This window comes from Muntiacus reevesi, chromosome 5 (genome assembly GCF_963930625.1).
Source record: "Muntiacus reevesi chromosome 5, mMunRee1.1, whole genome shotgun sequence".
NCBI lineage: Eukaryota > Metazoa > Chordata > Mammalia > Artiodactyla > Cervidae > Muntiacus > Muntiacus reevesi.
The window spans coordinates 36,382,059-36,453,788 of NC_089253.1; the positions used below are offsets into that span (position 1 = coordinate 36,382,059).

The following is a 71,730-nucleotide window of genomic DNA, read 5'->3' on the forward strand; positions in this document are numbered from 1 at the left end:
AATTCTCTCCTTTTCACAACTATTTGCAAGGTGTCCTCTGAGAGCCATTATGCTTTTTTGCATTTCTTTTTCTTGCGGATGGTCTTGATCCCTGTCTCCTGTACAATGTCCGGACCCTCCATCCATAGTTCATCAGGCACTCTGTCTGTCAGATCTAGCCCCTTAAATCTATTTCTCACCTTCACTGCATTATCACAAGGGATTTGATTTAGGTCACACCTGAATGTTCTAGTGGTTTTCCCTACTTTCTTCAATTTAAGTCTGAATTTGGCAATAAGGAGTTCATGGTCTGAGCCACAATCAGCTCCTGGTCTTATTTTTGCTGACTGCATAGAGCTTCTGCATCTTTGGCGGCAAGGAATGTAATCAATCTGATTTTCGTTTTGACCATCTGCTGATGTCCACCTGTAGAGTCTTCTCTTGTGTTGTCGGTCATAGCAAACACCCTCTTACAACAACACAAGAAGAGACTCTACACATGGACATCACCAGATTGTCAGTACTGAAATCAGATTGATTATATTCAGAAACTCAATCAAGGGCAAATTCACATGGCCCAGATAGCTTCACGGTGCTGTAGCAAAACTTGGGAGGGGAAACTTTATCAGTCTCTGCTTCACGGGACCACTGGAGTGGGGTCCAACTTTGGGTTCTCCTCCCGAGAAGTAGGAGGTTTCATGTACAAGAGATTTAAAGTTATTCCCAGAGGAACTGCAGAGGGACTTGCCTGGTGGTCCAGTGGTTAGGAGTCTGCATGCTGGTACAGAGGATATGGGCTGGATCCCTGGTTTGGAAAGATTCCACATGCTTGGAAGCAACTAAGCCTGTGTGTCTTAAGTACTGAACCATTACACACCAGGGCTCATGATCTGCAACAAAAGAAGCCACTGCAATAAGAAGACTTATTGCCATATATATAGAATAGTTCCCACTCACTGAAACCAGAGAAGGCTCGTGAAGCAAGGAAGGCTAGCACAGTCAAAATTAAAAAAAAAAAACAATCTCCTCCAAACGAGGCCAGTGAGGGCACAGGAGAAGAAGGACTGGAAGGACTGGAAAAGGGACGAAACCAAGCCTGGGTGTGATCTCATGCAGGTTTCAGAGAGGGAAGTTTCAGTCTGCTCCCACAGGGAACTCTGGAATGTAAACTGTGACTCAAAAGCACCCCAACACAAGGCAGGGGAGCTGGGATCTCACACTCCCACCAGCACCTGTCAGCCCTCAACTAACGGCCACCTGGTGTCTATGGATCCTTGTACTAGATCCTCCAAAGACAACTCAAATGTGACCTTACGCTCAAAAGTACACGAAAGTCAAGGAAAATGCAACCTAGATAATGTTGAGGTGTTCTGTGCTGGCTCTGCCCTCTCCAGCATCACATCAGATCACACCACAGTAGGGGAAAGAGCTCCTCTGGTCTCTAGAGGTAACTTTCTCTTTTTTAATTTAATTTTGTTTTTATTGCAGTGTAGTTGATTTCCACCTGCCAGTCCAGTAGATGCAAGAGACGAGGGTTTGATCATTGGGTCTGGCAGATACCCTGGTGTAGGAAATAACAACCCACTCCAGTATTATTCTCACCATTACACACTCACATACACACACACAAACACATACACACACACACACACACACACACATATACATATACCCATTTTTTCTTACCTTCTTTTCCCATATCAGTTATTGTAGAATATTGAGTAGAGTTCCCTGTGCTGTATAGTAGGTCCTAGTGGATTATATTTTTTATATTTACTAGTGTATGTACATTAATCCCTAACTCTCAGTCTACCCCTCTTCCCCTATGTTTCCATTCGTAATCATAAGTTTGCTTTCGAAGACTGGAGATCTGTTTTCAAGATGTTGTTTCTGATGAACTGGGATAAGCCATCATCCAGAGGCAGGAGTACTTTCACTTAATTGGAGAGGAATTCAGCATAGCACTTAAGTCTTCATTCCTCCAAACAGAGACGTACACACATTTCTTAAGAGAAGAGCAGGGCCAGCTGTAATTTTTGATCAAGTGCTCCATCAAGACAAGCCAGGCTGTCTCTAGGTTGGGCCACATTCATGTCACACCACAGACTTGCATCCCCACTGACCTTGGCATTGACTTTGATAAGACTCCACGAGGTCAAACAAAAATCTCCAACCCCTAGGGTCAACTAGACATGAGAGAGAAAAACCTGCCTCTCCTCCAGGCAGCAGTCCTGAGGCAGCCCCCAGAGCAGCTGGAGGCCAGACAGTCTCCATTCACCTCACTGAGGCCTAGAGGCCCACAAAGGCTCCAGGTTGGATAGCCCTCAATAGCAGTCACAGAGCTTTTAAGAGGTTGACTCAGGACTCAGACTTGCCAGAGTCCAGTCCCTGATTTGTCACTCACATTCCTTTGTCTACAGCAACATCAACCAAGCAGCTTCTGCTCTCTTGGCCTTGATTCTTCATTGCCAAAGCCAAAGAAGGAACCAGATGATTCCTCAAATCTTGAAATGACCCTGAGACAACTCTCAAGTCCAAGATAAGCTCCTCACATACAGCAGGTGGAACAGGTATGAACTTGAGTCCAAAATACCTGATTGACTTTGCCAACTAAACATTGTCCCTCACCATCTGACACTACCAGGATGAAATCACTAGCCTCGGACGTCACTGCATTTCAACACAGCCTGTGAAGAGTTTAGGGTAGAGGTCAGGAATGAGGCCCTCGGTGCTCTGAGAAAACTGGCAGAACATTCCATCAGAGAAATATTTTCAAAAGATTTTGTATCTCATATCTAGAAAAGCATCATTGAGAGAGACATCTGCTCCTCGTAACCAGCAGCAAGCTTCTGCCAAAACATGTGCTTGACTGCATGTACCCCTTCACCAAATCATGCGTGCACTGAACTCCCACACACACCTCTTAGACACCGCTTAGGCAATATTCAACAGAGCTTTGTGAGAAGCTGTCTCCAAACCACAGTCCTCCACTTAACCCCAAACAAATCTTAACTCTCACATTGTGCTGTTTTCAACAACTTTATATAAAACTTAAATAGCATGTCAGTCAGTCAGTCAGTTCAGTCACTCAGTCATGTCCGACTCTTTGTGACTCCATGAACCGCAGCACTCCCAGCCTTCCTGTCCGTCACTAATTCCAGAGTTTACCCAAACTCATGTCCATTGAGTCTATGATGCCACCTAACCAACTCATCCTCTGTCATCCCCTTCTCCTTCTGCCTTCATTCTTTCCCAGCATCAGGGTCTTTTGCAATGACTCGGCTCTTCACATCACGTGGCAAAATATTGGAGTTTCAGCTTCAACATCAGTCCTTCCAATGAACATCCAGGACTGATTTCCTTTAAGATGGACTGGTTGGATCTCCTTGCTGTCCAAAGGAAGCTCAAGGGTCCTCTCCAACACTACAGTTCAAAAGCATCAAATCTACTGTGTTTGGCTTTCTTTTTTTTCAAGTTTTCTTTATAGTCCAACACTCACAACCAGACACGACTACTGGAAAAACAATAGCCTTGACTAGGCAGACCTTTGTTGACATAGTAATGTCTCTGCTTTCTAATATGCTGTCTAAGATGGTCATAACTTTCCTTCCAAGAGGTAAGCATCTTTTAATGTCATGGCTGCAATCACCATCTGCAGTGATCTTGGAGCCCCCCAAAATAAAGTCTGTCACTGTTTCCCAAACTATTTGCCATGAAGAGATGGGACCAGATGCCATGATCTTGAATGTTGTGCTTTAAGCCAACATTTTTATTCTCCTCTTTCACTTTCATCAAGAGGTTCTTTAGTTCTTCTTCATTTTCTGCCATAAGGGTGGTGTCATCTGCATATCTGAGGTTATTGATATTTCTCACAGCAATTTTGATTCCAGCTTTTGCTTCATCCAGCCCACCGTTTCTCATGATATCCTCTGCATATAAGTTAAACAAGCAGGGTGGCAATATACAGCCTTCATGTACTCATTTTCCTTTTTGGAACCAGTCTGTTTTTCCATGTCTAGTTTTGACTGTTGCATCCGGACCTGCATACAGGTTTCTCAAGAGGCCGGTCTGGTGGTCTGGTATTCCCATCTCTTTCAGCATTTTCCACACTTTATTGTGATCCACACAGTCAAAGTCTTTGTCATAGTCAATAAAGTAGAAATAGATGTTTTTCTGGAACTCTCTTTTTTTTTTAATGGTACAGCGAATGTTGGCAATTTGATCTCTGGTTCCTCTGCCTTTTGTAAAACCAGCTTGAACATCTGCAAGTTCACAGTTCACCTATTGGTGAAGCCTGGCTTGAAGAATTTTGAGCATTACTTTACCAGCCTGTGAGATGAGTGTAATTGTGTGGGAGTTTGAGCATTTTTTGGGATTGGAATGAAAACTGAACTTTTCCAGTCCTGTAGCCACTGCTGAATTTTCCAGATTTGCTGACATATTGAGTGCAACACTTTCACCGAATCATCTTTCAAGATTTGAAATAGCTCAACTGGAAATCTATCACCTCCACTAGCTTTGTTTGTAGTGATACTTCCTGAGGCCCACTTGACTTCACATTCCAGGATGTCTGGCTCTAGGTGAGTGATCTCACCATTGTGATTATCAGGGCCATGAAGATCTCTTTTGTATAGTTCTTCTGTTTTCTTGACACCTCTTCTTAACATCTTCTGCTCCTGTTAGGTTCATATATTTCTTTTTTCTTTTTTTTTTTTTTTTTTTTAATATTATTTTATTAGTTGGAGGCCAATCACTTTACAACATTTCAGTGGGTTTTGTCATACATTGACATGAATCAGCCATATAGTTACATGTATTCCCCATCCCGATCCCCCCTCCCACCTCCCTCCCCACCCGACTCCTCAGGGTCCTCCCAGTGCACCAGGCCCGAGCACCTGACTCATGTATCCCACCTGGGCTGGTGGTCCGTTTCACCATAGATAATATACATGCTGTTCTTTCAAAACATCCCACCCTCACGTTCTCCCCCAGAGTTCAAAAGTCTGTTCTGTATTTCTGTGTCTCTTTTTCTGTTTTGCATATAGGGTTATCGCCACCATCTATCTAAATTCCGTATATATGTGTTAGTATACTGTAATGTTCTTTATCTTTCTGGCTTACTTCACTCTGTATAATGGGCTCCAGTTTCATCCATCTCATTAGAACTGATTCAAATGAATTCTTTTTAACGGCTGAGTAATATTCCATGGTGTATATGTACCACAGCTTCCTTATCCATTCATCTGCTGATGGGCATCTAGGTTGCTTCCATGTCCTGGCTATTATAAACAGTGCTGCGATGAACATTGGGGTGCACGTGTCTCTTTCAGATCTGGATTCCTCAGTGTGTATGCCCAGAAGTGGTATTGCTGGGTCATATGGCAGTTCTATTTCCAGTTTTTTAAGAAATCTCCACACTGTTTTCCATAGTGGCTGTACTAGTTTGCATTCCCACCAACACTGTCAGAGGGTTCCCTTTTCTCCACACCCTCTCCAGCATTTATTGCTTGTAGACTTTTGGATAGCAGCCATCCTGACTGGCGTGTAATGGTACCTCATTGTGGTTTTGATTTGCATTTCTCTGATGATGAGTGATGTTGAGCATCTTTTCATGTGTTTGTTAGCCATCTGTATGTCTTCTTTGGAGAAATGTCTGTTTAGTTCTTTGGCCCATTTTTTGATTGGGTCGTTTATTTTTCTGGAATTGAGCTTCAGGAGTTGCTTGTATATTTTTGAGATTAATCCTTTGTCTGTTTCCTCATTTGTTATTATTTTCTCCCAATCTGAGGGCTGTCTTTTCACCTTACTTATAGTTTCCTTTGTTGTGCAAAAGCTTTTAATTTTCATTAAGTCCCATTTGTTTATTTTTGCTTTTATTTCCAATATTCTGGGAGGTGGGTCATAGAAGATCTTGCTGTGATTTATGTCAGAGAGTGTTTTGCCTATGTTCTCCTCTAGGAGTTTTATAGTTTCTGGTCTTACATTTAGATCTTTAATCCATTTTGAGTTTATTTTTGTGTATGGTGTTAGGAAGTGTTCTAGTTTCATTCTTTTACAAGTGGTTAACCAGTTTTCCCAGCACCACTTGTTAAAGAGATTGTCTTTTTTCCATTGTATATCCTTGCCTCCTTTGTCAAAGATAAGCTGTCCATAGGTTCGTGGATTTATCTCTGGGCTTTCTATTCTGTTCCATTGATCTATATTTCTGTCTTTGTGCCAGTACCATACTGTCTTGATGACTGTGGCTTTGTAGTAGAGTCTGAAGTCAGGCAGGTTGATTCCTCCAGTTCCATTCTTCTTTCTCAAGATTACTTTGGCTATTCGAGGTTTTTTGTATTTCCATACAAATTGTGAAATTATTTGTTCTAATTCTGTGAAAAATACCGTTGGTAGCTTGATAGGGATTGCATTGAATCTATAGATTGCTTTGGGTAGAATAGCCATTTTGACAATATTGATTCTTCCAATCCATGAACACGGTATGTTTCTCCAACTGTTTGTGTCCTCTTTGATTTCTTTCATCAGTGTTTTATAGTTTTCTATGTATAGGTCTTTTGTTTCTTTAGGTAGATATACTCCTAAGTATTTTATTCTTTTTGTTGCAATGGTGAATGGTATTGTTTCCTTAATTTCTCTTTCTGTTTTTTCATTGTTAGTGTATAGGAATGCAAGGGATTTCTGTGTGTTAATTTTATATCCTGCAACTTTACTATATTCATTAATTAGCTCTAGTAATTTTCTGGTAGAGTCTTTAGGGTTTTCTATGTAGAGGATCATGTCATCTGCAAACAGCGAGAGTTTCACTTCTTCTTTTCCTATCTGGATTCCTTTTATGTCTTTTTCTGCTCTGATTGCTGTGGCCAAAACTTCCAACACTATGTTGAATAGTAGTGGTGAGAGTGGGCATCCTTGTCTTGTTCCTGATTTCAGAGGAAATGCTTTCAATTTTTCACCATTGAGGGTGATGCTTGCTGTGGGTTTGTCATATATAGCTTTTATTATGTTGAGGTATGTTCCTTCTATTCCTGCTTTCTGGAGAGTTTTAATCATAAATGAGTGTTGAATTTTGTCAAAGGCTTTCTCTGCATCTATTGAGATAATCATATGTTTTTTATCTTTCAATTTGTTAATGTGGTGTATTACGTTGATCGATTTGCGGATATTAAAGAATCCTTGCATTCCTGGGATAAAGCCCACTTGGTCATGGTGTATGATTTTTTTAATATGTTGTTGGATTCTGTTTGCTAGAATTTTGTTAAGGATTTTTGCATCTATGTTCATCAGTGATATTGGCCTGTAGTTTTCTTTTTTTGTGGCATCTTTGTCTGGTTTTGGAATTAGGGTGATGGTGGCCTCATAGAATGAGTTTGGAAGTTTACCTTCTTCTGCAATTTTCTGGAAGAGTTTGAGTAAGATAGGTGTTAGCTCTTCTCTAAATTTTTGGTAGAATTCAGCTGTGAAGCCATCTGGTCCTGGGCTTTTGTTTGCTGGAAGATTTCTGATTACAGTTTCGATTTCCTTGCTTGTGATGGCTCTGTTAAGATCTTCTATTTCTTCCTGGTTCAGTTTTGGAAAGTTATACTTTTCTAAGAATTTGTCCATTTCATCCAAGTTGTCCATTTTATTGGCATAGAGCTGCTGGTAGTAGTCTCTTATGATCCTTTGTATTTCAGTGTTGTCTGTTGTGATCTCACCCTTTTCATTTCTTATTTTGTTAATTTGGTTCTTCTCTCTTTGTTTCTTAATGAGTCTTGCTAATGGTTTGTCAATTTTGTTTATTTTTTCAAAAAACCAGCTTTTAGCTTTGTTGATTTTTGCTATGGTCTCTTTAGTTTCTTTAGCATTTATTTCTGCCCTAATTTTTAAGATTTCTTTCCTTCTGCTAACCCTGGGGTTCTTCATTTCTTCCTTCTCTAATTGTTTTAGGTGTAGAGTTAGGTTATTTATTTGGCTTTTTTCTTGTTTCTTGATGTGTGCCTGTAATGCTATGAACCTTCCCCTTAGCACTGCTTTTACAGTGTCCCATAGGTTTTGGGTTGTTGTGTTTTCATTTTCATTTATTTCTATACATACTTTGATTTCTTTTTTGATTTCTTCTATGATTTGTTGGTTATTCAGAAGCGTGTTATTTAGCCTCCATATGTTGGAATTTTTAACAATTTTTTTCCTGTAATTGAGATCTAATCTTACTGCACTGTGGTCAGAAAAGATGACTGGAATGATTTCAATTTTTTTGAATTTTCCAAGACCAGATTTATGGCCCAGGATGTGATCTATTCTGGAGAAGGTTCCGTGTGCACTTGAGAAAAAGGTGAAGTTGATTGTTTTGGGGTGAAATGTCCTATAGATATCAATTAGGTCTAGCTGGTCCATTGTATCATTTAAGGTTTGTGTTTCCTTGTTGATTTTCTGTTTAGCTGATCTATCCATGGTTGTGAGTGGGGTATTAAAGTCTCCCACTATTATTGTGTTACTATTAATTTCCTCTTTCATACTCGTTAGTGTTTGCCGTACATATTGCGGTGCTCCTATGTTGGGTGCATATATATTTATAATTGTTATATCTTCTTCTTGGATTGATCCTTTGATCATTATGTAGTGACCTTCTTTGTCTCTTTTCACATCCTTTATTTGAAAGTCTATTTTATCTGATATGAGTATTGCGACTCCTGCTTTCTTTTGGTCTCCGTTTGCGTGAAATATTTTTTTCCATCCCTTCACTTTGAGTCTGTATGTGTCCCTTGTTTTGAGGTGGGTCTCTTGTAGACAGCATATATAGGGGTCTTGTTTTTGTATCCATTCAGCCAATCTTTGTCTTTTGGTTGGGGCATTCAACCCATTTACATTTAAGGTAATTATTGATAGGTGTGGTCCCGTTGTCATTTACTTTGTTGTTTTGGGTTCACGTTTATACAACCTTTCTGCATTTCCTGTCTAGAGAAGATCCTTTAGCATTTGTTGAAGAGCTGGTTTGGTGGTGCTGAATTCTCTCAGCTTTTGCTTGTCTGTAAAGCTTTTGAATTCTCCTTCATATCTGAATGAGATCCTTGCTGGGTACAGTAATCTAGGTTGTAGGTTATTCTCTTTCATTACTTTCAGTATGTCCTGCCATTCCCTTCTGGCCTGGAGGGTTTCTATTGATAGATCAGCTGTTATCCTTATAGGAGTCCCTTTGTGTGTTATTTGTTGTTTCTCCCTTGCTGCTTTTAGTATTTGTTCTTTGTGTTTGATCTTTGTTAATTTGATTAATATGTGTCTTGGGGTGTTTCGCCTTGGGTTTATCCTGTTTGGGACTCTCTGGGTTTCTTGGACTTGGGTGGCTATTTCCTTCCCCATTTTAGGGAAGTTTTCAGCTATTATCTCCTCGAGTATTTTCTCATGGCCTTTCTTTTTGTCTTCTTCTTCTGGAACTCCTATGATTCGAATGTTGGGGCGTTTCACATTGTCCCAGAGGTCCCTGAGGTTGTCCTCATTTCTTTTGATCCTTTTTTCTTTTTTCCTCTCTGCTTCATTTATTTCCACCATTTTATCTTCTACCTCACTTATTCTATCTTCTGTCTCCGTTATTCTACTCTTGGTTCCCTCCAGAGTGTTTTTGATCTCATTCATTGCATTATTCATTTTCAATTGACTCTTTTTTATTTCTTCTAGATCTTTATTAAACATTTCTTGCATCTTTTCAATCTTTGTCTCCAGGCTATTTATCTGTACCTCCATTTTGCTTTCAAGATTTTGGATCATTTTTATTATCATTATTCTAAATTCTTTTTCAGGTAGATTCCCTATCTCCTCCTCTTTTGTTTGACTTGGTGGGCCCTTTTCATGTTCCTTTACCTGTTGGGTATTTCTCTGCCTTTTCATCTTGTTTAGATTGCTGTGTCTGGAGTGGGCTTTCTGTATTCTGGAGGTCTGTGGTTCCTTTTTATTGTGGAGGTTTTACCCAGTGGGTGGGGTTAGACGATTGGCTTGTCAAGGTTTCCTGATTAGCGAAGCTTGCGTCAGTGTTCTGGTGTGCGGATCTTGATTTCTTCTCTTTGGATAGCAATGGAGTGCCCAGTAATGAGTTTTGAGATGGGTCTATGTGTTAGGTGTGACCTTGGGCAGTCTGTATGTTGACGTTCAGGGCAATGTTCCTGCGTTGCTGGAGAATTTGCGTGGTATGTCGTGCTCTAGAACTTATTGGCTCTTGGGTGGTGGTTGGTTTCGTTGCAGGTATGGAGGCTTTTGTAGGGTCACTTATTACTTAAAGATTCATGTAGTCAGGAGTTTTCTGGTGTTCTCAGGTTTTGGGCTTAAGTCTCCTGCTTCTGGATTTCAGTTTTATTCTTCCTATAGTCTCAGGACTTCTCCAACTATACAGCACTGATAATAAAACTTCTATGTTAATGGTGGAAAGTTTCTCCCCCGTTAGGGATACCCAGAGAGGTTCACCGAGTTACATGGAGAAGAGGAGAGGGAGGAGGGAGATAGAGATGGGCAGGAGGAGAAAGAGGGGGACTCAAGAGGAGAGAGACAGATCTACGAAGTTGTCTGATCCCAGAGTGTTCTCCGTAGCCCAGACACCCACAAAGATTCACAGAATTGGATTGGGAAGAGAAGGGGGAAGGAGGAAATAGAGGTGTTCTGAGGTAGAAAACAGAGTCAAGATTGGGAGAGAATAATCAACACACTCGTGAATAAAAATGGGAGCTGAATATTGGATTCTTAAATGTTCACAATTTATATCATATACTGAAAAACAAAAATTAAAAATCTAGAGTAGAGGTTAGACTCTTAAAAATACTATATTAAAAACAAAAACCAAAACACACAAAAGAAATTTTAGAAATATATATGAAGTTTGGTATAAAAATAGGGCTTCTCTTCTTTTTTTTTTTTTTTCTTCCCCTTCTCTTTCTTCTGTAAGGTTATAGTGGATTGAAAATGAAAATTAAGGCGTAGTAAAAGGAGTGCTAGAGGGCTTTAAAAGAAATAAGAGAAAAAGAAAAAGAAAATAGAAGAGAAGAAAAAAGAAAAGAAAAAAAGAAGAAAAAAAAAAAAAAGAAAAAAGAATGAGAAAAAAAATTGTTTTGCGTAATTAAAAAAAATCGTAAAAATCTATGAAAATGAAAGTTAAGGAGTAATGGGGGAGTAATAAGGAATTTTTAAAGGAAAATAAAAGAGAACCAAGAAAAAAGAAAGAAAAAAAAATTTTTTTTTTCCTTACTTAAAAAAAGAAAAAAAGAAAAAAAAAAAAAAAAAAGAAAAAGAAAAAATATATCTAGGAGTTTCCCTGGAGCTGTTGCGGTCAGTGTGGGTTCGGCTCAGCTTCAGATAGCTCCTCGTTCCAGCTTACACTTCTCGATATCTACAGGCCCTTCCGGTGTAGTCAGTCCGTGGTTTCTTCAGGGATTTTAATCTGTTACACCGGTCCCTTTGTTTATTTGGGTTCTGTTGCCGGTCTCTTCCGTGCCTAATTTCCGCCCTGACACAGGGGGCGGAGGTGGGTTCTTATTCAGGTAGCTAGTTCCGTCGCGCTGCGGCGAGGGGCTGTGCGGGGAGGGACCGGCGCTCCCGGGAGAGGCTTGCGCTCTTTTCTCGATCTGCGCTGCTCAGGCTCCGGGCTGCTCCGTCTGAAGCGCGCGCCACGCTGCGCGCGGCTCCAGCCCTCGGGCGATTCACAAAAGCGCGGCACACAAAGCCGGGCCCGCGCTCCGTCCCCACGCCGCCCGAGCGGCCCAGGTAGCCAGGCGCTTGACGGGCGCTCTCTCCCCGGGTGCGGCGCGTCCTCTGCCCCGCGCGGTCCCAGTCTCAGTCCCCGCCGGCGCCAGTCGGGAGCGCGCGCCCTCTGCCCTCCGCGTCCCCAGCCGCAGTTCCCGCCCGCGCCGGTCGGGCGCCCGCGCCCTCCGTCTCGCCACGACCCTCCCGGCGGGCTTCGGCCGCCCAGAATCTCGGTCCCTTTGTTCTGCGAACGGCCGGCAGTGTGTTCGGGCCGGTTAATTTTCTGTCTCTTTTGCTGTCCCACAGTTCAAGTTGGCAACTCACAAAAGCTCCCTCTGATTGTCCTCAGGGTGCTCAGGCCCGGATCCAGCCCCAAGTAATGCCGCCCGCTCCTCTCCGTTCCGTCCCCACTTGCTGGTGGCGGATGCGGGCGTCTGGGGTACTTTTCTGCTGGGAGTTGCTTTTAGGCTCTTAATCTGTGGGTTTTATTTATTGTATCCCTCCCAGTCAGATTCAAACTCTTGAGATTCCAACACTTCCCCCAGGCCCGCCAGAGCGAGGGTTTCCCGGTGTCTGGGAACGTCCTCTATTAAGTCCCTTCCCGGGACGGATCTCCGTCCTTAGCTCTTTTGTTTCGCTTTTTATCTTTTATATTTTGTCCTACCTCCTTTCGAAGACAATGGGCTGCTTTTCTGGGCGCCTGATGACCTCAGCTAGCGATCAGAAGTTGTTTTGTGAAGTTTGCTCTGCGTTCAGTTATTTTTTTGATGAATTTCTAGGAGAGAAAGTGGTCTCTCCGTCCTACTCCTCCGCCATCTTGGCTCCTCCTCCAGGTTCATATATTTCTATCCTTTATTGAGCCCATCTTTCTGTGAAATATTCCCTTGGTAAAAAAAAAAAAAAAAAAAAAAAAAAAAAAAAAAAAAAAACACTCTAATTTTCTTGAAGATATTTCTAGTCGTTCCTATTCTGTTGTTTTCCTCTATTTCTTTGCATTGATCTCTGAGGAAGGACTTCTTATCTCTCCTTACTATTCCTTGGAACTCTGAATTCAAAGGGATATATCTTTCCTTTTCTCCTTTGCTTATCACATCTCTTCTTTTCACAGCTATTTGTAAAACCTCCTAAGACAGCCATTTTGCTTTTCTGCATTTCTTTTTCTCAGGGATGGTCTTGATCCCTGACTCCTCTACAATGTCACGAACCTCCGTCCATAGTTCATCAGCCACTCTGTCTATCAGATCTAGTCCCTTAAATCTATTTCTCACTTCCACTGTATAGTCATAAAGGATTTGACTTAGGTCATACCTGAATGGTCTAGTGGTTTTCCCCGCTTTCTTCCATTTAAATCTGAATTTGGCAATAAGGAGTTCATAATCTGACCACAGTTAGCTCCCAATCAAGCTTTTGTTGACTGTATAGAGTTCTCCATCTTTGGCTGCAAAGAATATAATCAATCTGATTTTGCTGTTGACCATCTGGTGATGTCCATGTGTAGAGTCTCCTCTTGTGCTTTTGGAAGAGAGTGTTTGCTATGACCAGTTGTGAAACCCAAATGACTCCATTTTAGGATAGCACCGCCATTTTGAGTAAAACCCCCTCCCGAGGAGAGAAAATGAAATTTAAAGAGAAAGAAACTCAATGAGTCAATCAGGGGAGGACAGGAAAGCCCCTCCCCCCTTACTCTAACCCACCAATCAGTAGCTAACACGACACCCTTAGTTGAAGAATTAACCAATCCCCTTAAGCTTCCCTTCCCGCTTCCCCTGCTATACAGTATAAAAATGATTTGCCTGTTTCACGGGGGACTCCTTCGCCATTGTGTGAAGAGAGTCCCTGCTCGAGCTTGTAATAAAGTTCCTCACTGCTTTTGCATCGACCCGCGGCTCCTGTGGTGTTTGGTGGGATTCCTCGATCCGGGTACAACATTTTGGGGGCTCGTCCGGGATCCCCCAGACTCTCCAGGACCCGCGCTTCGGAGGACAAACGGCCGGTAAGCAGTAGCAGCAGCTGCATCTGTGTCTGTAAGGGGGCCCCGCTCTGTAGCTGGACTTAAACCTAGGCGGACGCGCCGATACGGTCTCCAGCAGGGAGCAGGAAGAGACGTCTTCCAGCTCCCACTCAGTAGTCCTATATATATATATATACATATATATATATCTGATATACATCTGATATACTCTGTACCTTTTGTTCTCTGAATTGCGCGCTCTGTTATTTGTCTGGTGTGTCGTCTTGTTTGTTCATTGTGTGACTGACCGACGATGGGACAGACCCAATCTAGATGCTCTCCGCTTACCTTAATGACTGACCATTTCAAAGAAGTTAGAGCTCGAGCTCGTAACCTGAGTGTAAAAATTAAAAAATCTCAGATGGTTTTCTTATGCAGGACTGAATGGCCCAGCTTTAACGTAGGCTGGCCTCCTGAAGGAACTTTCGACTTAAGGATTCTCCGGAGAGTCCGAGAAATCATCACCAGACCTCGAAGCATACGTCCCGACCAGGTCCCATATCTCCTGGTTTGGGAAGATCTAATAGTCATCCCAACCCCTTGGATGCACCCCTTTTTACCTCCACCAGCAGAAATACTCAAGGATATCCTAGAGGTTGAAGAAACGGAAGAGCCTCCGGCTGCCCCCTCTGCCCCTGTTTTGCAGGAAGATTAGACTCTTCTTGATCTCCTTCTCACACCTCCACCATATTCTCTCCCCCCTCCTATTCAGCTTGAACCCCCACTTCCCCAACCTCCTCCAGAAGCGGCTGGGGGAGGACCTGCAATGACCTCCCGAAATCGTAGGGCCGCCTCCCCCAGGTGGCCTGCCGACTCTACTTCAGCAGCTGTTCTTCCTCTCAGGGCTCTGGGCCCCCCTGATGCTGATGGAGATCAGCCCCTTCAATATTGACCCTTTTCTACTAGTGATTTATACAATTGGAAGACCCAGAACGCCCCATTTTCAGAGAGACCTAAAGAGCTTATTAATTTGTTAGAAACTGTTCTGTTTACTCATCAACCTATGTGGGACGACTGTCAGCAGCTACTCCAGATATTATTCACCACAGAAGAAAGAGAAAGGATCCAGCTAGAGGCTCGGAAACTGGTGCCAGGAGATAATGGGCAACCCACGGCTAACCCTGCGACGATTGACTCCTCCTTCCCTTTATCTAGGCCACAGTGGGACTATAACACGGCGGAAGGTAAGGAGCGGCTCCGGGTCTACCGCCAGGCTCTGTTGGGGGGTCTCAAAGCGGCCGCTCGCAGGCCCACTAATTTGGCTAAGGTAGGTAATGTACAGCAAGGGAGAGCATAGAGTCCTGCAGCGTTCCTGGAGAGACTGATGGACGCATTCCGTCAGTACACTCCCATGGACCCTGAGGCGGAGGATACTAGGTCAGCCTTAATGATGCATTTTATTAATCAGTCAGCCCCAGATATAAGGAAGAAGTTACAGAAGATAGATAGATTAGGTGAAAAATCTATTCAAGATCTGATGGCAGTAGCAGAGAAAGTTTATAATGACCGAGAGACACCTGAAGAGAAGCAGACTAGATCCGCCGTCCGGCAGACCTGAAATATGGCTCGCATTTTCCTGGCCGCCACCAGCGCCCAGCCGAATGAACGAGAGAAGAGATTGAAACAACTGGCAGAAGGTAAGCCGAAACCTAACCCCGAGGGAAAACCAAAGTTAGGATGGAACCAGTGTGCATATTGTAAAAAAGAAGGACATTGGGTTAAGGATTTCCCTAAAAAGTTCAAACAAGGAACCAACGTTTTGGCTCTGGGGGACCTGAGTGACTAGGGGAGACGGGTCAGGAACCCCTCCCCGAGCCCAGGGTAACCTTAAAAGTGGAGGGGACCACAATTGAGTTTTTAGTGGACACTGGGGCCAAACATTCTGTCCTGCTTGACCCACGGGGAAAACTCTCTTCAAAGACTTCATGGGTACAGGGGGCCACTGGTATGAAAAAATATTCATGGACTACCCGAAGAAACCTAGATCTGAGCATGGGCCGGGTATCCCACTCTTTCATGGTCATACCAGACTGCCCCTACCCACAAGGATTCAAGAACTCGCCCACGATCTTCGACGAAGCATTACATGAGGACCTGGGTGACTACCGTATCCAACACCCACGGGTTACCTTGCTACAGTATGTAGACGACATTTTGTTGGCCACAGAATCCCAACAAACCTTTACTGGAGGCAACCAGAGACTTGCTGTATACTTTAGGTGAGCTGGGATATCGGGCCTCCACAAAGAAAGCACAAACTGGCAGACAAGAGGTTCATTACCTGGGATACATATTAAAAGAAGGACAGCGGTGGCTGTCCAAAGCTAGAAAAGAGACTGTGTTAAAGATCCCTAAGCCCCAGAGTCAACGCGGAATTAGAGAATTTCTGGGGTCCGCTGCATTCTGTAGATTATGGGTCCCAGGTTTTGCTGAAATGGCAAAACCACTATACCAGGCAACAAAAGAGACTATACCATTTGCCTGGACAGAGGAAATGGATAAAACCTTCCAGGACATTAAGGCAGCCCTCTTGTCAGCCCCTGCCCTAGGTCTACCTGACGTCACTAAGCCCTTCCTTCTCTATGTAGATGAGAACAGAGGGGTAGCCAAAGGCGTGTTACTCCAGAAACTGGAGTTTGGAAAAGACCAGTGGCATATCTTTCAAAAAAACTGGACCCAGTGGCTAGTGGATGGCCCCCCTGCTTGCGTATGGTGGCTGCTGTGGCCTTGTTAGTAAAAGATGCTGGCAAATTAACCCTGGGACAAGAACTGCAAATAACAACCCCACATGCCATTGAGGGTATATTGAGACAACCTCCAGATCGATGGATCAGTAATGCTAGACTGACCCATTACCAGGGACTACTACTAAACCCTAGCAAGATCATTTTTCAGCCGCCAACTACTTTGAACCCAGCCTCACTCCTGCCGGATCCAGACCTGGACGCTCCACTACATGACTGTGCTGACGTCCTGGCTCAGGTATGTGGGATCCGAGCTGATCTGAAAGACGTCACCGTTCCGGATGCTGAACTGACTTGGTACACGGATGGGAGCAGCTTCGTACAAAATGGACAAAGGTATGCGGTTTCGGCTGTGACCAACGCGAAAAAAAATGCAGGATCTCATCAGAACTGCAAAGATTGTCGTCAAAGACTACCGGGCGGAAATAGAAAAAATTGACTCAGACTGTAAGGCTTGCCTGCTAACAAAGCCAACCAAGACTTCAGGAGCAACTAGAGGAGCCAGAGAAAGGGGAACACGCCCTGGAGCCTACTGGGAAGTAGACTTTACTGAGGTAAAACCGGGACAATACGGATGTAGATACCTGCTAGTCTTCATAGATACTTTTTCTGGATGGGTAGAGGCCTACCCAGCAAAAAAGGAGACAGCCCAGGTTGTAACAAAAAAATTCTTAGAGATCCTGCCGCAGTTCGGATTCCCTGCACAGGTAGGTTCCGATAACGGTCCCGCCTTTGTCTCCAAGGTAAGTCAGGGACTGGCGGCGGTTCTGGGGACAAATTGGAAATTACATTGTGCCTATCGACCCCAGAGTTCAGGGCAAGTAGAAAGAATGAACAGACTTTAAAAGAGACCTTGACCAAATTAACCCTAGAGACTGGCGGGGACTGGGTGGCGCTCCTCCCCTTTGCCTTGTTCGGGTGGGGAACTCACCTTACAAGTTGGGCTTAACCCCCTTTGAAATTATGTTCGGGAGACCTCCCCCTATTGTACCTAGTTTAAAGACTGACTTAATAGCTGACTTGCCTGTTGATGCTCTGTTCTCCTCTCTCCGACTCCTCCAACGGGTGCACAAGGACATTTGGAAATGGCTAGAAGCCCTATACCTCACCAAGCCACCGCCTGAACCACATCGTTTTCAGCCAGGAGATTGGGTCTATGTGCGGAGACACGACTCAGGCACCCTCGAACCACGCTGGAAAGGACCCTACTCTGTCATCCTAGTCACACCAACAGCCCTCAAGGTAGATGGTATTTCAACATGGGTCCACTTCTCACATGTGAGGCCTGCTGATCCTTTCACTGACCTCCACAAGGTTCTGCCACAATGGAGAGTCTCCAAACATCCGGACAATCCATTCAAGCTAGAACTCTGGAAACGCCCCAAAGAAGCATCTCCCTCTTAAGGTACTTTGTACTCTGGGCAGCCTTCCAGAGGATTGCCTCAGCCAATCCTCATCATCCGGTTAACATGACCTGGATAGTCTACAACCCTGAGACTGGAGAAATACTTAATTTGAGTTCCAACGTAGCCCACAAAGGGACATGATGACCCGTATTGAGCTTTGATTTGTGCGTCCTGGCGACCGACAGTAACGGCTTCCATGGTCCCAGCCAACTGACCAACTTTTTTGTGCATGGCTCCTATTACTTATTCACCTGTAACTGTGAGGGTAAGGGCCCACAGTATTTAGAACAAGTGCCTGTCTATGTCTGCCCAGGGGGAGGAAGGGATCAGAACCAAATTGAAAAATGTGGGGGAGTTGACTTTTTTTATTGCGCCGCTTGGGGATGTGAAACCTCGGAAACGGTCCCTTGGCCCATCAATCCTGGCAATGACCTCATTTAGATAAAATTACCCCAGAATACCCCAAAATGCAGATCTCAGGGAATATCGGCTAAACCTGACAATGTTTTCCATTACAGATTAAGTTCACAGATAAAGGGAAAAAGTTTACCAGGTGGAATGTAGGCCGAGCCTGGGGCCTAGGTCTTTATAAGACTGGGTTTGACAATGGAGTCCGATTTGAACTTAAATTAAAGACGGGACCACTCTACTTGACCCCCAAGGTAGCTTTGGGACCAAACCAAGTGATAGCCCCAAAACCTTCCTCCCAGGTGGTAACCCCAAAACCTCCCTCCCAGAACCAAGGTCGGGATACTGGGCCTACTCCACACACTCCTCCCATAGGTGACATGTCTCCACCTACAGAGCCCCTTATAAAGATAGATTTAATACTATCCACCTAATGTTAATCAGATCTCAATATTCGACTGTCTCCACAGATGATATAGTTGACTCTGTAGAAGACCCATGATTGGGCCTTCCATAGAAACTAGAAGAGGGGGAAATGTGAAACCCAAATGACTCCATTTTAGGATAGCACCGCCATTTTGAGTAAAACCCCCTCCCGAGGAGAGAAAATGAAATTTAAAGAGAAAGAAACTCAATGAGTCAATCAAGGGAGGACAGGAAAGCCCCTCCCCCCTTACTCTAACCCACCAATCAGTAGCTAACACGACACCCTTAGTTGAAGAATTAACCAATCCCCTTAAGCTTCCCTTCCCGCTTCCCCTGCTATACAGTATAAAAATGATTTGCCTGTTTCACGGGGGACTCCTTCGCCATTGTGTGAAGAGAGTCCCTGCTCGAGCTTGTAATAAAGTTCCTCACTGCTTTTGCATCGACCCGCGGCTCCTGTGGTGTTTGGTGGGATTCCTCGATCCGGGTACAACACAGTGTGTTCTCTTGGCAAAGCTCTATTAGCACTTATCATCAAACAAAACACCCTACACATATTCACTCATCAGAGTTCTGTTATTATTATTCCCTATTTAAAGAGGGGAAACATGAGACACAGAAAGAGCAAGTGACTTGTCGAAGGTCACCGAGCTGGTAGATGGATAGACTGGGATTTGAACCAAAGTCATCGATCTCAGTGTAGAAGGCAATGGCACCCCACTCCAGTACTCTTGCCTGGAAAATCCGAGGGGTTGGGGAGCCTGATGGGCTGCCATCTATGGGGTCACACAAAGTCAGACACAACTGAAGCGACTTAGCAGTAGCAGCAGCAGCAGCAGCATCGCTCTCAGACACTGTGTTTTTATCTGTTATGCTCTGCTCACTCTCATTTTGTACATCATGTCATGTGCCTTTAATTCAAGTTCAATTTCTCCCCTCCAGGTCAGAAAGAACATATATCCCACTATTTTTTTGTCCTCCATAGACTGCTCTGAATTTTACAAACTATTGTGATGTCAAAAGGAAAATGAAGGGGGGTGGTGTTTGTGCAGATACCGTGGTGTCACCATTATATCCCAGTTCCCCCAGCCACAAGGTAATATGCCAGGGCCCACTGTCTCTGGGCAAGTCACAGAGGCGCCCCTCCCAAGTCTCAGGTGGAACAAAGGTCAGTCCTAGGGGATCACACCAGCATCTGTGAAGGGCATGTGCTCAGGGATCAGACCACAGCACCCACGGAACTCCAGTCAGAAGTTCTGCCTCTTCCTGCAGACGTGACAGGAGGAGAATCAGCCTCAGCGTGGACCACCCGTCTAAACCCAGAGGAGCTTCCTCCTTCTTTTCATCCAGGCACTTACCCCTTTGACCACTTTCCCTTTTAACTTCATTTAACTTTGCCTTTGAAACACAAGCAGGGAGCACGGAGGTGGGAGTTTTCTACAATGGAGTTCTAGAATGCCACAAAGCTATTCACTACGACCCCTTCCTAATCTACAGTATTACCTTTTCATTCCTTCTTCCATAAGCTCTGAAAACTGGAAGGAAATTAACATGTTCAAATATCACACACCTGCCCCAGTCTGAGCAAGATGCTGACAAAGAGCAAATGAGAAGGGTAAGTTAATAACAGGAGCTGTTAGCAAATTAAAGTGAAATCTACCTGTATTCCATTTCACCTTTTCATTGTTCTACTCTGAAAATTTGCCATAGAGTAAATGTAGGTTTTATTTAAGGTGAAAACTCTTAGAGACGTGAAGTTGGTCTTTATGCCCCTGCTAAAGTCTTGATTCTTCAGTGTAAACAACCCTCCACAATACCTGTCCACACTCCCACTTCCTAATGAAATGGAATTTTGGAAGCTGGTGGCCATGACCTTCACTCGGTGTCCAAAGCTTTTCCCATTCTGTTTCTACAGCTTCTTGGTTCTCTTAACCTGTTTAAACTCCTTCTTCTGTTATAGCCTCACTTTCCATTTATCTCCTCCAATCTCCATAGTCTTACTCATCTACTCAAAGATTCCCACTGCCCACAGGATAAATCCCATGATCTTGAACATTGGCTTGAACCATCCTGGGTCCTGACCTTCGTTCCAGTTTTCTACTCTGTCCTCTGTGTATCATTCATTAGTGCTGTTGTCAAAGTTTTCAAGACTTTGTCCTAAACTCACGCTGGCTTATACTTCCATATTCCCTCAAAATTCACTGGGGCCCGTGGCTTGTTTACACCCACATTACACAGGTAGCAGTGACAGAGCTCACTCCCAGCAAATGCTTTGATGGTGTCAACCCAAAAAAATGTGCAACCTAAAAGTCAGCAACTCTGTTTGATGCAGCAAACTTTCTGAGAACTTCAAACCTCGGGGGGTGGTGGTCACCTCTCAAAGCTCTAAGGGACCGCTCTGAAGAGATCAAAGAGGAGCCAGGACATATAGGAGGTTTTGCAATGAAAAAACAGTCTGAGTGGGGTATTAAAGTCTCCCACTGTTCTTGTGTTACTATTAATTTCCTCTTTCATACTCGTTAGCGTTTGCCTTACATCTTGCGGTGCTCCTATGTTGGGTGCATATATATTTATAATTGTTATATCTTCTTCTTCGATTGATCCTTTGATCATTGTGTAGTGTCCTTCTTTGTCTCTCTTCACAGCCTTTATTTGAAAGTCTATTTTATCTGATATGAGTATTGGAACTCCTGCTTTCTTTTGGTCTCCGTTTGCGTGAAATATTTTTTTCCAGTCGTTCACTTTTAGTCTGTATGTGTCCCTTGTTTTGATGGGGTCTCTTGTAGACAGCATATATAGGGGTCTTGTTTTTGTATCCATTCAGCCTGTCTTTGTCTTTTGGTTGGGGGATTCAGCCCATTTACATTTAAGGTAAGTATTGATAGGTATGGTCCCATTGCCATTTACTTTGTTGTTTTGGGTTCACGTTTATACAACCTTTCTGTATTTCCTGTCTAGAGAAGATCCTTTAGCATTTGTTGAAGAGCTGGTTTGGTGGTGCTGAATTCTCTCAGCTTTTGCTTGTCTGTAAACCTTTTGAATTCTCCTTCATATCTGAATGAGATCCTTGCTGGGTACAGTAATCTAGGTTGCAGGTTATTCCCTTTCATTACTTTAAGTATGTCCTGCCATTCCCTTCTGGCCTGCAGGGTTTCTATTGATAGATCAGCTGTTATCCTTATGGGAATCCCTTTGTGTGTTATTTGTTGTTTCTCCCTTGCTGCTTTCAATATTTGTTCTTTGTGTTTGATCTTTGTTAATTTGATTAACTTGTGTCTTGGGGTGTTTCACCTTGGGTTTATCCTGTTTGGGACTCTCTGGGTTTCTTGGTCTTGGGTGGCTATTTCCTTCTCCATTTTAGGGACACTTTCAGCTATTATCTATTCGAGTATTTTCTCATGGTCTTTCTTTTTGTCTTCTTCTTCTGGGACTCCTATGATTCAAATGTTGGGGCATTTCACATTGTCTCAGAAGTCCTTGAGGTTGTCCTCATTTCTTTTTATTCTTTTTTTCTTTTTTCCTCTCTGCTTCATTTATTTCCACGATCTTATCTTCTACCTCACTTATCCTCTCTTCTGTGTCCATTATTCTACTCTTGGTTCCCTCCAGAGTGTTTTTGATCTCATTTTTTGCATTATTCATTTTTAATTGACTCTTTTTTATTTCTTCTAGGTCCTTATTAAACATTTCTTGCATCTTTTCAATCTTTGTCTTCAGGCTATTTATCTGTAACTCCATTCTGTTTTCAAGGTTTTGGATAATTTTTATTATCTTTATTCTAAATTCTCTTTCAGGTAGAGTCCCTATCTCCTCTTTTGTTTGACTTGGTGGGCATTTTTCATGTTCCTTTACCTGTTGGGTATTTCTCGGCCTTTTCATCTTGTTTAGATTGCTGTGTCTGGAGTGGGCTTTCTATATTCTGGAGGTCTGTGGTTCCTTTTCATTGTGGAGGTTTCACCTAGTGGATGGGGTTGGATGATTGGCTTGTCAAGGTTTCCTGGTTAGGGAAGCTTGCGTCAGTGTTCTGGTGGGTGGAACTGGATTTCTTCTCTCTGGAGTGCAATGGAGTGCCCAGTCATGAGTTTTGAGATGGGTCTATGTGTTAGGTGTGCCTTTGGGCAGCCTGTATGTTGACTCTCAGGACTATGTTCCTGCATTGCTGGAGAATTTGCATGGTATGTCTTGCTCTGGAACTTATTGGCTCTTGGGTGGTGGTTGGTTTCAGTGTAGGTATGGAGGCTTTTGGATGATCTCTTATTACTTAATGTTCCCTGTAGTCAGGAGTTTTCTGGTGTTCTCAGGTTTTGGGCTTAAGTCTCCTGCCTCTGGATTTCAGTTTTATTCTTCCAGTAGTCTCAAGACTTCTCCAACTATACTGCACTGATAATAAAACTTCTAGGTTAATGGTGAAAAGATGCTCCACCATGAGGGACACCTAGAGAGGTTCACAGAGCAACATGAAAAAGAGGAGAGGGTGGAGGGAGATAGAGATGAGCAGGAGGAGAAAAGGGGGACTCAGGAGGAGAGAGACAGATCTATGCAGTTGTCTGTTCCCAAAGTGTTCTCCGTAGCCCAGACACCCACAAAGAGTCACAGAATTGGATTGGGACGAGAAGGGGAAAGGGGGAAATAGAGGTGTTCTCAGGTAGAAAACAGAGAGTCAAAAGTGGGAGAGAGTAATCAACACCCTCCTGAGTAAAAATGGGAACTGAATATTGGATTCTTAAATGTCCAAAATTACTGAAAAACAAAGATTAAAAATCTAGAGTAGAGGTTAGACTCTTAAAACTACAATATTAAAAACTAAAACACAAACAATTTTAGAAATATACATGAAGTTCCGTTTAAAAATAGGGATTCTCTCTCTGTCTCTCTCTTTTTTTTTTTTTTGCAAGGTTGTAGTGAAATGAAAATGAAAGTTAATGAGTAGTAGAGGAGTAATAGAGGATTAATAGAGGAAAAAAAAGAAAAAAAAAGCAAGAAAGAAAATGCTTTTTCCTAGTTAAAAAAATCTTAAAAATAGATGAAAATGAAAGTTAAGAGATAATGGGGGAGTAATAGGGAATTGTAAAAGAAAATGTAAGAGAAAAAATAAAAAATAAAAAGAAATCAAAAAAAATTTTTTTAATTAAAAAACGAAAAAAATATATTTAGGAATTTCTCTGGAGCTGTTGCACTCAGTGTGGGTTTGGTTCAGTTTCACATAGCTCCTCGTTCCAGCTTACACTTCTCAATATCTATAGGCCCCTTCCGGTGTAGTCGGTGTTATCTACAGGAATTTTAATCTGCTGCACTGGTCCCTTCTGAAGCGGTTCCCTTTGTTTATTTGGCTTCTGTTTGCCGGTCTCTTCAGTGTCTAATTTCCACCCTGACAGAGGCTGGCGGAGGTGGTCTCTTGTTCAGATTCGCTGGTTCACTCCTGCTGCGGGGAGGGAGGGGCACTGCAGGCAGATATCGCTGTGTGTGGGAGCTCTCGCAGTGTTCCGGCCACACTGGGTTTGCCCCGCTCACGGGTGTGTGCTCTCCCCGTCTACCCTGCTCAGACTCCCGGCTGCTCTTATGGAGCGGGCCCTGCGTTCGGGCGGTTCCAGTTTTCGGGTATTCCACAAAAGCACAGATTCAGTTGCACCTGCGTTTTGTGCCTTCCCCGGCTGAGCAGTGCACAGCTAGTGCGAATGTAGGTGTGGTCCTGTGGAATAGCTCTTTTCTACGTTTTATTCAACATGTCCTCTCTGTTCTCTTTCTGCTTTGGTGTATATGTCTATGTCTGCATCTCTGTGTCTCTCTCATTTATGTCTCCATCTCTTTGTAAGGCTCTGTGAGTGCAGAACTCTCTGTGTTGTTTCCTTTCCTTTTAATTTTTGTTTTGTCTTGTCCTTCCTTGTGGGATGAGAAGGATATACTGGGATGGCAACAGCAATGCTAATGATTTTCATTGTTGAGACTTCCTATTTATCAGGTACTTTTTATCCACCAGACTTCCCTGGTGACTCAGACAGTAAAGTGTCTGCCTACAATGTGGGAGACCTGGGTTCAACCCCTGGATTGGGAAGATTTCCTGGAGAAGGACATGGCAACCCACTGCAGTATTCTTGCCTGGAATATCTCATGGACAAAGTAGCGTGGTAGGTTACTGTCCACGGGATCACAAAGAGTCGGACATGACTGAGCGACTTCACTTCACTTTATATCCATCATTTCAGTTATCCCCCAAATATTCTATTTGGAGGGTGGGAATTGTTACACTCCACCTTTTTACCAAGGGAGAGACTGAGACACCACATGGTCATATGGCTTACCAAAGATTATGGAACAGAACCTGTATTCAAACATGTGTCTTTGTCATGGTACATGCATAAAATTCTGATAATAAGGTGACTCATAAAAATGATTGGAAAGTACACAGTGCCATTACAACGACATTTATACCTTAACAGAGACAGCTGATTGTTGCTTCTTCTTTGTTTTTTTCCCCAATGCTTGGTGAAAGAATACCTCTAATGAAAATGAAACAATGGGAGAGACTCTCAGTGAAAAAGAAACTGCTGAACAGTTTCCTGAAGGAACATGCTTCTAGACTGCCCCAGATTTCTACTGATAACTCAAATATAACTTCTGTACCCATGAGGAACTTCCTTGATGTGAGAGTGTTGGGGGGATGGTGCTCCACTTGCCCCCTGGGGTGTGGCCTAGCATTGGAGTTCCTCTGGAGTGGCAGGTGGGATGTTGGGGTTGGGGCTCTTTCAGGAGGCAGAAACACTGGGAAACAGGGACCCCACCCACAGGAGAAGGCATTCTCATCCTCAACTCTTGGTCTGTGGTGACTGGGACGAGCAATGACCAGGTGGCAGGTAAACATCCATTTCTGTGTCAAAGATGTGTCATTAGTCTGAGGGAGACTGCTCCTTCTGAACTAACAGTGCCACTCAGTTACAGATAAAGAGTGAGCCATCTCTGGTGAAAGGATAAAGCCAAGTGCAAAGCAAGTGTGAATCCCCAGGCAGAGGAGTTCAACTTCCACAGATGCAAGAACCACAGCAGTAAATGTTACTGAACCCCTAATCTGTGTAAGGCCATAGGAATCTAACACTGTGATTATTTTTATTAGAATTTTTAAGGACTCATTTTGTCTTCAAGAATGCCCAGGCCAGCGTGAGAAATAGGTAGAGGAAATACATGTCAAATGAGAGGGTGAGATGTGTGGTGTATACTGGATATGGTCTGAGTTTAGACGGAGCAGCTAGGGTTGATCAAGGTGGACCTCCTGGGGAAGGATGTGCCCAGGCTGGATTTGAAGAGGAGACTAGAGAGCTCCTCAAATGAAGGTACTAGGACTTCCCTGGGGTCAAGTGCTTGTAGCTCTGGGCTTCCAATGCAGGAGGTATTGCTTCAAAGTCTGATCATAGGGCTAGTATCCTGTATCCCACATAGCACAGAGAAAAACAAATGCAGGCACCTCTTGACAAAGGCTGTGAGCTTCACAGTGGCTGGAAAGTGATCTCAGGAGACATGTGACACCCAGAGGGAGGAAGCAGTGTGAGAGTCAAAGGGAGCCAAGTCTGTACTAACCAACCCCCTTTTGGTCCCCATAGTTGTCCTTCCTGGGTAACATCACCATTGGAACACCCTCTGAGGAGTTTCAGGTTATCTTTGATACAGGCTCATCTGACTTGTGGGTGCCCTCCATCTTTTGCAACAGTCCAACGTGTTGTGAGCACAAGAACCTCCCAATCCATCCATCTTTTACTTCCCTGACACCCCTTACTCCACCTTTGGCACCTGTATGACCCTCATCTCTCATGTCTGCAGATACACGCAATGCCTTCAAATACTATGAGTCTTCCACCTTTCGGGATATGAACACGCCCATCAGTATCATCTATGGAACTGGGATAATGAAGGGATTTCTTGCTTATGACTCCATTTGGATAATGTGGAAACAGAAAGTGAGTCAGGACTGACTACGGAGTGACTGCTGCTTACAAAACAGTTGCAGGACCAGCTGGCAGAACCCATCCTTTTCTAACTCCCATAGATATTGGCCATCTGACCCACAGGTTCCTGTCCCTGGGGAGACAGCGCCTGTGGTGACAGACAAATTCCCAGCTTAGCTAACCCAGAGAGTGCCTTGGGGTGTGGACTTGCAGCTCCCCTGCTCACGAGCAGCTCAAGGTGCATTTTTATGGGAGCAAGAAGAGGGGAAATAGCCCGTTTTTATATTCTCTGACTGTTCCAGGCACTTTCATGGTAATAACTTATTTAAACCTGCAGCAACCCAACACAGCAGGTACTCTGATGAGCTCGTGATACAGATGAGGAGACTGAGGTGTAGACAGCAAGGGCCTTGCTGAGGTCACATATGAGGTAAGCGGTGGAGCTGGACTGGCTTGTCAGGACTGAAGCTGGTGTAAGATGTCTGGGGACAGGATAAAACTAATCTGGACACCCTGGGGGTAGTCAAGCACTTTAGATATCCAGGCTGGGAAAGGAAGCCAGAGAGGTTGTGGGGCCTCATAAATGGTTTCTCACTCCAGGGGCCTTTCAGAGTTTAATAAATCCTTCCCCCAAATGACCTCAGTATTTCCCCTCCCTCTTTTAATCTCTCTCCCATATACACACTCACACAAAGATACACATATCCCCAAAGTGTATTTCCCAGAAGATTATGTCATAAGAACCATGCCAACAACATTGTGTAATTGGCGTCTGCCATCCTGGGCAGATGCAGATTCCAAAATACATTGCAATCAATTCAGTCCATTTCTATCATCAGTCATAGTGACGCCAGTAGAAGGCTCTCCTGCTCTCTACTCTTTGTTCTGAAGGGGTCACCATTGGGTCCTGACCTGAGTCTCTTGGCTGCCCCACCTGGACAGAGGGCTTGAGGCCAATTTGACAGAGGAGCAGTTGTTTTAAAATCCACAGCCCACACAAATAGAACCCAATTTTCCCTCCCATCATGATCTAACCATCTGAGGTCCATCGAAGACACAGCTTAGCCTCAGTCTTCTCTGAGGATCTAATGGCTATGCACCCCAGCCTAGTCCCAGCCCCACTTCCTAAATCTTTATGTGGGAATACTCTCGTCCGCACAGATTGGGGACCTTTTTAGCACTGACCAGCCATATGGCCTAAGCTTGGAGCTGAACAAGTTTGACAATACACCCTCTGATGGCTTCCTGAGCTTGGACTACCCCTACATGTCCATCAGAGGAGCCATCCCCATCTTTGACAACCTGAAGAATCAAGGTGCCGTTTCTGAGCCTGTCTTTGCCTTCTCCCAAGTTAACTTGCCCTCTCACCTAGTTACCCTTGCCCTCACCTACATGCCCTCTCACCAAGTTAACTGTAAGATGCTTTCTGTTGCACGAAAATTACAGAACACTTGATACAGAAGTATCATGAGAGATAAACTAACCCAGGATAATTAAGGCCCTAAGGCCTCACCTGACTTCACCACTGGCTTTTATAAATAAAGTTTTATTGGAACACAACTGTGCCCCTAGGCTCAGGAGAAGCGGCTTTGTCTAGGGGTGAGGAAAGGGGAAGACCAATGGAATGTGTCAGGATAGAAGTTAGAAGAAAAGGCAGCAGGATTTGCTGGTGTATTTGATATGGAAGGAAGGAGAGGGATGGCAGAAATCTTTCCTTCCTCACTCTTAGTTCACTGGGAACCAAACACTGGCTGCCCAACATTCAGGAGCCAGTGAAAAATGAAAGTGTGGGAGCCCTTGTTCAACAAGTATTGGGAATTTCAAGACAGGGATAGCAGAGGTGGGGACCCTGACTGTGGAGCCCCATGGATAGCACAGGTCACAGGCCAGTGAAGCCAACCATGGGTGACCAGAAGCCACACTCTTAGTGCTTTCAGTCCTTGATTTTTCTGGAAAATGACAAGTTGGGCAAGGGGAAGGCCAATACCCTTCAGCACACTGTCCTCTGAGGGTATATCTGAGCACTCAGGTCTCAGGAGTTCCAGGGTCTCTGCAGAAGCCTGGGTGGGTGGAACCTGGCCAGGTGACTCAGCTTCTAACCTCTGTGCCACTCATTAGCCAGTTACCAGCCTCAACCTGGTTCTCAATCCCTCCTAGGCTCAATCTCTGCATCTGTAAATAGGGAGCTCATTAGGGCCTTGATGGGTGGACAAGCACAGCCCTGATAGTGCTGTTGTTACTGTCCCCCCAAAATCCCCTTCTCTCTTCTCTCTACAGATGCACGGGGAAGGGCAGTGTGGAAATGTTTGGTGGTGTGGACAAAGGCTGCTACCAGGGAGAGCTCAACTGGATTCCATTGACCCAAGCAGGTGACTGGTGTGTAAACATGGACCGGTAAGCCTCCCCCTTTGAGGGTCACCTCAAGCGATGCTCCCACATCTGTACAATGACACAGGTAGACACACACAAATGCACTCACAGACATACAGTCAACGGACATATATACCACCCTCAACAACACATACAGACACAGTCAGTCAGGTAGTTCAGTCGCTCAGGCATGTCCGACTCTTTGCAACCCCATGAACCTCAGCACGCCAGGCCTCCCTGTCCATCACCAACTACTGGAGTCCACCCAAACCCATGTCCATTGAGTCAGTGATGCCATCCAACCATCCCATCCTCCGTTGCTCCCTTCTCCTGCCCTCAGACACAAGACACGTATAAGTACACAAGCAGGCACATATCAACACGCTGGCTGACATAAAAACACACACAGGCATAGATAAACATGCATAGCCAGTCAGAGACACACAAGCACACACACAGAGCCACAAAGGAATATACACACAAATAAACACACAAACACAAAGATACACAAACCATGCATGGATCCATAATCACCCCAGGCTCCTCACCAGGGCTTTGACCAGGGTGCTTCACAGGGTCCAGAGAGGCCTTTGCAGCTGGGGGAGGACTGCACCCCTGAGTGTGAGGTGGGGAGCATGGTTAGAGCACTTTACAGTGTGGTAAAAAGAGGATTAGGGAGAATTTCCTCAGCCTGAACAGAGTTATGATAAGATGACCAACTATCCAGAGCTACATGGGACCAAGGAATTTCTCAGTGCATATAAATGTTAGTTTAAAAACAGGAAAAGTCCTGAACAAATGGGGGAAACTGGTCTCCTTAGGGAGAAACTAGTCAGCAGTGGAGAGAGGTTGGCCACAGTCCTGAGACCTGTTAGTGACTCATAATAAAAGACACCCCATGCAGCCATAGCCTCCTATCCTACCCCAGGCCCACAGTGCGGCAGGTGCTGTAACTGAGAGAATCAGGAAGGTGGGATACAGGAATGACTTGAGAACAAGGGGCAATGACTGATGGGTTTCTGTGTAATACCCTCAGAAAAATGCTGGCCTTTCCTTTTCCCCTGGGCTAGTCAGTTATCACGTGGCCAGGGCCTCAGTGTCTGAGCTGGGTGAGTGAACAGTGCTGGGAGACACCTTCTGCCAGGACAGCCGGTCTCCCCTTCGCCTATGAGGATCTGCTGCTCCTGGGAACCTCCAATTTCACTTTGTGTTTGACCCATTTTTGTTCGACACTGGATACAGCTCTCTGGATGATCCTCATTCATTATTTTCAGTCTTCATTCACTCATTGAACAGATAAACATTGTTCATCCACTATGTGCCAGGCACTCTAGTGAGGCAATGAGAATAAACCTTTCCCTCACATCTAAGAAGGCAGATGCACAAGAAATGACTCAGTCACATAGTGAACGGTCACTTTGGTACATGCCAGACATGAGGAAGGGTCTACAGAGAGTGACCAAGACAGGAGACTGATGCACACTGGGAGAAAGACTTCCCGGAAACCATGACAGTTAAGCTGGAATCTGGAAGAGGAGAAGAAATTAGCCACTCAAAGGGGAGGAGGGTCTTCCAGGAAGGAAGACCAGCTTGGGTCAAGGTACAAAAGAGCCTGGTGTATTCAAGTAGTGCATTCAAGGATGTTAAGGAAGGTGCTGTGATCAGAGCAAAGGAAAAGTCAGGGCAAGAGATGAAGAGCTGTTCAGGAAACAGACAGTAGGGTAGGGGGCAATTCTGGGGAGATTCAGAGTAACCTTGACACCTGCTTTGTCCTGATGTCTCGGCATCTCCATGAAAAGAAAGGTCATTGCTTGTTCTTGTGGATGTCATGCCATTGTGGACACTGGGACATCACTGATCCTTGGCCCAACAATGCTGGTCAATAACATCCAGAAGCTCATCGGGGCCACACCACGAGGTTCCAAGGTGAAGGGTTATGCCAAAGGGTCACGCCCAGTCTCCAGAAACAACAAGGATCTCCAGGGCCAACCACTCGTCCCCTCTCTAATAGCACTGTGTTTCATGTTTTGCGGTCAATACCCTGCCCTTTCTTATCTTCACCATCAACGGCATCAAGTACTCAGGGCCAGCTCGAGCCTACATCCTCAAGGTGAGGGGACAACCCTGAGGGGTGGTTCTCAAATTGGAACTTGCAGGATCTCTTGGGCTGCTGCTGGGGCGAGCCCGCCCTCTGCAGGCCATCTCGCACTATTGCAGATGCTGTTGAGCCCCTGAGCCTCTGTGGCTGGGCCAGAGCCTCCCACAACACCAACCACTTGAGAGTAAAGGTCCGTCTGGGACACTGATCATCCTGAAATAAATGTGGAGGCGCCACACCATGCTGGCATGGTGAAAGTCACAAGGAGAGGGGAACACTGAGGTCTTCAGTCCTCAGAGAGCTTCAATTCAATCAGAGCCCTCAGATGCATGAACACGGAATGTCAGCCCTAGCAGTCCCTGAAATAAGCCATGTGACAAGGAGAATGGCTGGGGACAGTCCCAGTGTGCTGTCCCAGCATAAATTAACAGTCTCCCTTCCCTCCTCAAAGTTATCCTGGTTTTAATGATAAGTTGCCTGGTTACACTAGTTCCTGGCTGCAACTTCCCCTTGCTAAGCCCAGTTTCCCTTCTGTGAGTTAGAGTACAAGTCCCCTCGGTGGAAAATTGGATGCTAAGGTGAATAAAGGGTGCACAGTGACTGCTCAGCCCCAACACAGGACAGTGGCTTCATGTCAACTCCCAATGAGAGTTCAGAGCAGCTGATGGGCTCAAAGAGGGCTTTGAGGAAGAGAGGGAATTCTAGTAATTCTAACCGCGCAGTTCATGGAGACATAAGGAAACCTGCTTGGGTCTAGGCTAATTTACACTGCATTCCATGGAAATGGCATCCCAAGGTCCTCTCAAATGGGCCTTGGGAGCAGATCAGTGGTGATGAGGGCTACGGACCAACCAGTGGGGGTGGAGCACCAGAGTAATTCACCAATCCAAGCCTGGAGTGGCCAAGAGGGTGAGTGTGGGTCCAAGGAATCTCCCCAGAGGGCCTGAGCAAAGTCTTAAAGAATGTGTTGTGAGCACTGCTATGAATGTATTTAAGATGGATAACAAGTCACAAGCTACTGAGTAGGACAGAGAACTCTGCTCAATGCTATGTGGCAGCCTGCATGGGAGGGGTGTCTTTGGAACAAGAATCCATGGATATGTATGACTGAGTCCCTTTCCTGTCCACCTGAAACTCAAAATATTGTTAATTAGCTATACTCCAAAACAAAAGTAAAAGTGAAACAAAACATATTGTGGGTATGCAGGAGAAGAACCAGCATTCTCTGCAGAGAAAGCATGGGCCAGGATTCAGAGGGAAAGAAACAGAGTGAGGAGGACTGTGGGACACTCTTGCTCTTTTCTGAACAATTGGATTGAGTGTGGCTGATCTTCAGTGTTGCCTTCACTTCTGTTTTGCACAGCAAACTGACTCAGTTACACACATACAAAAATATATATTCTTTTTCTTTTTCTTTTCATTACAGTTCTATCAATGAATATTGAATATAGTTCCTTGTGCTATACACTTGGACTTTGTTGTTTATGAGTCCTCTGTGTATTGCTTTGCTTCTGATAATCCCAAATCTCCCATCCTCCCATCCCCAACTCCCGGGCTATATGGCAACCACATGTCTTGGCTCTTTTCGTTTTTGGATGAACCATCACATCCCCAGCTGCTGAGAAAATCACCGGATACTTTACCAAAAGAGGGAAATAAAACCAAGAAGTGTGCTGAGTCTGGATATCGAGAGCAGCTGTAGGTAAGGGCTCAGGCTGACTGGTGTGTGTCTCTGACTCCCCCAGGATTCTCGAGGCAACTGTTTTAGCACCTTTCAAGGGGGCACAGAGGAAGATAACAACTCAAAGACCTGGATCCTGGGTAATGTCTTCCTGTGGCTGCATTTCTCTGTTTATGATCAAGGAAATGACAGGATTGGCCTGGCTCCGGCAGTGTAAATGCTTGGACTGGTTCAGAAATCAGTCAGGCCTCTCCCAACACACACTCGCTCTCACTAGGGCACTTCTGCACAGCGATGCTGATGAACTGTGTTTGGTGCTCTGCAAACCCCAGTCTCAGTAAAGAATAAAAAGTTTCACTCTTAGTGGTGCTAAAACAAATGGGTGCCTCTGTTTGGGTCTTGGAGGTGCATATAATCAGGGATGATCTAGAACCAAGTCTGAACCACTAGCGAGAGGAGCCCAACGCCAACTGCTTTCAATATTTGCAAGCTCTAAATGTGCCCATGAAAGGCAGAGGGAGATGCAGTCAGTGTCTATGGGCTCTTTGAATGGATCAGGCTCTGTGCGTGTGAGATAAGAGTGCCCAGGGAGGGCCTGTCTGAGGGAGACACATTTGAGATGATGCTAAATGCTGAGAAGAAGCCAGCAATGCAAAAAGCTGGGAGAAAAACATTCTAGATGTGAGAAATAGTCATTGTAAAGGCCCAAGGTAATCAAGCTTAATGAATGGCTACTTTTCCACTTCCAATATAGCTTTAATCCTTGGAACTTGGGCACAAGTCACCAACCAGGACCTCGTTACATACTTCGCTTGTGAGTTAGCAGCAACGAACCATCTCATGCTTCCCAGAAGGGAGACCCTGGTGCTGTCAGAGCGCTGAGTCAGCCCTGGGCCCAGGGCTAATTACACAGGCTGGTTATCACCAGGGGCATTCGTTCCCAGGGGCATCACCAGTGACTCTGGTTATCTCTGTGTGCTTGTCCTCAGGGGTAGAAACTCCAGGGAACGGATAGAGCCAAGAGACAAACAAAACCTCTTGTCCCATCTTGCCCTGTGTGATCCTCTGGTCAGCTGACTACACGGCTCTCTGGGCAAAATCTTTCTCCTGTTCCTTCTCTGAAGGTGGCTTGTGAATAACTTCAACACCTGACCCTGAAATCTGGTGGCTGGAACTCAACTCACAACCAGCTGAGACCCAGAGATGTCCAACCTTGTCCTGAGTGTCTGTCCTTTTTCTCCAACCAGTTCTATAAAGCAAAGTCCCCCACGAACATGACTGGTTCACCCCCTCTCAAGACATTCAAACCTCCAAGATCTTTTTTGAGCATCAAAGAGGGAACAAGCTCCTTGATTATAGGCTTGTCTCAATCCAAACTTCACTCAGCCTGGGGTTCCCTGAAAAAAGAGTAAGACACTGCGTCTAAGTTCTCAGAGGGCTGAACATGGAATGCTGCTTGCTGTGAATGCAGGTCTATGTGCCCCAGTGTCCCAAGTGTTGGTGTTGTGTGAATGAGGAGCGGAAGCTCTGGGCCTGCAGAGCTGGGAGTGAGTCAGGCACCATCTGCATGACTGCTTCCTGGGGACACTCCAGCTAGGGCCTCCCCACTGTGCCTGGAACCTAGTAGAACCAGCTCCCAATAGTGCATTCCTGCTGCTACAAGAAGGCAGGTCTTCTGATAGAATCACAGCCAGAGTTGAGGGACAGTGGGAAAGGAACTTCCACTCTGGTGCCTGTAGACCTCTGAGAGCTGCCTAGAAGTGGATGCAATTGAGCTTTCTCTCATCTTTCCCTTCCTGGAGGTCTCCTAGCCTGAGAACCAGAGGTCCTGGTTGCCTGGTCTTCACTAACCTACCTGCAGTTTTAGAGTGATTCATACACCCCAGGATTCAGTTTCCCATCTCTTGGATGAGGGAGACTCGACTTGCTCCAGATCACTTGTTCCAGACTGAAGCTCAATGTCAATCAGTGGACAAGTGACTCAGAGATACGTGTTGCCAAGGATTCTGAGTCTGCATCTAGTAGGCAGGGGTCCGTGACTGCCTGGTGATATCCATGGATCCTGGGCTCAGGACTGGGAGTGGAAGACTATTTGCCACACAGCTGCTGTGAGATGGAGGACCTTAGAGGCCTTGCCCCCTGGAACTTGCCACCATTTGGGTTCTGTGGGATGAGATCAGGTAGCTATAAGTCAGAAGTTACCAACTGGGAAGGTTGTAGTTTCCTCTGCAGAAACCCGAGTTGGGCTGATGAATTGGCTCTCTGAAAGGAACTCTGGGCACAACACCTGCCAGGACGCTTAGATAAATTAGGAAGTATTTTAAATGCTTGGATGAGCTGCCATTTTGCTGCCCAGTTTGGGATGATGCCCATAGAGTGGAATGAAAGGGCCCTTGGGGGAATCTGTCCCTCTCCCCATGACTCATTTACAGTGAGTGCAACTCTACCCTCTTCATGTCCAGATCAGGAATTCCAGCAAGAAGATCATGACCTCCAGTAAGGTTACCCAGAACACTTGGGTGGATTTGGCCCTGTGTGTGGTTGACACCATTGTTTTCCCAGTGCTTCTTTCCTCCCTCCTGGATGCTGAGCAATCTGCCCACGTCTTGGTTCCTGGGTTATGAACTCCTCCTCCCTTTCCTTCCTAATGTCCCCAGAGCCCCACTAGTGGCTCCCTCCATACCCAGGCCCTCTCCCTCACCTGCAGATGGCACTAAGGAAGAGAAAACCAGGAAGGGGGCTGCCCAGTTCATTCTTTCTAAAAACGTCCCCATTCCTTCCACCTCCAGTCCCTGACCTGGCTCATTAGAGTCTCCAGCTGGATGAACAAGGAGGTTAGCCGTGGTGTGCAGATGGGGCTGTGGGTGGGGTTGTCGGGTGTGGAGGATGGGAATCAGATGACCGAAGAGCTGGATAAAGAGCAAGTGGGTCTCCAACCACTCATTTATTGGGGGGCCTGCCTGAATCTGCTTTTCTTGGGCACTGCAAAGTACCACTAAGACAGAGCCTTCAAAATGCACCTTTTGGGAATTTATTACAAAATGATGTCAAACATAATATAAATAAGTAAGAATAGTATCACCAACACTGTATTTCATCATTTGGCATCAAGAACTACAAAACTAACTTCTGAGTCCCACAGGTTGTCATAGAACAGAGAGTAGAAGTGCAAGTCAAGGTGGTGGACAGTCAGGTTTCTGGTGAAGATACACTTCTTGACTTACATCATTTCTCTTCTTTCTATGATCTTATGTGTGGTAGGGGACGGGATGTAGGAAGAGGGAGAATAAGAGGGAAAAAGGGGGAAGCATTTAATGCCATCATGAGGGCCCCACCATCAGAAACCCATATCAACTTAATTACCTCCCAAAGACCCTACCTCCTAATATCATCACATCTGGACTTAAGGATTCAACATCTGAATTTTGGGCAACAGAATTCAATCAATAGCAGCTATGCAGATCTCTTTTCAAGTCAAGACAGACCCTCATTTAATTTCTTTTTTCTTTTGCTATTTATTCATCTCTGCTGAAGTATTTTAAGGAAAAGGTTACCATCTCACAAAATATAGATAACCACAATGTATTTTGTTCCAAATAAAATTAACATCTAATATCCAGCCCATGTTCAAATTTCCCTGATTCTCTAAATTCTCTGGTGTCTTTTCACAGTTTATTGAAAGAACGTACTCATATGTTTCACTTTTAAGTTGTTCTCTTTTAAGACTAAATAACTCTCTCTCTCCCGATTTTAAAGCCATTTATTTGTTCAACAACTGGGAGGAAGTGACATGGTTTGTCTTACAGAATGTCCCAAGAATAGGATTTAGAGCAGGGATCCACAACACTGGCAGCAGGACCAATACCATCACTTGGTCTATTGAGAATCGGGTTGCAGAGCAGGAGGTGAGCAGCAGGCCCGTGAGTGGGGCTTCATGTGTATTTACAGCTACTCCCAATCACTCTCCCATCACCCAGATATGGGACAGTCTCGTTTTAGGAAAACAAGCTCAGGGCTCCCACTGATTCTGCATTATGATGCTCTGTATAATTATTTCATTACATATCACAATGTAGTAATAAAAGAAATAAAGTGCACAATAAGTGAAAGATCCTTCAATCATCCCGAAATCATTTCCCTACCAATTTTTGTGGAAAAATTGTCTTCCAGGAATCCAGCCCCTTGTGACAAAAGGTGGGGGATTGTAGGTTTAGAGGATTGCTTCTCTGTATCTTGATGTGTTTTTCCCTGGAGACTGGTAGGTAGATCTAGACGAGTTCAAAATTTTTTATTGTAATATTTCATATGCAGATATATATATCTTAAGGTGATACTTAAGGAGTCTCAGTATTTCTAGATGCCTCACTTTGAGAGATGCTGAAATGCATTGGATCCTGATGCTGCCAGCTTCATGCATCCATTGTATGCTCCCCTTTCTACATTTCACGCATGGTTTCAGCATCCATTGATGACCTTTGCCAGATCCATTGTTTCCCGAGGATGCTGCAAAATAGTGCTTTCCTGTTTCTACCACTCCTTCTGTTTCAACTTCTGGAACTCTTCAATAAAAATAAGATTCTTTAAACTACTTCTGGCTACATGGAATATGATACATACAAAAAATATGGCGTAAATATTGATGATTATTTTCCTTTCTCAGCTCTCAAAATGGTGTTAGTACCCTAGCAATCTGTCACAGAGACAAATGAGATGTTGTCTCTTAGTAGTTTGAATTTCTGACTCTTTTTTCTTTTTTTTATTTGTTTTTATTAGTTGGAGACTAATTAGTTTACTTAGTATTATTAGCAATATAGTATTATATTACCATAATTATAATTATAGCATATAGTATATATAATAATTATACATAATAATATATAAACATAGATATAAATATATATAAATATATATTTATTATATATAATATGTATAATATTATTATCTATAATATGAATAAAATATATTAATATTAATATTATATAACAATTATATATATTATATACTATATATTATATGTTATATTTAATTAAAGTTAATTAATAATTAAATCAATATAGTAATAATAATATATAATATTATATAATATATAAATATAATATATAACATATAAAATATATATTTATATTAAATAATATATATATTATATATAAATATAATATATACAATTATATAATAATGATAATATAGTAATAGGGTAGTGGTTTTTGTCATACATTGATATGAATCAGCCATGGATTTACATGTCTTCCCCATCCCGATCCCCCCCCCCCACCTCCCTTCCCATCCCATCCCTCTGGGTCTTCTCAGTGAACCAGCCCTGAGCATTTGTCTAATGCCTCCAACCTGGGCTGGTGATCTGTTTCACCCTTGATACTGTACTTGTTTCGATGCTATTCTCTCATAACATCCCACCGTCCCCTTCTCCCACAGAGTCCAAAAGTTTGTTGTGTACATCTGTGTCTCTTTTTCTGCTTTGCATTTACTTTTTATACATTTAATTTGTTCTAATTAAAGAGTGGAGTGCTAAAATTATCCCAGTTTTCGCTTCTCCATGTGGATTCCTAAACTTTTCTTACACCCACTTCCTAAAGCCACTCATATGTCTCTGGGCTGCCTCTGAAGTCTTCACTTTTCCATTTGACCTCTTTTCCTCTAGCAATCAGTTCTCCAACGAGGACAGCAAACCATACCTCATGAAGTTGCTAGGCAGACCACAGGAGATCATGAATGTCTAGCATGGCCCCTAGTATTGATTTTTATGGTGTTCTTAGCAGTAATTTTCTCCACGATGGCAAGTTTCTCCATGCCTTAGATGTCCATGCGGTTCACTTTGGTTTTCCAGCCAAGCCTCAAGGAAGAGATCACAGTAGAATTCTCTGAATTCTGAGAATTTTCTAAGACCATTCCCCAAGGTCAAGAATGAAGATAAAAATTTTATCAAGAGCTTTGTATTTTTATCAGATCCATTAGTGGCCTAAAGGGGACAATTAGGGCAGGTTGGAGCACATATAACCAGAAGCTCCTGGTCACCACTGCATGCTAAAGAACGAAAGCTTCCCTGAGTACTTGGAGCCAGGAAAGAAGCATGAAGTGGCTTGTGCTCCTCGGGCTGGTGGCCCTCTCAGAGTGCATACTCATGTAAGTATGGGGACTGTAAGCCGCATCATCTTCCTTTCTGGGTTAGAAAGAAATGGAACATTTCCCTGATAGTCTTAAAGTGCAACTCTTACTTATTGATAAATACCCTGCAATAGGTACCTACCCTTGCTTCTTTAGCCTTGGGCTTCCCAGGTGGTGCTAGTGGTAAAGGACCCCCGTGCAAATGTGGGAGATGTAAGAGATGCAGGTTGGAGCCCTGGGTCGGGAAGATCCCCTGGAGAAGGACATGGCAACCCACTCCAATATTCTTGCCTGGACAATCCCATGGACAGAGGAGCCTGGCAGGCTGAGGTCCATAGGGTCATATAGAGCTGGACAGGATTGAAGCAGCTTAGCACACAGGCATGCACCTTGCTAAAGAAACTGTGGGTCCCAAGGGTCAAGGTGTATCTTTGCATGGTTGCACAACTCTTGGGACCCCATCATGTGGTGACCTGCAGAAAATGGAACTCATTGCAATTGTTTAGTGCACAACTTGTACAGATATATGTGTGGTCCTGTGGAGTAGCGTTTTTCTACATTTTATTCTAGGTCTCCTCTCTGTTCTCTCTCTACTTCAGTGTGTATATGTCTATGTCTGCATCTCTGTGTCTCTCTCACTTATCTCTCCATCTCTTTGGAAGTCTCTGTGAGTGCAGATCTCTCCGTGTTGTTTTCTCTTCTTTTAGTTTTTCAATTTGACTCATCCTTGCTTCTTTAGCCTCTTAATTTCTCTAAATTGTTTCCTATCTCCTGGATTCTTCTCTTAACCCTCTGTTCTGTTTCTACTTGGAGAAAGATTGGGAGAGCTACTTCTACGCTGTTGTACATCTGACAAGCAGTGTGACCAGAGCCAAGTCACAAACTCCTTGAATTTCAGATTCCTTCCCTGTAAAAATAGGATAATAATCCTCTTCTAGCACCTTCCTCCCTGAGCTTCCTTGAGAAGGATACAGTGGGATGGCAATAGTAATACTAATGGCTGTCATTGTTGACATTTACTATACCTCAGGTACATTATATCCATCACTTCACTTATCTCCTAAATTTTCTATCTGGAGGGTGGTAATCATTACATTCCACCCTTTTACCCAGGAGTAAGCTGAGAGTCCAAATGGTCTTACACAATGTTACACAACACAACCTGTATTCAAACCTACATCTTTGAAGTGGCATTTGGATGGCATTCCGATAATAAGGTGACACTCATTAAAACGCTGGAAAATCCACAGTGCCATTACAATGACAGTTATACCTTAACACGGACAGCTAATCGCATCTTCTCCTTTGTTTCTTTCCTAATCCTCGGTGAAAGTTTGCCTCTAAGGAAAGTGAAGACCTTGCGAGAAACCCTGAGGGAAAAAAACTTACTGAACAATTTCCTGGAGGAACAAGCTTACAGACTGTCCAAGAGAGACACCAACATAGCCACTCACCCCCTGAGGAACTTTCTGGATGTGAGTTTGTTGGGAGGATGGCTCTCCTCATCGCCCCCTGGTGCTCTGGGCTGGCACTGCTACCTCTTCTGGTGGTGGCAGGTGGGAAGTTGGGGCTGGGGCTCCTGCAGGAGGCAGAAACACTGGGCAACAGGGACCCCACTCCAGAGGAGAAGGCATTCTCATCCTCAACTCTTGGTCTGTGGTGACTGGCCCAGCAATGACCAGGTGGCAGGTAAACATTCATTTCTGTGTCAAAGATGTGTCGTTAGTCTGAGGGAGATTGTACCTTCGAAAATAGGTGAGCCACTCAGTTACAGATGAAAGGTGAGCCATCTCTGGTCAACGGATAAAGCCAACTGCAAAGCAAGAGTGAATCCCCAGGCAAAAGAATTCAGCTTCCACAGATGCAAGAATCACAGCAGTAAAAAGTCACTGACTACCTAATCCATGTAAGGCATAAGAATCTGACAATGTGGTTATTCTTCTTAGATCACAAAAAAGGGCATATTTTGTCTTCAAGATTGTGCAGGCTAGCCTGAGAGAAAGGCAAAGAGTAAATATATGTCAAATGAAAGGGTCACCTGTGTGGTGTTGATTGGATGTGGTCTGAGTTTGGAGGGAGTGGCTGGGATTGATCAAGGAGGACCTCCTGCAGAAGGAGATGCTCAGGCTGGGTTTGAAGAGACTAGAGAGCTTCTCAAATGAAGGCACCAGGACTTCCCTGGAGGTCCAGTGCTTATGACTCTGGGCTCCGAATGCAGGAGGTACTTTTTCAACCCCTGGTCATAGAGAGAATATCCCAGATACTGTGTAGCGCAGAGATAAATATCAGTCCTCTGAGAACAAAGGCTGTGAGCTGCATGGTGGTTGGAAAGTGATCTCAGGAGACATGTGACACCCAGAGGGAGGCAGCACTGGGGGAATCGAGGGGAGCCAGATCTGCACTAACCCACCCCTCCTGATCCCCATAGATGGTCTACGTGGGGAACATCACCATTGGAACACCCCCTCAGGAGTTCCGGGTCGTCTTTGACACAGGCTCAGCTGACTTGTGGGTGCCTTCCATCACTTGTGAAAGTCCAGCCTGTAGTGAGTACAAACACCCCCCAACCCACCCACCTTTTCCTTGCCCTGACTCTCCCTTCTCCACCCTTGGCACCTGACTGACACTCATCTCTTGTGTCTGCAGAAACACTCAGCACCTTCAATCCTCAAAATTCTTCGAGCTTCAGGAAAGCAGGCCAGCCTGTCACCCTCGTCTATGGATCTGGGCTTATTCGCGGATTTCTTGGCTCTGACACCGTTCGGGTAATGTGGAAACAAAAGCTGAGTCAGGAATGACTATGGAGTGACCGCTGCTTACAAAACACACACAGGACCAGCTGGCAGGACCGTCCTACCCTAACTCCCATAGACTTTGGCTATCTGACCCACAGGATCCTGTCCCTGGGGAGACGTCTTCATAGTGAACCACAAACAAATGGATTAGCTAACCCAGAGAGTGGCTTGGGCTGTGGACTTACAGCTCCTCTGCCCATGAGCAGCTCAGGGCTCATTTTGCTGGGAGCCAGAAGAGGGGGAGAAAAAGCACCGGCTTTTATATTCTCAGAATGTGCCAGGCAATGCCATGGTAATAAATTGCTGAAAGCTGCAACCACCCCATACAGCAGATGCATTGATTTGCTAATGATACAGATGAGGAAACTGAGGTGCAGACAGCAAGAGCCTTGCTGAGGTCACACCTGTGGTAAGCAGTGGAGCCTGGCTGGCTTGTCAGGACCAAAGCTGGTGGTGGGTATTTGGGGAAAGGAAAAAACTGATCGGGGGACCCTGGGTGAGGTCAGGAACTTCAGATATCTAGTGCGGATAAGCAGGAGGCCAGAGATGTAAGGGGGCCTGATAAGTGTGTTCTCAAAGTATGGAGCCTTTGAGAGTCTGGTAAAACCTATGGCCTTCCTTCCCCAAAGTACCTGAGTAGTTCGCCCCTCTCTCTTATTCTCTCTCTCATACACACTCACACAAACACACAGATACCCCCAAAAGGGTATTTCCCAGGCAGTAATTTCATAAGAACCCTGCCAGAAAGATTGTATAACGAACTTCTGTATCTCTGGCCAGATGCAGAATCCAAAATATGTTACCATCAATTCAGTCCATTTCTGTCATCAGTTCTTAGAGACGCCACAGAATGCTCTCTTGCTCTTTGCTCATTTTGTCCACAAGGGGGCACCACTGGGTCCTAGCCTGACTTTGTCCCACCGGTACAGAAGCCTTGATGCCAATTTGACTCACTCAGAAGGTGTTATTCAGAGGGGCAGAAGTTTTAAAATCCTCGCACCCACATAAATGGAACCCAAATTCCCCTCCCTGCTCGCTCTAACCATCTGAGGTCTACCAAGGACACAGGACGTCCTCAGTTCTTCTCTGCAGAGCTAACACATTTCTTCATCAGCCCAAGCCTAGACCCACTTAACAAACGTTTATGTGGGAACGCTCTTCTCGCCCACAGATCGGGAACTTCGTTAGCCTTAATCAGTCGTTTGGCCTAAGCGTGGAGGAATTCGGGTTTGATGGTATGCCCTTTGATGGCGTCCTGGGCTTGGCCTTCCCCTCCATCAGCCTCACAGGTGCCAGGCCCATCTTTGACAACTTGTGGTCCCAAGGTGCCTTTTCGGAGCCTGTCTTTGCCTTCTACTTGAGCAAGTAAGTCTGAGCTGGACAATCCCTCTCTGCAAATTAGTTGTGAGATCCTTTCAGTTGTATGAAAATGATGCAACAATTGATACAGAAGTATCCTGAGAGATAGACTAATCCAGGATAACTATGGCCCCAGGGCCCCACCTGGCTTCACCACTGGCTTTTACAAACAAGGTTTTATTGGAACACAACCATGCTCCTGGGTGCAAGAGCCAGGGCTTGGTGTAGGGCTTGAGTGAAAAGGAAGACTAATGCAAGGTGTCAGGATACGAGTTGGAAGAAAAGGCAACAGGATATGCTGATGAATTTGACATGGAAGGAAAGAGAGGGATGGTGGAAATCTTTCCTTCCTCACTAACATTTCACTGAGCACCCAGGACCAGCTACACAATTTGCAGGAGCCAGTGCAAAAAGAAAGCGTGGGATCCAAAACAAAAGTGTGGGACTCCACTTGTTCAAACAAGTATTGGGAATTTCAAGCCAACGATAGCAGAGGTGGGGGCCCTACTGAGTGTGGGGCCCAAAGGACAGCACAGGTCACAGGCCAGTGAAGCCAACCCTGTGTGACTTGAAGCCACACGCTTAGTGCTTCAGGCCTTGATATTTCTGAAAAAATAAAGGCTGGACAAGGGGGAACCTTCAGCACTCTGTCTTCTGAGGGTATCTCTGAGCATTCAGGTCACAGGAGGTCCGGGGACTCGTCTGGACACTGAATGGGTGGAGTCAGGCCAGGTGGCCCAGCTCCTCTGTGCCACTCATTAGCCAGCGACCGACCTTGGTCTGGTTCTCAATTGCTCCTAGCCTCAATTTCTGCATATGTAGATGGGGACCTTATTAGGGCCTTGATGGGTGGATAAGCACAGTTCCCAGGCAGTGCTGTTGTTACTCTCCTCCAAGGATCCCCCTCCCTTCTCTCTGCAGAAGCAAGCCAGAGGGCAGTGTGGTGATGTTTGGTGGGGTGGACCACCGCTACTACAAGGGAGAGCTCAACTGGGTACCAGTGTCCCATAAGCGCCACTGGCAGATAAGCATGAACCGGTAAGCCTCTCCCTCTGAGGGTCACCTCAAGTGATGCTCCCCTATCTGTGCACAGACACAGGCAGACACACAAATGCACTCCCAGACACACAGTCAACAGGCATACACACCACCCACAAGGACACAGACAGACACACAGACACTCATGCAAAGATACAACAGGCACAGATAAACATGCATACCCAGCTAGAGGCACAAGTACACACAGAGCCACGTAGTAACACACACGTAAACAAACACAGAAACTCATAGATACACAAACCACACATGGGTTTGTAATCGCCCCAGGCCTCCTGGCCAGGGCTCAGAACAGGGTCCCTCACAGGGTCCAGAGAGGCCTGTGCAGCTGCGGGAGGACTGCACCCCTGAGTGTGAGGTGGGGAGCATGGTTATAGGACTTTTCAGTGTGGTGAAAAGAGGATTGGGAGAATTTCCTCAATTTGAACAGAGCTGTGGTAAGATGACCAACTGTCCAGGGCTACACGGGCCAAAGAAATTCTCAGTACAGAGAAATGTTAGCTTAAAAACAGGGAAAGTCCTGAAGAAATGGGGAAAACTGATTTCCTTAGGGAGAAGCTAGCCAGCAGTGGAGAGAGGATGGCCACAGTCTTGGGACCTGAAAGCCACACATAAAAAGAGACACCCAATGTCCCAGGGCACATGGTGGGGCAGGGGATATAACTGAGAGAATCGGGAAGGTGGGATCCAGGAGTGGATTGAGAACAAGAGGCAATAATTGATGAGATTCTGTGTTTTACCCTCAGATAAAATCTTACCTGTCCTTTGAGTTTCTGTGTCTAGTCAGCTTTGGCTGGTCAGGGTCTCAGTGTCTGAGCCCAAGGAGGGGATGCTGCTCAGAGACACCCTCTCCCAGGGCAGCCGGTCTCTCCCACCCCTATGAGAATCTGCTGCTGCAGGAACCTCCATCTTCACTGTGTGTTTGACCCCTTGTTGGTGAGACATCAGATATACCTCTCTGGATGGTCTCCATTCATTATTTTCACAGTCTTCTTTCACTCATCCAACAGACAAACATTGTGCATCCACTGTGTGCCAAGCACTTTAGGGACGCGATGAGAATAAAAGCCCTCACATCTAAGAAGGCAAATTGCAAGAAATGACACACACACACAGTGAATTGTCACTTTGGTACACGCTAGACATGAGCAAGGGTCTACAGAGAGTGACAAAGACAGGAGACTGATACATACCGGGGGAAAGACTTCCCTGAAACCATGACAGTTAAGCTGGAACCTGGAAGATGAGGAGAAATCATTCAATCAAAGGGGAGGGTGCTCTTCTAGGAAGGAAGACCAGCTTGTGTCAAGGTACAAAAGAGCCTGGTGTATGCAAGTACTGCTTAAGGATATCACGAAAGGTGCTGTAATCAGAGAAAAAGAAAAGTCAGGGCAAGAGATCACGCGCTATTCTGGACACTGTCAGGGAGGGGGCAGCTGTGAGGGAGGCAGCTCAGTTCCCTCAAGGAGGGAGCCGTCTGCATGACCCTGATGCCCGCTTTGCCCTACTGTCTCAGCACCACCATGAACGGGGAAGTTGTTGCTTGTTCTCCTGGATGCCATGCCACTTTGAACACCGGGACATCAGTGATCTATGGCCCAAAAGAAATGGTCACCAACATCCACAAAGTCATGAAAGCCAAACCCAAGGACTCTCAGGTGAAGGGTCATGCCACAGGGTCACTCCCAGTCTCCCCACATAATAAGGATCCTCTGGGCCAACCTCTCTCCTTCTCTCTAACAGTATGTGGTTTCATGTGATGCAGTCAACACCCTGCCTCCTGTCATCTTCAACATCAATGGCATCGACTATCCACTGCCCCCTCAAGCCTACATCATCAAGGTGAGCGGCCACCCCTGAGGGTTGGTTCTCTAAATTGGGGTTTGCAGGAACCCTGGGCTACTGCTGGGAGGACGGCACCCTCTGCAGGCCAAGCCACACCATTGCAGATGCCGCTGAGCCCCTGTGGCTGGGCCAGCACCTCCCACTAAATCAACCACTTCAGAGTGGACGACGGTCTGGGGTATCCGTCCTCCTGAAGTAAAGGTGGAGACACCACTCGGTGCTGGCATGGTGGGAGTCACAGGGAGAAGGGAACACTAAGGTCTTCTGCCCTCATCGATCTTCAGTTCAACTAGAGCCCTCAGATGCAGGAACATGGAAAGTCAGCTCTAGTGATCCCTAAAATAGGACATGTGACAAGGGGGCTTGGCTGGTGGCGGCGCTGTGTGCTTTCCCATCATAATGATTAACAGTCTCCCCTTCCTTCTTGAAATTTTCCCAAGTACAATAAATTCCATGGCTACCTTAGACCTTGCCTGCAACTTCCCCTTGCCAAGTCCCCGTTCCCCCTCTGTGAGCCCGGCTCCCCGACCCTTCTGTGGGGTGGTTGGATGCTAAGGTGAATAAAGGGTGCACAGTGACTGCTCAGCCCTGACACAGGGTGGAGGCTTCACGTCAGCTCCCTGTGGGAGTTCAGAGCAGGCTGCTGGGCTCAAAGATGCCTTTGAGGAAGAGAGGGAATTGCAGTAATTCTAAAATCCCTGATTCATGGCTCCATAGGGAGGCCTCCTTGGGTCTAGGCAAATCTGCCCTGGATTCCATGCAAACGGAACCCCACAGTGCTCTGCAAAGGGACCCCGGGGACTTATTAGGGGTGATGAGGGCTCTGAACCGACCAGTGGGGATGGAGACCTGAATAAGTCACCCAACCAAGGCTGGACTGGCTGAAGGGTGAGTGTCGGTCCAAACATGCTTCTCAGAGGGCCTGAGCGACGTCTTAAAGAACGTGTTGTGAGCACTGCTTTGAATATATTTAACAGGCATAAACAACAGGAAGCTACTGTATAACACAGGGAACTCTGCTGAATGTAAGGTGGCAGCCTGGATGGAAGGGCTGTCTTTGGGACAAGGATACATGTACATGTATGACTGAGTCCCTATACTGTCCACCTGAAACTCAGAACATTGTTAATCAGCTATACTCCAAAGCAAAATTAAAAGTTAATTAAAAAAAAAAGAACAGATTTTTGGGACGCAGGAGAAGAACAGGCATTCTCTGCAGAGAAAACGAGAATCAGGAGTCAGAAGGAAAGGATCAGAGAGTGTCAGGGGAACCAGGAATGCTCTTATTCTTTTCTAGAAAACCGTAGAAATCAGTATGGCTGATCGGTGTTGCCTTAAGTTCTGCTGCACAGATAAGTGCTTTCGCTGTACATATACCAATATACACATTCTTTTTCATTAGTTAATCAATAAATATTGAATATAGTTCCTTGCGCTATAGGTAGGACTTTGTGGCTTATCATTCCTCTGTATATTACTTTACATCTGATCATTCCAAACTCCCAATAATCCCCTCCCCACACTCCTGCCATATGGCAACCACACGTCTTGGCCCTTTTTGTTTTTGGATGAACCCTCATATCCCAAGATGCTGAGAAAATCACCCGATACATACCAAAAGAGGGAAATGAAACCAAGAAGTGTGCTAGGTCTGGATATTGAGGAGGCGGTTGCAGGTAAGCTCACAGGCTGACTGGTGTGTGTCTCTACCTCCTCCAGGTAAAAAACTCCTGCCTTAGCGCCTTTCGTGGAGGTCTAGAAGCTCTCTCTCCAGACACCTGGGTCCTGGGTGATGTCTTTCTGAGGCAGTACTTCTCAGTTTTTGATCGAGAAAATGAAAGGATTGGCCTGGCTCCAGCAGTGTAAACGCTTGGTCTGGTTCAGGAATCATTCAGGCTATTCCTAACACACACTCGCTCACACTAGGGTACTCCTGTCCAGCGATGCTGGTGAACTGTGTTTGGTGCTCTGCAAACCCTATTCTCAGTAATGAATAAAATGTTTCACTCTTAATGGTGCTAAAACAAATGGGTGCCTCTTTTTGGGTCTGGGAGGTGCATCATAATCAGGCAGGATCTAGAACCAAGTCTGAACCACTAGGGAGAGTAGCTCAACCCCAGCTGGTTTCAAGGAAAGGGGAGACTTTTTGGAAGAACACTGGAGATCCTGTGCATAGGAACCAGAGCAAGTAGAAAGATCTCAATGACTGGACCCAAAAAATCAGAAGTCATCAGTTCTCTCTCACCCTTGCTCCTTCCCCTCTTTCTTCTTTGATTGTCTTAGCCCGACAACTTTCTTCCTTAATTCTTCTACACATACTGAAGGAGACCAGGGCTCCCTGGCCTAAGGTTTTATATCCCTAAATGCACCTAACCCATAAGGGAAATAGCTCAGAGACTTGAGGGTTCAAGGGAGAGCTCTGACACCTCAGATGACATATTTCTATGGTATCTCGCATTTTCTTGAAGAGATGTCTTGTCTTTGCAACCTATTGTTTTCCTCTATTTCTTGCACTGTTCACTTAAGAAGGCTTTCTTATCTCTCCTTGCTGTTCTCTGAATGTCTGCATTCCTTTGGTTTTAACTTTCTCTTTTGCGTTTGCTTTCACTTCTCTTCTTTTGTCAGCTATTTGTAGCCATCCTCAGATAACCACTCTGCCTTCTTGCATTTCTTTTTCTTGGAGATTGTTTGATCACTGCCTTCAATACAATGTTACAAAGCTCCGTCATTAGTTCTTCAGGCAACCGGTCTACCAGATTTAATCCCTTGAATCTATTTGTCACCTCCACTGTAAAATCATAAGGGATTTGGTTTAGTTCATACTTGAATGGTCTAGTTGTTTTCCCTAGTTTCTTCATTTTAAGTCTGGATATTACTTGCTTTTCCCTACACAATTAGTAGCAGATCACCGTGCTCCATCCCTGGTCAGAGCAGAGGAAAACCACACAATTTGTGAACTGATATCCTGAGTTTGCGCTTTGACTCCTCATATCCCGAGTCTTGTGACCTTGATCAAGTCCCTTAACCTCAGTTTCCCCATCTGGAAAGTGGCCATCATGATGATAATTCCTCCTTGGAGATTGTATGTGTTCCTGGGAGGAGCGAGTCGTCGTGAGAAGGCTTTTTGAATTGCTGAGTCTGGAACAAATATGAATTATGCTGCCTCTTGTGCTGGCAATCTTCTGTTTAGAGACAACTCCCGCAATGCCCAGGGCTCAATATGAGTCAAGCAAAATGACTGCTATTCTGAATGAAGACAGGGAACTCTGACAGAGCCAGCACTTCTGTTTTCCTGGCTCTACCAGGAGCTAAAGAGCTGACTCGCTTACTCCCCTCCTCATACTTACCAGTCAACCTTTCCTGGCCAAACACTTCTAGCCTAAAATCACACGGCAACGAGTGCTGTAAAGGCTTTAAGTCTCTTGTTAGTTCCCCACATCTCCTAGGTAGCACAGGAAGCTGTTACTTTGGCAACCTGCAAAGTCCAATCTCAACCTGTTAAATGGAACTGTCCCCATTCAGCCCCTCATGTCTAGAACACCGGCAATTACCTTAGAAACCTCCCAATGCCTGCTGGGTAGTGAGGAAATACATGTGACCCTGAACTAGCTTTCTTTTCCAAGGGTGATTCCAACCATTCAATGAAGTAACCAGATATTTAGTTATCTAACTACCCACAAGGCTTACAAAAGCAAAGTACCCATCATGCATTTGTCACTTGCCTGAAAACATCATTGAAATGGTCTGCTGCAACAATTTGAAACATTGGCATGTACACTCCAGAAGGAAGACATTGTAGATTTCTTTCTTTCTAAGGAGTTTCTGGGGTTGGGATTGCAATTGGAAATCTCAGCACACCCCAGTGCTAAATAGTTAACATGGCATGAAAGACAAAAAATCTCATTCAAGGCTTGAGAACTCATATTCTGGATTGAAACCCATGGTTGACCTTTTACCAGCTACAGGACCTTGGACAAAGTATTCAGCCTCTTAATTTGTTTCTTAGTGATGAAATGGGATTAATTCTGTAACAGAATTCGCTCTTTCACAGGCCTTAGCAGGTGGTCATTGCTGTGCACCATTGACCCTCACCGTGTTACCAGGCAACTGTTACCCCAAGACCATTAGTGATCTTGTCTCCCATTGGTTTGTGCTGCAAGTGTCCCCTTTCCAAACAACCAGCTGTCTATGATCATTACTTAGAGGCCCATTCAGCCTACAGTGGATGGAGAGTTGGGTCTCACGCTAAAGGGAGATAAGAGTTGGATCCCATTCTTTACCTGGGACCCTCCAGCCTCCCTGGCCTTGGGCCAATGGGTTAGTTGGGGTACACAGGGAACCAGCTTGGGGGTATCCTACAGAGCTTCAGAGTTCTCACCAAGTCACCCCTGGTCCTGAGTCTGGCCACAAGACAGTGGTGACCATCTCCCCGCTTCCTGTCTGGGGACCTAAGAGCAGTGGCAGTCTGCCTGGGTCACAGTCTGCAGGACTTGCCCATCCTGCAAATGGGCAGACTGTGGAGCTTGAGGGGCACTTGCGTCCTGGGAGCCTGGCTCTGTCAGCAATAGCAGCTGGGCACGTATGGGGATGTAGCCCTGAAGGAGCAGAAAATTAGGATCTGGTTCCTCTTAACTAAGACCGGGACCTTAAAACAAGAAAACTGTGCCTTGGGACCATGCCCTTTCTTGTCAGAACAGAGAACATTTATTTGGTAGAGATTTACAGGGACATCATTACCTGCCCAAGACCTGAGCTCAAGAACAAAAGATATGACACCAAGAAGTTTGCAACAACTAATCACACCACAGAAAACAAGAAACCAGGCCAGAGCTTCCTCAGATCTAATCTTGACTCTGGCAGGATTCTACAAAGGCCTTCACCACACAGGTGAAAGGTGGCGGTGCAATTTTAGTGCCACAGTGAGCTCTGGATTCATTTCCTTCCTAGTGCAGGATGCCCACCAGGCCCTCCAGCAGCTGCCTGCCTGGCTTTTGCAGACTCAGCCCTCTCCAGGTCTCTTCCACATCCCACAGTAAAGTCTAGAGAACAAACAAAGTCAAAGCTCTCATATCCTCCTGTAAGCAGTTTGTTCGCTGCTTTTTGTTTTTTTATTTTTTATTAAAAAAATTTTTTTTTTAATTAGTTGGAGGCTAATTACTTCACAACATTTCAGTGGGTTTTGTCATACATTGACATGAATCAGCCATAGAGTTATACGTATTCCCCATCCTGATCTGCCCTCCCACCTCCCTATCCACCCAACTCCTCTGGGTCCTCCCAGTGCACCAGGCCCGAGCACTTGTCTCATGTATTCCACCTGGGCTGGTGATCTGTTTCACCATAGATGATATACATGCTGTTCTTTCGAAACATCCCACCCTCACCTTCTCACACAGAGTTCAATAGTCTGTTCTGTACTTCTGTGTTTCTTTTTCTGTTTTGCATATAGGGTTATTGTTATCATCTTTATAAATTCCATATATATGTGTTAGTATGCTGTAATGTTCTTTATCTTTCTGGCTTACTTCACTCTGATAATGGGCTCCAGTTTCATCCATCTCATTAGAACTGATTCAAATGAATTCTTTTTAAGAGCTGAGTAATATTCCATGGTGTATATCTACCAAAGCTTCCTTATCCATTCATCTGTTGATGGGCATCTAGGTTGCTTCCATGTCCTGGCTATTATAAACAGTGCTGTGATGAACGTTGGGGTGCACGTGTCTCTTTCAGATCTGGTTTCCTCAGTGTGTATACCCAGAAGTGGTATTGCTGGGTTATATGGCAGTTCTATTTCCAGTTTTTAAGAAATCTCCACACTGTTTTCCATAGTGGCTGTACTAGTTTGCATTCCCACCAACAGTGTAAGAGGGTTCCCTTTTCTCCACACCCTCCCCAGCTTTATTGTTTGTAGACTTTTGGATAGCAGTCATCCTGACTGGCGTGTAATGGTACCTCATTGTGGTTTTGATTTGCATTTCTCTAATAATGAGTGATGTTGAGCATCTTTTCATGTGTTTGTTAGCCATCTGTATGTATTCTTTGGTGAAATGTCTGTTTAATTCTTTGGGCCATTTTTTGATTGGGTCACTTATTTTTCTGGAATTGTGCTTCAGGAGTTGCTTGTATATTTTTGAAATTAATCCTTTATCTGTTTCTTCATTTGCTATTATTTTCTCCCAATCTGTGGGCTGTCTTTTCACCTTACTTATAGTTTTCTTTGTAGTGCAGAAGCTTTTAAGTTTCATTAGGTCCCATTTGTTTGTTTTTGCTTTTATTTCCAATATTCTGGGAGGTGGTCATAGAGGATCTTGCTGAGATTTATGTCAGAGAGTGTTTTGCCTATGTTCTCCTCTAGGAGTTTTATAGTTTCTGGTCTTACATTTAGATCTTTAATCCATTTTGAGTTTATTTTTGTGTATAGTGTTAGAAAGTGTTCTAGTTTCATTCTTTTACAAGTGGTTGACCAGTTTTCCCAGCACCACTTATTCAAGAGGTTGTTTTTTTCCATTGTATATCCTTACCTCCTTTGTCAAAGATAAGGTGTCCGTAGGTTCGTGGATTTATCTCTGGGCTTTCTATTCTGTTCCATTGATCTATATTTCTGTCTTTGTGCCAGTACCATACTGTCTTGATGACTGTGGCTTTGTAGTAGAGTCTGAAGTCAGGCCGGTTGATTTCTCAAGTTCCATTCTTCTTTCTCAAGATTACTTTGGCTCTTCGAGGTTTTTTGTATTTCCTTAAAAATTGTGAAATTATTTGTTCTAGTTCTGTGAAAAATACCGTTGGTAGCTTGATAGGGATTGCATTGAGTCTATAGATTGCTTTGGGTAGAATAGGCATTTTGACAATATTGATTCTTCCAATCCATGAACACGGTATGTTTCTCCATCTGTTTGTGTCCTCTTTAATTTCTTTCATCGGTGTTTTATAGTTTTCTATGTATAGGTCTTTTGTTTCTTTAGGTAGATATACTCCTAAGTATTTTATTCTTTTTGTTTCAATGGGGAATGTTATTGTTTCCTTAATTTCTGTTTCTGTTTTTTCATTGTTAGTATATAGAAATGCAAGGGATTTCTGTGTGTTAATTTTATATCCTGCAACTTTACTATATTCATTGATTAGCTCTAGTAATTTTCTGGTAGAGTCTTTAAGGTTTTCTATGTAGAGGATCATGTCATCTGCAAACAGCGAGAGTTTCACTTCTTCTTTTCCTATCTGGATTCCTTTTACGTGTTTTTCTGCTCTGATTGCTGTGGCCAAAACTTCCAACACTATGTTGAATAGTAGTGGTGAGAGTGGGCACAGAAGGGAATGGCAGGACATACTGAAAATAATGAAAGGGAATAACCTGCAACCTAGATTACTCTACCCAGCAAGAATCTCATTTAGATACGAAGGAGAATTAAAAAGCTTTACAGACAAGCAAATGCTGAGAGAATTCAGCACCATCAAACCAGCTCTTCGACAAATGCTAAAGGATCTTCTCTAGACAGGAAATACAGAAAGGTTGTATAAACGTGCACCCAAAACAACAAAGTAAATGGCAACGGGACCACACCTATCAATAATTACCTTAAATGTAAATGGATTGAATGCCCCAACCAAAAGATAAAGACAGGCTGAATGGATTCAAAAACAAGACCCCTATATATGCTGTCTACAAGAGACCCACCTCAAAACAAGAGAAACATACAGACGAAAAGTGAAGGGCTGGAAAAAAATATTTCACGCAAACGGAGACCTAAAGAAAGCAGGAGTCGCAATACTCATATCAGATAAAGTAGACTTTCAAATAAAGGATGTGATAAGAGACAAAGAAGGACACTACATAATGATCAAAGGATCAATCCAAGAAGAAGATATAACAATTATAAATATATATGCACCCAACATAGGAGCACCACAATATGTACGGCAAACGCTAACGAGTATGAAAGAGGAAATTAATAGTAACACAATAATAGTGGGAGACTTTAATACCCCACTCACAACTATGGATAGATCAACTAAACAGAAAATTAACAAGGAAACACAAACCTTAAATGACACAATGGACCAGCTAGACCCAATTGATATCTATAGGACATTTCACCCCAAAACAATCAACTTCACCTTTTTCTCAAGTGCACACGGAACCTTCTCCAGAATAGATCATATCCTGGGCCATAAATCTGGTCTTGGAAAATTCAAAAAAATTGAAATCATTCCAGTCATCTTTTCTGACCACAGTGCAGTAAGATGAGATCTCAATTACAGGCAAAAAATTGCTAAAAATTCAAACATATGGAGGCTAAATAACACACTTCTGAATAACCAACAAATCATAGAAGAAATAAAAAAAAAATCAAAATATGTATAGAAATGAATGAAAATGAAAACACAACAACCCAATACCTATGGGACACTGTAAAAGCAGTGCTAAGGGGAAGGTTCATAGCATTAGAGACTTACATCAGGAAACAAGAAAAAAGCCAAATAAATAGCCTAACTCTACACCTAAAGCAATTAGCGAAGGAAGAAATGAAGAACCCCAAGGTTAGCAGAAGGAACGAAATCTTAAAAATTAGGGCAGAAATAAATGCAAAAGAAACTAAAGAGACCATAGCAAAAATCAACAAAGCTTAAAGCTGGTTTTTTGAAAAAATAAACAAAGCTGACAAACCATTAGCAAGACTCATTACGAAACAAAGAGAGAAGAACCAAATTAACAAAATTAGAAATGAAAAGGGTGAGATCACAACAGACAACACTGAAATACAAAGGATCATAAGAGACTACTACCAGCAGCTCTATGCCAATAAAATGGACAACTTGGATGAAATGGACAAATTCTTAGAAAAGTATAACTTTCCAACACTGAACCAGGAAGAAAGAGAAGATCTTAACAGACCCATCACAAGCAAGGAAGTCAAAACTGTAATCAAAAATCTTCCAGCAAACAAAAGCCCAGGACCAGATGGCTTCACAGCTGAATTGTACCAAAAATTTAGAGAAGAGCTAACACCTATCTTACTCAAACTCTTCCAGAAAATTGCAGAAGGTAAACTTTCAAACTCATTCTATGAGGCCACCATCACCCTAATTCCAAAACCAGACAAAGATGCCACAAAAAAAGAAAACTACAGGCCAATATCACTGATGAACATACATGCAAAAATCCTCAGCAAAATTCTAGCAAACAGAATCCAACCACATATTAAAAAAATCATACACCATGACCAAGTGGGCTTTATCCCAGGAATGCAAAGATTCTTAATATGTGCAAATCAATCAATGTAATACACCACAGTAACAAATTGAAAGATAAAAACCATATGATTATCTTAATAGATGCAGAGAAAGCCTTTGTCAAAATTCAGCATTCATTTATGATTAAAACTCTCCAGAAAGCAGGAATAGAAGGAACATACCTCACCATAATAAAAGCTATATATGACAAACCCACAGCAAGCATCACCCTCAATGGTGAAAAATTGAAAGCATTCCCCCTGTTTTTTGTTTTTTAAACAGCCTTTGGCAACATGTTCAAAATCTTGAGTTCTTTGGTTTAGGACAGAAGGATCTGTACCAGAGATCTGGGAACCTCCCCTTCCAGCTAAATCTTTCTCCACTCCCACACGAACGACAGGCTTCACTGGACACTCTGTTCTCATTGTTGTTGTTCAGTCACTAAGCCGTGTCCAACTCTTTGTGATTGCAAGAACTGCAGCATGCCAAGCTTCCCTGTCCCTCACTATTTCCTGTAGTTTCCTCAGACTCATATCCATTGAATTGGTGATGCCATCCCACCGTCTCATCATGTCACCCCCTTCTCCTGCCCTCAATATTTCCCAGCATCAGGGTCTCTTTGAATGAGCTGGCTCTTCCATCAGTTGGCCAGAGCACTGGAGCTTCATCTTCAGCATCAGTCCTTCCACTGAATATTGTTCTACAACTCCCAAAACAGCACTCATGTTTCCAATCACCTGATAAATATTAAACATGGATAAAGGTGAATAGGAATGGGATCTTGTCCTCTGGAACTCCCGACACTACTGCTCCTGCCTTGCTGTTACCATTCCCTGCCCTTGGCCTAGAATTTCTTCCCAGTACCTTCTTCAGGTTGAAATGGCCTGCTGACCCATCCCTGTTAGCTATCCAGGATGTTCCTTCCTCATTTCCTAAAGATTTCTTCCTGTTCTCTGATGGTCCTCGGTGCAAACACATTCCAATTACTATGTAGGAATCAGCATGTTTCTCCAGAAAGACTGACTCCACATACCATATAGCCCATGCTTTGCAACAGGAGAAACTAAAGCAATAAAAAGACTGCACACTGCAATGAAGAGTAGCCCTGGCTCATTGCAACTCGAGAAGCAAAAAATAAATAAATAAAATCATTTTAAAAAATAAAGAGAAAATAAAAAGTGGACTGGATGGAAAGAACAGCAGATTAGACCCTACAGAGGAAAAATATCAGTGTAGTTGAAGAAGCAACAGCAGAAACTATGCAAAACATACCCTAAATTAAAAGAAAACTTGACTGGTTGAAAAATTAATTATGTGTCAATAGAGCTTTGAGATAATTTGAAGAATACTAAACTACATGTAACTGGAGCCCCACAGGAACCTCATTTCCATTCTTTTTAGTTTCTTTAGAAAATAATTGACTGTTTAAAGCAAAAATTGTAACAATATATCATGTGATTTATAATGGACATAGAAATGAAATGTGTGACAACAACAGCAAAAAGGCCAGGACGGAGGGAATGAGAGTATAGCATGATTACGTTCTTATTCTACAAGTAAAGCGATAGAAGACCACTTGATGATCGACTTGCAAGGTAGAGATGCATACCATGAATCTTAATACAGCCGCTTCATAAAGAAGAGTTACAGCTAATAAACTGACAAGTGATATGAAAGGGAATCATAAAAACTACTCAAAGCAAAGAAGTCAGTTGAAAATGAAAAATGGGAAGAAAGAACATGGGACTGATTGAAAACTAACAGCAAGATGATAGAATTAAACCCATCGAAAGTTAACCCCATAGATGCGAATGCAGATTGAAGACATAAATCAGGCTCCAGATGACAGCTGATCCCCATACACTGCACTCTACAGCAGAAACAGAACCTGCCAGATACCAAGGCCCATGTGCCTGGGCACATAACAGCAGAAAAAGATTATATGGAACAGTATGTTAGAAGAATTCTATCATACACAGAATATTCTCTGTTTATAAAGAACTTAAATTAGATATCAATGTCCGCTGGACAGCAGAAGAATAAGGTGACAGCATAGTGCCGACCTTCCCTCTTTTACTACCCTAGTTCTGCCCAAGAGGGAGCAGGTAAATTGGCAGAACTTACACGTCTTCAGTACTAGACATACCTGACTGGCGTTATTTGTTTGATTTTCATGTTTCAGTCTCCCATATCCTCTCCTGTCTGCCCCATCTTAAGCCGCAGGGGCTACTCTTCTCAGCCACAGCTAAGTCACTCCATACAAATCTGTATGGTGATTGCTGAGTCTCCCATAAACCAGTAAACCTTATTTCTTCCCATTTTGTACTTCTGGTTCTTTTCTGCCAACCCTGGCTCTTGTTCCACCTCCTGGGACCCTGGTCTCTGTCACTTGCAGCTATGTTCCTATACACCAGGCCTCGATTACACCCAATGGCATTCCTTTTCAGAGTGGCCATCATACGTGCAAAAGGAGAAAGACCAGGCAGTTCCTTACTCTCTTCTCTTGTTCCTTCATGACAGACATTCACTGAAAACATGTGTAGCAAGTCTGTTATTTACACACCTTCAAGTTGAGAACTTTCAAAGACGTAAAAGTGCATTTGCATGTCCAAACACATCAGTTAGTTCACAGGTCTGACACAATCATTTTGGTTACATCCCTGACAAGATAGTGTGCTTTTATGTACTTTACTGCATAGAACTATATGGAGTAGAGTAGTACAGTATCATTCTTTCAAACCTACAGTGTCTGAAAGGCCAGTTTTGAACACCTTTGAAACAGAACTTGTTCATAAATAGGGGACTTGCTATTCTGTAAGACGTGTGGATACAAAAGTGAACACACCATTTCCAGGTCCAAGGAAGTCACATTCCTGGTTGGCAGATTAGAAGAAATATGAACTCTCCCTACTCCAATGCATATCAGTCCTTCAGATGACCTTGATCAGGAACAAAAAAATATTAAAATAGTAATAATCATCTTGTTCTTACCTGCTTCTAAAAAGTGTTGTTTAGCTGCTCAGTCCTGGATTTGTTAGGCTGGTGGACTGGATGGCAAAGTGATGTGAACAGGAGTAAGGAAGGTGCGAGAAGGTCGGTCAGAATGTGAGGTAACAAAGGCAATATATTTCAGAAGCTGAAGAATTGAGAGAGGTTTGGCCCTGAGTTGGAAAAGCAGTTTTCAAAACAAATTGGATCATGTGATATATATAATACCCAATTCAATCCTTAGAAGAGCTCTAGTGACGAGTTTGTCTTCTTCTTTTTTTTCCCTGGAATGCTGCTTGGATCATCAAGCAGTTTCTCACTGCTGCTCCTTCCTCTTGGCTCCCACATTATGCCCAACAGTTCAGGCTGATCCATCCAGAAAGGTTTTGTTCTTTTAGGCAGGAGCCTAAAAACTGCCTAACTGTAACTGCCTACAAAATGCTCTATTATCTGCTTTTCTTTCAAAACCAAGTGTATTTTGTTATTAGGCAATGTGCCCAGTAGCTAAAAGCCTGCATTTCCTACCTGCCAGTGCTCTTAGTCATGACTGGTGACTTGGTGATATAGCAGGCATGTAAGAGTGATTTCTTGGAAGGCTGCTTTTTCAAGGAGCTGATTCAGCTGGGAGACGAGCCTCTTTCCTTCCCTACCTTCTTGCTAAAGGCTGTCTTGTTTCCAGATGTGATGGCTGGATCTCTTGAAGCTGCTTTGGACAAATAGGTAACCTTGAAGATGGATACCACTCAAGGTCTGGCTGGTCCATCTCCCGATTTATTTCAGTGGGAGAAAAGAAAATCAAGTTTATCTTGTTAAAGGTATGGTTGTTCTAGTTTTTTGCAATGTGCATCCAAACTTAATCCTGATACTAGTATGTTTAGCCTTATTATTTTGTTGGGTTTAGTGATTACATGTATATTTTAAATTTGTCTTAGTTTTTATTTTAAGGATTGGTTCATAAAGTGCACATATACCTAAGTAGTATAAATGCAAAGTTATTGTTTAAAAAATATTCTCACAGATTTTGAACTTTTATTCTTTCTTTTCTTCTTTCCTTTCTGGTTTTCCCCACATTTGTGTAGCCTAGTATATGTCCTCTCTTTTAATCTCGTCTGAGTCCCTATTAACAGGGCAAAGGTGATGAAGGAACAGGGTGGGGAGAACCAAAGAAGAGCAAAGCACAGGGACATGAGTGAAGGGTGGTGGCCCTCGTTACCATGAATATTCTGCAGTAGGATCACGTTCTCTTGCCCTTCTGTATACCCATCAACCGCAGGTTTGTTATGACCATGGAAGTTACATTGGTCAGTGGAGTTTGAGTAGAGGTGACGTGTCGATTCAAAATGGAAGCCTTTAAGAACCAGAGTCTTACTGACCTCACACTCCCTTCCCCTGCATCCGGAGGGGACCTCCATCTACTTATGTCCCTGAAAGTAAGTGGTGAACATCTACTAAACTCAGATGTAATTGAGAAATAAATCTTAGTTATTAAGACATTGAGATTTGGGCATTTTATGTTTTCATACTGTAAGTAACTTTCTCTTCACTGAAAGAGGGGAATATAACAAGAACTCTTAATTCTCTCCTTCTTCGTTTAGTAACAAAACTATAACTAAATACCTAGTCTAGAACCACCCAGCTTATTGTCCATTTCCTAGCTTATCTTTCACTTAAAAATGCCTCTCTGACTTCATTGTACCCAGTGAGAAATGAGTGAAAGTAATTTTATAACTTCCGGTTATGCCCATAAAGGAAAGGGACATATCCAGATTCCCCTTGGGTCTCCCCTAGCTGGGATGCAGATGTAATGGCAGGAGTTCGGGCAGCCATGTGAGACCAGAGGTGAATATAACATATTCATGAAGGCAAAGCAACAAGGAAAAATTGGGTCTCCATCACTGTGGAGCAACGTCTACTATTATTACATGAAAAGAAATGTAAATGTATTTAAGACAAGGTTATTTAGATTTTGAGTACAGAAGTTGAGCCTGTATCCTAGCACCCACAGGCTAGTAGCAAATCTGTGTGTTAGCCTTGTTTTGACATCAGAGTCTGGTGGATACAGACAGGCTTTCTCAGATGGCAATAGTGATAAAGAACGTGCCTGTCCAGTGCTAGAAACAAGAGTTGTGAGTTCAACCCCCAGGTCTGGAACATCACCTGGGGTAGGGCATGGCGACTCACTCCAGTATTTTGCTTGGAGAATCCTGAGGACAGAGGAGCCTGCAAGTGTGACAGTCCATGGGGTCACAAAAAATCAGACACAACTGAAGAAACTTAACACACCACACAGATAGAGACTAGATCTACTCACATGGACTACAAGTGGGTTAAGTGGGAGCCATGTCCTCCAGAACCTGAGGTCCACCAGGGCTTCAGAAACTCAGTTAAGTTTAGTTCAGTCACTCAGTCATGTCTGACTCTTTGGGATTCCATGAATTGCAGCACGCCAGGCCTCCCTGTCCTTCACCAACTCCCAGAGTTTACCCAAACTCATGTCCATTGATTCGGTGATGCCATTAACCATCTCATCCTCTTTCGTCAGCTTCTCCTCCCACCTTCAATCTTTCCCAGCATCAGGGTCTTTTCCAATAAATTGGTTCTTCTCATCAGGTGGCCAAAGTATTGCAGTTTCAGCCTCAGCATCAGTTTTTCCAATGAATACCCAGGACTGTTCTCCTTTAGAATGGACTGGTTGGATCTCCTTACAGTCCATTGGACACTCAAGAGCCTTCTTCAACACCTCAGTTAAAAAGCATCAATTCCTCATGCTCAGTTTTCTTTATAGTCCAACTCTCACATCCATACATGACTACTGGAAAAACCAAAGCCTTGACTAGAGGGAGCTTTGTTGACAAAGTAATGTCTTTGCTTTTTAATATCCTGTCTAGGTTGGTCATAACTTTCCTTCTAAGGACTAAGTGTGTTTAATTTCATGGTTGCAATCACCATCTGCAGTGATTTTGGAACCCCCAAAAGTAGTCAGCCTCTGTTTCCACATCTATTCACCATGAAGTGATGGGACCGGATGCCATGATCCTAGATTTCTGAATGTTGTGCTTTAAGCCAACTGTTTTACTGTTCTCTGTCACTTTCATCAAGAGGCTTTTTAGTTCTTCTTCACATTCTGCTATAAGGGTGATGTTATCTGCATATCTGAGCTTATTGGTATTTCTCTCAGCAATCTTGATCCAGCTTGTGCTTCTTCCAGGCCAGCATTTCTCATGATGTACTCTGCATATAAGTTAAATAAGCAGGGTGACAATATACAGACTGCATGTACTCCTTTTCCTTTTTGAAACCAATCTGTTGTTCCATGCCCACTTCTAATTGGTGTGTCCTGACCTGCATACAGGTTTCTCAAGGGGCCGGTCTGGTGGTCCGGTATTCCCATCTCTTTCAGAATTTTCCACAGTTTATGGTGATCCACACAGTCAAAGGCTTTGTCATAGTCAATAAAGTAGAAATAGATGTTTTTTGGGCTCTGTTGCTTTCTCAATGACCCAGCATTTGTTGGAAATTTGATCTCTTGTTCCTCTGCCTTTTCTAAAACCAGCTTGAACATCTGGAAGTTCACTATTGATGTATTGGTGAAGCCTGGCTTGGAGAATTTTAAGCATTACTCATAACGTTTGAGATGAGTGCAATTGTGCAGTAACTTGAGCATTCTTTGGCATTGCCTTTCTTAGGATTGGAATGAAAACTAACCGTTTGCAGTCTTGTGGCCACTGCTGAGTTTTCCCGATTTGTTGGCATATTGAGTGCAGCACTTTCACCAAATGATCTTTCAGGATTTGATATAGTTCAACTGGAATTCCATCACTTCCACTAGCTTTGTTGGTAGTGATACTTCCTAAGGCCCATTTGACTTCACATTCCAGGATGTCTTGTTCCAGGTGAAGAAACACACCATCGTGATTATCTGGGTTGTGAAGATCTTTTTTGTATAGTTCTTCCATGTATTCCTGTCACCTCTTCTTAGCATCTTCTGCGTCTGTTAGATCCATTCTATTTCTTTCCTTTATTGAGCCCATCTTTCCATGAAATGTTCCCTTGATATCTCTAATTTTCTTGAAGAGATCTCTAGTCTTTCCTATTCTATTGTTTTCCTGTGTTTCTTTGCATTGATCACTGAGGAAGACTTTCTTATCTCTCTTTTCTCTTATTTGGAACTCTGCATTTAAATGGGTGTAACTTTCCATTTCTCCTTTGCTTTTTACTTCTCTCCTTTTCAGAGATATTTGTAAGGCGTCCTCAGAGAGCCATTTTCCTTTTTTCACTTATTTTTCTTGGGGATGGCCTTGATCCCTGTCTCCTGTACAATGTCACTATCCTCCATCCATAGTTCATCAGGCACTTTGTCTGTTAGATCTAGTCCCTTAAATCTATTTCTCAACTTCCACTGTATAATCATAAGGGATTTGATTTAGGTCATACCTGAATGTCTAGTGGTTTTCCCTATTTTCTTCAATTTAAGTCTGAATTTCACAAAAGGAGTTCATGATCTGAGCCACAATTAGCTCTGGGTCTTGTTTTTGCTGACTGTATAGAGCTTCTCCATCTTTGGCGGCAAGGAATATAATCAATCTGATTTTCGTTTTGACCATCTGCTGATGTCCACGTGTGGAGTCTTCTCTTGTGTTGTTGGTCATAGCAAACACCCTCTTACAACAACACAAGAAGAGACTCTACACATGGGCGTCACCAGATGGTCAATACTGAAATCAGATTGATTATATTCAGAAACTCAATCAAGGGCAAATTCACACGGCCCAGATAGCTTCATGGTGCTGTAGCAAAGCTTGGGAGGAGAAACTGTATCAGTCCCAGTTTCACGGGACCACTGGAGTGGGGTCCAACTTTGGGTTCTCCTCCCTAGAAATAGCCCATGACCCAAGGTTTCATGTAGAAGAGATTTAAAGTTATTCCCAGAGGAACTGCAGAGCGACTTGCCTGGTGGTTCAGTGGATAGGAGTCTGCCTGCTGGTACAGAGGATATGGGCTGGATCCCTGGTTTGGAAAGATTCCACATGCTTGGAGGCGCTAAGGCTGTGTGTCTTAAGTACTGAACCATTACACACCAGGGCTCATGAGCTGCAATAAAAGAAGCCACTGCAATAAGAAAGCTTCTTTTCACATCTAGAGAATAGTCCTCACTCACTGAAACCAGAAAAGGCTCGTGCAGCAAGGAAGGCTAGCACAGTCAAAATTAAAAAAACAAACAAACAAAAAAACTCCTCCAAACACGGCCAGTGAGGGCACAGGAGAAACAATACTGGAAGGACTGGAAAAGGGATGAAACCAAGCCTGGGTGTGATTTCATGCAAGTTTCAGAGAGGAAAGTTTCAAGCACCCTAGCACAAAGCAGGGGAGCTGGGATCTCACACTCCCACTAGCACCTGTCAGCCTTCAACTAATGGCCACCTGGTGTCTATGGACCCTTGTACTAGATCCTCCAAAGACAAATCAAATGTGACCCTACGCTCAAAAGTACATGAAAGTCAAGGAAAATGCAACCTAGATAATGTTGAGGTGCTCTGCACTGCCTCTTCCCTCTCCAGCATCACATTAGATCACACCACAGTAGGGGAAAGAGCTCCTCTGGTCTCTAGAGGTAACTTTCTCTTTTTTAATTTATTTTTGTTTTTATTGCAGTGTAGTTGATTTCCACCTGCCAGTCCAGTAGATGCAAGAGATGTGGGTTTGATCACTGGGTCGGACAGATCCCCTGGTGTAGGAAATAGCAACCGACACCAGTATTATTCTTACCATTACACACACACACACACACACACACACACACACACACACAGATACATACACCCATTCTTTCTTAGTTTCTTTTCCCATATCAGTTACTACAGTATATTGAGTAGAGTTCCTTATGCTGTATAGTAGGTGCTAGTGGATTATATTTTTTATATTTACTAGTGTATGTACATTAATCCCTAACTCTCAGTCTACCCCTCTTCCCCTAGGTTTCCATTGGTAATCATAAGTTTGCGTTTGAAGACTGGGGATCTGTTTTCAAGATATTGTTTCTGATGAACTGGGATAGGCCATCATCCAGAGGCAGGAGTACTTTCACCTAAGTGGAGAGAAATTCAGCATAGCACTTAAGTCTTCATTCCTCCAAACAGAGACTTACACACATTTCTTAAGAGATGAGCAGGGCCAGGTGTAATTTTTTGATCAAGTGCTCCATCAAGACAAGCCAGGCTGTCTCTAGGTTGGGCCACATTCATGTCACACCACAGGCCCTCACACTTGCATCCCCATTGACCTTGGCATTGCCTGTGATAAGACTCCACGAGGTCAAACAAAGCTCTCCAACCCCTAGCGTCAACTAGACATGAGAGAGAAAAACCTGCCTCTCCTCCAGGCAGCAGTCCTGAGGCAGCCCCCAGAGCAGCTGGAGGCCAGACAGTCTCCATTCACCTCACTCAGGCCTAGAGGCCCACAAAGGCTCCAGGTTGGACAGCCCTCTATAGCAGTCACACAGCTTTTGAGAGGTTGACTCAGGACTCAGACTTGCCAGAGTCCAGTCCCTGATTTGTCACTCACATCCCTTTGTCCACAGAAACATCAGCCAAGCACCTTCTGCTCTCTTGGCCTTGATTCTTCATTGGCAAAGTCAAAGAAGGAACCAGATGATTCCTCAAATCTTGAAATGACCCTGAGGCAACTCTCAAGGCCAAGATAAGCTCCTCACATACAGCAGGTGGAACAGGTATGAACTTGAGTCCAAAATACCTGATTGACTTTGCCAACTAAACATTGTCCCTCACCATCTGACACTACCAGGATGGAATCACTAGCCACGGACGTCACTGCATTTCAACATAGCCTGTGAAGAGTTTAGGGTAGAGGTCAAGAATGAGGCCCTCGGTGCTCTGAGAAAACTGGCAGAACATTCCATCAGAGAAATTTTTACAAAGGATTTTGTATCTCATATCTAGAAAAGCATCATTGAGAGAGACATCTGCACCTCGTAACCAGCAGCAAGCTTCTGCCAAAACATGTGCTTGACTGCATGTACCCCTTCACCAAATCATGCGTGCACTGAACTCCCACACACACCTCTTAGACACCGCTTAGGCAATGTTCAACAGAGCTTTGTGAGAAGCTGTCTCCAAACTACAGTCCTCCACTTAACCCCAAACAAATCTTAACTCTCACATTGTGCTCCTCTCAACAACTTTATATAAAACTTAATAGCATGTCAGTCAGTCAGTCAGTTCAGTCACTCAGTCATGTCCGACTCTTTGTGACTCCATGAACCGCAGCACTCCCAGCCTTCCTGTCCATCACTAATTCCAGAGTTTACCCAAACTCATGTCCATTGAGTCTATGATGCCACCTAAGCAACTCATCCTCTGTCATCCCCTTCTCCTTCTGCCTTCATTCCTTCCCAGCATCAGGGTCTTTTGCAATGAGTCGGCTCTTTGCATCAGGTGGCCAAAATATTGGAGTTTCAGCTTTAACATCAGTCCTTCAAATGAACATCCAGGACTGATTTCCTTTAAGATGGACTGATTGGATCTCCTTGCTGTCCAAAGGAAGCTCAAGGGTCTTCTCCAACACTACAGTTCAAAAGCATCAATTCTACTGTGTTTAGCTTTCTTTCTTCTTTCAAGCTTTCTTTATAGTCCAAAACTCACATCCAGACATGACTACTGGAAAAACCATAGCCTTGACTAGACAGACCTTGTTGACATAGTAATGTCTCTGCTTTCTAATATACTGTCTAAGTTGGTCATAACTTTCCTTCCAAGAGGTAAGCATCTTTTAATGTCATGGCTGCAATCACCATCTGCAGTGATCTTGGAGCCCCCCAAAATACAGTCTGTCACTGTTTCCACTGTTTCCCAAACTATTTGCCATGAAGAGACAGGACCAGATGCCATGATCTTGAATGTTGTGCTTTCAGCCAACATTTTTACTCTCCTCTTTCACTTTCATCAAGAGGCTCTTTAGTTCTTCTTCATTTTCTGCCATAAGGGTGGTGTCATCTGCATATCTGAGGTTTGATATTTCTCCCGGAAATCTTGATTCCAGTTTTTGCTTCATCCAGCCGAGCGTTTCTCATGATGTCCTCTGCATATAAGTTAAACAAGCAGGGTGGCAATATACAGCCTTCATGTACTCGTTTTCCTTTTTGGAACCAGTCTGTTGTTCCATGTCTAGTTTTGATTGTTGCATCCGGACCTGCATACAGGTTTCTCAAGAGGCCGGTCTGGTGGTCTGGTATTCCCATCTCTTTCAGAATTTTCCACACTTTATTGTGATCTACACAGTCAAAGTCTTTGGCATAGTCAATAAAGTAGAAATAGATGTTTTTCTGGGACTCTCTTTCTTTTTTTGATGGTCCAGCGAATGTTGGCAATTTGATCTCTGGTTCCTCTGCCTTTTGTAAAACCAGCTTGAACCTCTGCATGTTCACAGTTCACATATTAGTGATGCCTGGCTTGAAGAATTTTGAGCATTACTTTACCAGCGTGTGAGATGAATGTAATTGTGTGGGAGTTTGAGCATTTTTTGGGATTGGAATGAAAACTGAACTTTTCGAGTCCTGTAGCCACTGCTGAGTTTTCCAGATTTGCTGACATATTAAGTGCAACACTTTCACCGAATCATCTTTCAGGATTTGAAATAGCTCAACTGGAAATCTATCACCTCCACTAGCTTTGTTTGTAGTGATACTTCCTGTGGCCCACTTGACTTCACATTCCAGGATGTCTGGCTCTAGGTGAGTGATCCCACCATTGTGATTATCAGTGTCATGAAGATCTCTTTTGTATAGTTCTTCTGTTTTCTTGCCACCTCTTCTTAACATCTTCTGCTCCTGTTAGGTCCATACATTTCTATCCTTTATTGAGCTCATCTTTCTGTGAAATGTTCCCTTGGTAAAAAACAAAACAAAACAAAAAAAAAACCCTCTAATTTTCTTGAAGATATTTCTAGTCGTTCCTATTCTGTTGTTTTCCTCTATTTCTTTGCATTGATCTCTGAGGAAGGACTTCTTATCTCTCCTTTATATTCCTTGGAACTCTGAATTCTAATGGATATATCTTTCCTCTTCTCCTTTGCTTATCACATCTCTTCTTTTCACAGCTATTTGCAAGGCCTCCTCAGGCAGCCATTTTGCTTTTTTGCATTTCTTTTTCTCAGGAATTGTCTTGATCCCTGACTCCTCTACAGTGTCACGAACCTCTGTCCATAGTTCATCAGACACTCTCTCTATCAGATCTAGTGCCTTAAATCTATTTCTCACTTCCACTGTATAGTCATAAAGGATTTGACTTAGGTCATACCTGAATGGTCTAGTGGTTTTCCCTGCTTTCTTCCATTTAAATCTGAATTTGACAATAAGGAGTTCATAATCTGAGCCACAGTTAGCTCCCAGTCATGCTTTGCTTGACTGTATAGAACTTCTCCATCTTTGGCTGCAAAGAATATAATCAATTTGATTTTGCTGTTGACCATCTGGTGATGTCCATGTGTAGAGTCTCCTCTTGTGTTTTTGGAAGAGAGTGTTTGCTATGACCAGTGTGTTCTCTTGGAAAACCTCTATTAGCATTTATCATCAAACAAAACACCCCACACATATTCACTCATTAAAGTTCTGTTATTATTATTCCCTATCTAAAGAGGGGAAACATGAGGCACAGAAAGAGCAAGTGACTTGTCGAAGGTCACAGAACTGGTAGATGGATGGAGTAGGATTGAACCAAAGTCATCGCTCTCAGTGTAGAAATCAATGGCACCCCACTCCAGTACTCTTGCCTGGAGAATCCCAGGGGTGGGAGAGCCTGATGGGCTGCCATCTATGGGGTCACACAAAGTCAGACACAACTGAAGCGACTTAGCAGCAGCAGCAGCAGCATCGCTCTCAGACACTGTGTTTTTATCTGTTATGCTCTGCTCACTCTCATTTTGTACATCATGTCACATGCCTTTAACTCAAGTTCAATTTCTCCCCTCCAGGTCAGAAAGAACATATATCCCACTATTTTTTTGTCCTCCATAGACTCCTCTGAATTTTACAAACTATTGTGGTGTCAAAAGGAAAATGAAGGGGGGTGGTGTTTGTGCAGATACCGTGATGTCACCATTATATCCCAGCTCCCCCAGCCACAAGGTGATATGCCAGGGCCCACTGTCTCTGGGCAAGTCACAGAGGCACCCCTCCCAAGCCCCAGGTGGAACAAAGGTCTGTCTTAGGGGATCACACCAGCATCTATGAAGGGCATGTGCTCAGGGATCAGACCACAGCACCCACGGACCTCCAGTCAGAAGTTCTGCCTCTTCCTGCAGACGTGACAGGAGGAGAACCAGCCTCAGCGTGGACCACCCGTCTTAACCCAGAGGAGCTTCCTCCTCCTTTTCATCCAGGCACTTACTCCTTTGCCCACTTTCCCTTTTAACTTCATTTAACTTTGCCTTTGAAACGCAAGTAGGAAGCAGAGAGCTGGGAGCTTTCTTCAGTGGAGTTCTAGAATGCCACAAAGCTATTCACTACCACCCCTTCCTAATCTAGAGTATTACCTTTTGACTCCTTCTTCCATAGGCTCTGAAAACTGGAAGGAAATTAACATTTTCAAATATCACACACCTGCCCCAGTCTAAGCAAGATGCTGGCAAAGAGCAAATGACAATGGTAAGTTAATAACAGAAGCTGTTAGCAAATTAAAGTGAAATCTACTTGTATCCCATTTAACCTTTTCATTGTTCTACTCTGAAAATTTGCCATAGAGTAAATGTAGGTTTTCTTTAAGGTGGAAACTCTTAGAGACTTGATGTTGGTCTTTATGCCCCTGCTAAAGTCTTGATTCTTCAGTGTAAACAACCCTCCACAATACCTGTCCTCACTCCCACTTCCTCTTGAAATGGAATTTTGGAAGCTGGTGGCCATGACCTTCACTCGGTGTCCAAAGCTTTTCCCATTCTGTTTCTACAGTTTCTTGTTTCTCTTAACCTGTTTAAACTCCTTCTTCTGTTTTAGCCTCACTTTCCATTTTTATCCTCCAATCTCCATAGTTTTACTCATCTACTCAAAGATTCCCACTGCCCACAGGATAAATCTCATGATCTTGAACATTGGCTTGAACCATCCTGGGTCCTGACCTTCGTTCCAGTTTTCTACTCTGTCCTCTGTGTATCATTCATTAGTGCTGTTGTCAAAGTTTTCAAGACTTTGTCCTAAACTCACGCTGGCTTATACGTCCATATTCCCTCAAAATTCATTAGGACCCGTGGCTTGTTTACACCCACATTACACAAATAGCAGTGACAGAGCTCACTCCCAGCAAATGCTTTGATAGTGTCAACTGAAAAAATTCTGCAACCTAAAAGTCAGCAACTCTGTTTGATGCAGCAAACTTTCTGAGAACTTCAAACCTCGGGGGGTGGTGGTCACCTCTCATAGCTCTGAGGGACTGCTCTGATGAGATCAAAGAGGAGCCAGGACATATAGGAGGTTTTTCAACAACAACAACAACAACAACAAAAAACCAGTCTTAGTGTGGTATTAAAGTTTCCCACTATTATTGTGTTACTATTAATTTCCTCTTTCATACTCATTAGGGTTTCCCTTACATCTTGTGGTGCTCCTATGTTGGGTGCATATACATTTGTACTTGTCATATCTTATTCTTGGATTGATTCTTTGATCATTGTGTAGTGTCCTTCTTTGTCTCTCTTCACAGCCTTTATTTGAAAGTCTATTTTATCTGATATGAGTATTGGAACTCCTGGTTTGCGTGAGTATTGGTGAGTATTGGTCTCCGTTTGCGTGAGTATTGGTCTCCGTTTGCGTGAAATATTTTTTTCGAGTCCTTCACTTTTAGTCTGTATGTATCCCTTGTTTTGATGTGGGTTTCTTGTAGACAGCATATATAGGGGTCTTGTTTTTGTATCAATTCAGCCTGTTTTTGTCTTTTGGTTGGAGCATTCAGCCCATTTACATTTAACGTAATTATTGATAGGTATGTTCACATTGCCATTTACTTTGTTGTTTTGGGTTCATGTTTATACAACCTTTCTGTGTCTCCTGTCTAGAGAAGATCCCTTAGCATTTGTTGAAGAGCTGGTTTGGTGGTGCTGAATTCTCTCAGCTTTTGCTTGTCTGTAAAGCTTTTGAATTCTCCTTCATATCTGAGTGAGATCCTTGCTGGGTACAGTAATCTAAGTTGTAGGTTATTCTCTTTCATTACTTTAAGTATGTCCTGTCATTCTCTTCTGACCTGAAGGGTTTCTATTGATAGATCAGCTGTTATCCTTATGGGAATCCCTTTGTGTGTTATTTGTTGTTTAGCCCTTGCTGCTTTTAATATTTGTTCTTTGTGTTTGATCTTTGTTAATTTGATTAATATGTGACTTGGGGTGTTTCGCCTTGGGTTTATCCTGTTTGGGACTCTCTGGGTTTCTTGGACTTGGGTGGCTATTTCCTTCCCCATTTTAGGGACATTTCCAGCTATTATCTCTTCGAGTATTTTCTCATGGCCTTTCTTTTGGTCTTCTTCTTCTGGGACTCCTATGATTCGAATGTTGGGGCATTTCACATTGTCCCAGAGTTCCCTGAGGTTGTCCTCATTTCTTTTGTTTTTTTTTTCTTTTTTCCTCTCTGCTTCATTTGTTTCCACCATCTTATCTTCTACCTGACTTATCCTCTCTTCTGTCTCCGTTATTCTACTCTTGGTTCCCTCCGGAGTGTTTTTGATCTCATTTATTTCATTATTCATTTTTAATTGACTCTTTTTTATTTCTTTCAGGTCCTTATTAAACATTTCTCGCATCTTCTCGATCTTTGTCTCCAGGCTATTTATCTGTAACTCCATTCTGTTTTCAAGGTTTTGCATCATTTTTGTTATCATTATTCTAACTTCTTTTTCAGGTAAAATCCCTATCTCCTCCTCTTTTGTTTGACTTGGTGGGCATTTATCATTTTCCTTTACCTGTTGGGTATTTCTCGGCCTGTTCTTCTTGTTTAGATTGCTGTGTCTGGAATGGGCTTTCTGTATTCTGGAGGTCTGTGGTTCCTTTTCATTGTGGAGGTTTCACCTAGTGGGTGGGGTTGGACGATTGCCTTGTCAAGGTTTCCTGGTTAGGGAAGCTTGTATCGGTGTTCTGGTGCGTGGAACTGGATTTCTTCTCTCTGGAGTGCAATGGAGTGCCCAGTCATGAGTTTTGAGATGGGTCTATGTGTTAGGTGTGCCTTTGGGCAGCCTGTATGTTGACTCTCAGGGCTATGTTCCTGCGTTGCTGGAGAATTTGCATGGTATGTCTTGCTCTGGAACTTATTGGCTCTTGGGTGGTGGTTGGTTTCAGTGTAGGTATGGAAGCTTTTGAATGGTCTCTTATTACTTAATGTTCCTTGTAGTCAGGAGTTTTCTGGTGTTCTCAGGTTTTGGGCTTAAGTCTCCTGCCTCTGGATTTCAGTTTTATTCTTCCTGTAGTCTCAGGACTTCTCCAACCATACAGCACTGATAATAAAACTTCTAGGTTAATGGTGAAAAGATGCTCCACTGTGAGGGACACCTAGAGAGGTTCACAGAGTTACTTGAGAAAGAGGAGAGGGAGG

At 43.9% G+C, this 71,730-nt stretch overlaps 2 protein-coding genes and 1 pseudogene across 2 annotated transcripts; all 3 read left to right on the forward strand.

The window, feature by feature from the left end:
- Positions 1-25,180: 25,180 nt before the first annotated feature.
- Positions 25,181-32,974, forward strand: LOC136169273 (pregnancy-associated glycoprotein 1-like). The gene is made up of 8 exons (XM_065937067.1): positions 25,181-25,315; positions 26,267-26,384; positions 26,484-26,620; positions 27,770-27,966; positions 28,886-29,001; positions 30,762-30,904; positions 30,990-31,088; positions 32,822-32,974. Exons 1-8 carry the CDS (start codon positions 25,181-25,183, stop codon positions 32,972-32,974), a joined length of 1,098 nt encoding a protein of 365 aa, XP_065793139.1.
- Positions 32,975-38,806: 5,832 nt separating this feature from the next.
- Positions 38,807-47,798, forward strand: LOC136169593 (pregnancy-associated glycoprotein 2-like). The gene is made up of 9 exons (XM_065937440.1): positions 38,807-38,895; positions 40,211-40,352; positions 41,306-41,423; positions 41,524-41,642; positions 42,844-43,037; positions 43,953-44,069; positions 45,604-45,745; positions 45,831-45,929; positions 47,652-47,798. The coding sequence occupies exons 1-9, from the start codon at positions 38,843-38,845 to the stop codon at positions 47,796-47,798; spliced, it is 1,131 nt and encodes a 376-aa protein (XP_065793512.1). The 5' UTR covers positions 38,807-38,842.
- A 20,455-nt stretch (positions 47,799-68,253) lies between these two features.
- The window catches only part of LOC136169274 (pregnancy-associated glycoprotein 1-like), a 13,500-nt pseudogene continuing 10,023 nt past the window's right edge, over positions 68,254-71,730 (forward strand).

Coding starts and splice junctions, on each gene's coding strand:
- LOC136169273 (XM_065937067.1), top strand. CDS start 25,181: ATGAAACAATGGGAGAGACTCTCAGTGAAAAAGAAACTGCTGAACAGT. Junction 25,316..26,266: donor CCATGAGGAACTTCCTTGAT/GTGAGAGTGTTG, acceptor TGGTCCCCATAG/TTGTCCTTCCTGGGTAACAT. Junction 29,002..30,761: donor CTGGTGTGTAAACATGGACC/GGTAAGCCTCCC, acceptor CCTGATGTCTCG/GCATCTCCATGAAAAGAAAG.
- LOC136169593 (XM_065937440.1), top strand. CDS start 38,843: ATGAAGTGGCTTGTGCTCCTCGGGCTGGTGGCCCTCTCAGAGTGCATA. Junction 38,896..40,210: donor CTCTCAGAGTGCATACTCAT/GTAAGTATGGGG, acceptor CCTCGGTGAAAG/TTTGCCTCTAAGGAAAGTGA. Junction 44,070..45,603: donor TGGCAGATAAGCATGAACCG/GTAAGCCTCTCC, acceptor CTACTGTCTCAG/CACCACCATGAACGGGGAAG.